Here is a 59,998-nt window from a genome sequence, read left to right as displayed (position 1 = left end):
CTAGAATATGGGCCAGAGATATTTGGGGGATATCAAGGCAATGCCAGCCCCATAGAATGAGTTAGGAAGTGTTCTTTTTCCAGAATTCTTTGGAAGAGTTTGAGAAGAATTGATGTTAGTTCTCCTTTAGATGTTTGGTAGAATTCACCAGTGAAGCCATCAGGTCCAGAGCTTTTTTTGTCAAGAGGTTTTTGATGACTGATTCAATCTCCTTACTAGTTATGAGCCTATTCAGGTTTTCTGTTTCTTTGTGATTTAGTCTTGGTAGGATTTGTATTTCTAGAAATTTGTCCATTTCATCTAGGTTATCCAATTTTTTAGAGTACAATTGTTCATAGTACTCTCTAATAATTCTTTTTATTTCTGTAGAGTCAGTAGTAATGTCCCCACTTTCATTTCTGATTTTAATAATTTGAATCTTCTCTTTTTTTCTTAGTCAATCTAGCTAACGGTTTGTCAATTTTGTTAATCTTTTCAAAGAACCTACTTTTGGTTTTGTCGATTTTCTGTGTTGTTTTTCTGTTCTCTGGGTCATTTGTCTCTGCTCTGATCTTTATTATTTCTCTCCTTCTGCTAGCTTTGGGTTTAGTTTGTTCTTCTTTTTCTCGTTGCTTAAGTTGCATAAATTTAGGTTGTTGGTTTGAGATCTTTGTTGTTTTTTAATGTGTTTTAAATGTTTTTTAAAAGTGTTTATAGCTATAAATTTCCCCTTCAGCACTGCTTTGTTGTTTCCCATAAGTTTTGATATGTTGTGTTTAACTTTCCTTTATCTCTAAAGTATTTTCTAATTTCCCTTGTGACTTCTTCTTTGACACATTGGCATTTTAAAAGCATATTGTCTGATTTCCACAAATTTGTGAATTTTCCACTTTTCCTTCTATTACTGCTCTCTAACTTCATCCCACTGTGGTTGGAAAAGATACTTTGTATGAAATCTATCTTGTAAAATCTCTTGAGACTTAAATTGTGGCCTAAGATATGGTCTATCCTGTAGAATGCCCCATGTCCACTTGAGAAGAATGTGTATTCTGTTGTTGGGCAGTGTCATGTGCATGTCTGTTAGATCTAGTTGCTTTATTGTGTTGTTCAAGTCCTCTGTTTCCTCATTTATATTCTGCCTAGTTGTTGTATCCATTATTGAGAATGGGGTATTGAAGGCTCCAACTATTATGTAGAATGATCTATTTCTCCCTTCAGTCTGTCAATTTTTGCTTCATATATTTTGATGGTCTGTCATTAAGTCTGTAAATGTTTATTACTGTTATATATTCTTGCTGTATTGAACCTCTTATTAATATATAATGTCCTTCTTTGTCTCTTGTAAACTTTTTTGATTTAAAGTCTATTTTGTCGCATATTAGTATAGGAACCCCAGCTCTCTTTTGGTTACTATTTGTGTGGACTATCTTTTTCCACTCTTTCATGTTCAACTTTTTTGTGTCGTTGGATCTAAAGTGAGTTTCTTGTAGACAGAAAACAGTTGGATAATTTTTTTCTATCCATTCTGCCAATCTGTCTTCTGATTGGAAAGTTTAATGCATTTACATTTGAAGTAATTACTGATAACAAGGGAATTACCTCTGTCATTTTGCTGTTTGTTTTCTATATGCCTTATAGCTTTTTTGTCATTCCTGCATGACTGTCTTCTTTTACATTAAGTTGATTTTTGGTAGTGAAACATTTTAATTACCTTCTCATTTTCTTTTGTGTATATTCCATAGCTTTTTTCTTTGTGGTTACCATGGGATTAAACTTAACATCCTAAAGTTATAACACTCTAATGTCAATTTATACCAGCTTAGCTTCAGTAACATACAGAGACTCAGCTCCTGTACAGCTCTGACTCCACCGCATTTCAGTTATTAATGTCACAAAATTACATCTTTAGGCACTGTGTGTCCAAAAACATATACTAATAATTAGGTTTTTTAATACTTCAGTTTATTTAATACTTCAGTTTTTTTTTTTTAAGATTTTATTTATTTATTTATTTTCCACCCAAAGCCCCAGTAGATAGCTGTATGTCATAGCTGCACATCCTTCTAGTTGCTGTATGTGGGACGCGGCCTCAGCATGGCCGGAGAAGCGGTGCGTCTGTGCGTGCCCGGGATCCGAACCCCAGGCCGCCAGCAGCGGAGGGTGCGCACTTAACCGCTAAGCCACCGGGCCGGCCCTATACTTCAGTTTTTTAATACTTCAGTCTCAGAAAACAAAAAGTAGAGCTACAAACCAGAGTTACAATAGTACTAGCTTTTATAATCGTCCACATACTTTGACCAGAGATCTGTATTTCTCCCTAAGGCATTGAGTCACTGTCCAGTGTCCTTTCGTTTCAACCTGAAGGACTGAAATGGAGGGCAGGTCTAGTGTAAAGAACTCTCTCAGCTTTGGTTTATATGGGAATGTCTTAATTTCTCCCTCATTTTTGAAGGACAGTTTTGCCAGATGTAGGATTCTTGGTTGGATTCTTTTTCCCTTCAGCACTTTGAATACATCAACCCGTGCCATCTGGCCTCCAAGGTTTCTGATAGAGAAATCTGTCATGGTCTTACTGGGGAAAATATGATGAAAGCTCTCTTCCTCTCAGCTTTATAAATGCTAATAATGTCCCTTCTTGCGTCTTATGCAACAGAATGTTTTCCTATAGTGTTATAATATCAGTTAAGTTGTAGGATCATTTTAACACTAATCAGAGTTTAAGGAAAAGGAATTGAATATTTTAAGTGTAGACATTATGAGGTCTTTAAAAGCTAAAAATTATTACAGATTTTTAAATTAGAAGTGAAAAGGCCACTGAAGCATCCTACAGGTTTTAATTACTAATTAAGTAAATATCACTCTCTAATATCCCACATAAACAAAAAGCTCTTTGGGGTCCTTTTTTTTAAGAGTAAAGGGGTCTTGAGACTAAAAAGTGAGAAAACTACTGTGGTTTATCCCCAGCCATGACTGGTCCATTTCTTGCTCTGACCTCAAAAGGAGTCACTATGATGGAATTACAAATACCTACATAAGTCTCAGGCCAGGCCTAGGGTTTTGGTACTTATAGCCTAGGAAGCTAATTTTTGGTGACCTATAGGATGGGGACCACAGCTACCTTGTTTTCTCCTCATTTTATTTTTTATCTACTGTTTTTATCTTTTTTCATTTCTAGTTTCTTTTTTATTTTTCTTTGTTTTTTCCCATTTATTTTATTCTTTTTGTCTTTTTCTCATTTTTCTTCTTTTATTTTTCTCAGTGTTTCTTTTTCTCAATTTTTCTTTGTTCTTTTCTCATTTTCTTTCTTTTTTTTATTCTTTTTCTCATTTTCTTTATTATTTTCTTTTTATTTTTCTTTGGTCTCCTTTCTCATTTTTAATTCTTTTTGTCTTTTTCTCATTTTTCTTCTTTTATTTTTCTCACTTTTTATTTTTCTTTCTCAATTTTTCTTTGTTCTTTTCTCATTTTTTTCTTTTTCATTGTTTTTGTTGTTTTTGTCATTTTCTTTAAATTTTTTATTTTATTTTATTTATTAATTTAAAATAAATTTATTTTATTTATTTTTAATTTATTGTTAGTATAGTTAGCATTGTTGGTATAGTTAGTATAGTTAGCATATTTAGTATAGTTAGTATTATTTATTAGCATAGTTAGTAAGCATAGGTGGCATTGTTAGTATCATTAGTATTAGTTAGCATACTAGAGTTTTGTTTGTTAGCATAGTTAGCATTGTCAGTTAGTGTAGTTAACAGGTCACCATGCTTCTGGGCCTTGCAGCCACCTCTGCTAACCAGAAGACCCATATTAACAATTATGAGCTCCTCAAGACTACTGGTGAGGGTATCTTCTCCCAGGTGAAGTTAGCCCGGCACATCCCAGCTGGGACAGAGGTGGCTGTTAAAGTCATTCAGAAGAATTGACAGAGCTTCTCCAGAATGAAGGATCTTTTCCACGAAGTCCACAGCCCAAAGCCCTTGAATCACCTGAATATCGTAAAGTTATTTGAGGTGATTGACCCCGAGGAAACTATTCCTTGTCATGGAGCACATTAGCACAGGAGACATGTTCGATTACTTAGTATACCACAGCCCCATGACAGAGGAAGAGGCCCAAGGCAAATTCCGGCAGCTCGTTTCTGCTGTCCACCTCTGCCACCAGAGAGGCATCGTCCACAGAGACCTGAGCCTGGAGAGCCTGCATTTGGATGCTGAGCTGAGTGTAAAACTCACAGACTTTGGCCTCAGCAGTCAGTTCATCGGCCATAAGCTGAGTATGTACTCTGGTAGCCCCTGTAATATTGCCCCGGAAATCCTCCAGGGCCAAGACTCCAATGGCCCCCGGTAGATGTTTGGAGCCTGGGTGTCATTCTTTATGTCATGGTCAGGGGTCACTGCCGTTCTCGGGAAAGGACTTCCCTGCAGTGCAGCGGCGGGTACTGAGCGGGCGACACCCGCTGCCTATGCTCTTATCATTTGAATGCAGAGAACTCTTGAAAAAACTGATGACCCTCAACCCCAGCAAGAGAGGAAATTGAAAAGATATCATGGAGGACCAGTGGGTGAATATGGGCCAGGAGAAACTCAGGCCTTACAGGGAGCTGCCCTGTGGCAACAGGGGCCCCAGGGTGAGGAAGGTAAGGATGAACATGGTCTTTGAGTGGGACAAGGGCTAGGATTTCTTAGGAAGAAGGAGGTATGACAACGTGGTGGCCATGTACCTGATCCTGAGCTCCAAGGAACCCGAGGTGGAGGGCCACACCATCACATAGGGCCCATCCCTTCCATTGACCCCAACAGCTGCAGTTCTTTCCCAACCTGCAAGGTGCAGCTGAAAGTCTGTGCACTCGCAGTAAGATGCAGTTGCAGCGAACCTGTTTTTCCCACCTGGCTCTGCAAGGCAGAAAATCAGCGTCCTGAGGAGAACCAGGAGTCAGGGCTGAAGGCCAAAGAGCCTGCCAGTCCCTTACCCAGCCTGGAGTCAAAGACCGCCACCCCCAGCCCAACCCCTCAGTGTGGCCCTGGGGCCTTTCCCTCCACCCAAAGCACCAGCAACAGTAGTGGAGCCCCAGAGGGAAACAACTGCCCCCAGAGTATGTCCTGCAATGGAAACTCCCTCCATGCTGTGCAGCCTGATGGGCCGACCCCAGCCTCTCCCTCTGGCCCCAGCCAGGACCAGTGGAGGGCCCCTGTGCAATTCTTAAACTTTATAAGATGCTTCTGTTTTTGTCTGCCCAGCAAGAACCAGCATGGCAAACACAATAGAGTGAAGCCAATTTAATCTCATGGCAGGGTTCAAATCAAAGATTGTGGGGAGGTCCAGCTGCACCCCTGCATTTTAAATGGAGAGCAAGATGCTGAGCTGGTATGGAAGCTCCAGTGTCACAAGGGATCCAGGCTCCTCATCTTTTTGATTCACCATCCCAGTACATGGCTTCCATCTTTAAGGTTACCTCCTGGTCCAAAATGGCTGCTGGAGCTCCAGCCATCATATTCTCATTGCAGGCTACAAGAAAGATGAACAGTAGAAGGGCAAAGGGTACCTCTCCAAGCTAAGTAAGCTTCCTTTTGCTCATATCTCACTGGGCAAAATTAAGTTGCACATAGCTGCAAAGGAGGCAGCACATTGCTGCCTTGAATAAAATTTACTCATAAACTGATTATAAACCAACTAATGTTTACTGAGCATCTGTAATGTGTCTCTGGCACTTTATAAAACAACCCCACAAAGCAGGTATCATCAATGCCATTTAACAGATGAGAAAAGTAAGGTCCAGTAGGTTTAAAGAACTTGCTGGATGATCACACAACCAGTTAATGATGGAGCTGACCCCCTAAAGTCCATGCTCTTTCCATTATATTTTGCTGCCTTCCCACCAGCAATTAAAAAATGAGAGAGAAGAAAGTTCCTCAGACTTGTCATTGGCTATGTTTAAAGAAAAGCCACTCATTTTCTATGTAAAATGCACTGATGCTATGCAGCCAATGAAAAGAACTGAGGTAGGTCTGTATAAAAGCAGAGACTTGGTCTGTTTTGTTCACTGCCATATTCTCAGTGCCTAGAACAGCGCCTGGCAAACAGTAAACATCCAATAAATATGTGTCGGATGTATAACATGGAAAGAACATTTCCGTAACCCCTGAGTGTGCCCTGTGCTCTTTTCCAATCAACCCCACCCATCAGAAGCAGCCACTATTTGGATGCCCATCACCATAGATTAGTTTTGCCCTTTCTTGAACTTCACATAAACGGAGTCAGACATTTACAACTCTTTGGTGTCTGACTTCTTTTGCTCAACAATTTGTTTTGAGAATTATTTATGTTGTTATTTGTATCAGTAGTTCATTCTTTTTCATTACTGTGTAGTATTCCTTTGTTTGAATATCCATTCATACCATAGTTTGTTTAACCACTCTTCTTTTGATGAACATTTGGAATATTTCCAGTTTGGGCATATTACGAATAAACATGTTAAGAGCATTCTTCTACAAGCCGTGTGTGTGTGTGTCTGTGTGTGTGTGGACATTTGCTTACATTTCTCTTGAGTATATATCCAGGAGTGGAATTTCTGGGTCACTGGGTAGGTGTACATTTAGCTTGATAAACTGGTAAACAATTTCCAAATATGATTGTATCCTTTTTACCATCAGCAACACATGACTGTGAGAAAGAGATCTTTTACCACTGCTATTACTTCCATAGCACAAACCTAATAAGGACTTTTTAAAGCACTGACTTTTAAATCTACTCAAACAAGAATAACAAAATCTGAAATGAAATCGCCTGCCTAGAAATTCTCCTGAAAGGCAAGAGATGAGCTCCTCAGGATCTGTAGCATCGTCTAACAGGTTCTACTGAGTTTTCCGGGACAGAAAAATGCTTATCAACCTTGGCACGGCTTTCAATGGACTGAGCCACAAGGGATCAATTTCTCTCTCTCTTTTCCTCTCTGCCTGTAACTGAAACCTCACAATGATGATGAAGAGAGGCAGGGAGGGTTAGAAGTGTGAAACTGTGTCAAGTTCACTCATAACAAGCATTTCTTACACACTGTGTGCCCAGCACCTTGCTGGACATGACAGTAAAGAGGAAAGATGAGGAAGATCCCATCCTTGTTCTCCAGTTGCTCACAACCTAGTTGATGAAGACGAGATGGCCACCCTTCCTCTTTCCGCCGTGTAAAGATTGACGTTGTTCTGGATTCTGCCCTCTGCCCTTTTTGTGTTCTATTCCACAGGCTCTCCTGGGGTCATCTCTGAGCCTACGACTTCAATTACCCAACACGCCTGCCTCCCAAATCACTGTGCCTGGTCTGAGCTCACTCCTAGGCTCCAGATCTGTCTTCCAACTGCTTCCTTCCTCAACTCCTCTCTAATGTTCATAACTTACATACAATTCATCAGTAAATTTTAACTTTGCCTTTAAAATAGAGACAGGATCATACAATTTTTCATGACTTCCTCCCCTATGACCTTGTCCCAGCCACCATCCTCTCGGGTCTGCATTATTGCAATAGCTCCAGAGTGGTATCGTTCTCTTATTGCTGTTGCCTGCTCTTGATCATTTCCCTTTCTTTTGGTAAGAGAAACTTGAATTGCCCCTGGTGAATGTAACCATCAGGGTTCCAGCAAAAGGCTAATCTGAGGCGAGTTTGATAAAGGTTATTGACAAATGTGTGGGCACGGTTGAGGGAAACAAGAAGGAGGGAGGGTAAAGGAGCCATTACCACCTCTAGGCCAAGAGATGGGCGACTTTAACACAACTAGAAGAGAGACTTATATGAAGAGGGTCACTTGACAGTAGCCAACTCGCAGTGACCTAGAAGGGAGTGGGTCTGTGGGATAATACCCTTACTTCATCCTCCTCCAACTCTCTGATCTTCTTCTGATGTCTTCTATTGGACAAATTCAACTGTAAGCCAGAGGATAAGGGACCCATTGAAGCAGTTCATGCGGGTTGGCCTCCTGAGGCATGAATTGAGAAGGAAAAGGGTGGAGAATAGATCTGAAGGGATCAACAGAAAATACCTCGCATGGGAAGCCACCTCTCCCCAATTCTCAGTTCATGAGATTTTAGAGCTGCTGACCTCAGCTCAGCTCCAGAGGTGTACACATGACCCAGGCCTGAGCTGTCGGAATATTCCATGCCCCTTCTCAAGAGAGTGGTTTAGTGATGCACAAGTAACCCAAGTTAGAACAACAAGATGCAGTTCCAGGACTTTTGTCGACAGCATCAAGGAAAAGAAACTGTCAGCAAGGATGTGATTTGAAGCTGTAAGCAGCCATTCTGCCATCTCTTGGGGAAAGGGGGCCTGAGAATGAAAAGTCAACACAAAGGAAAACAGAGTCAGGAAATGGAGAACAAAGACTAAACCCTGATGTCATAGTTTTAAGCCCCTGGATCCAGCCATGCCTGAAGCCCATGACTTTTCTGTTACATAAATCAATGAATTCCACTTGTTGCTTAACCCAGTTTGATGTATCTCATGCAAAAAAAAAAAAAGACTCTAATAATATTTAATACTTACCCCAAAGATCAACACAAAAGTATACATATATGTCTCTAAATATGCTGCTATTATTATAGAACGCCCTTTCCATATTCTCTACCTAGAAAACTCCTACTCAAATAACCTCTTAACTGTGAATCCTTCCCTCAGTTTTCCAGGTAGAATTGCTCACTTTTTCCTCTGCTCTATCAGCATTTTGCAAATGCTTCTATTAGTGCATGTATACAACTGTATCACAAATAATTGGTTATCTGTCTCCCCTGTCTGTGAGCTCCTGATGGGGTAGATTTGTGTGGGCCTTACCCTTGCAAGCCAGTGCCTAGCACAGGGCCTAATACCTCAGGGAAACTCTGTGTTAAACGAGGCTAACCCAGTCTTTTTACTCTAGGACCTCTTAGAGCCATTTCTGTGTTAATGTGCACTGTGGATCTTTTCAATCAGGGGTAAAGGATGCAGCAGTTTCCAAACTCATTTGACCTAAAAACTCAATTTTTTTTTTGCCCAAGTTGCTGTGTTAGACGAATTTAGAGAAGAAACTTACTGCTGTTCCTGCATGACCTTGATGAAAGAAGTGGCTCTCCACAAATATTTGTTAAATGAACGAAAGGGAAGAACGTGGTCAGGTCAAGGCAGGGAGCAGGGGCAGCAGGGTTGGAAGCAGCAGAAAGAACAGAAGCAAAGAGCAGGAAGCAAGGGGGGTGATCCACTGGACACATCTCTGTGATGGTGCCGGGTCAGTTGCTAAAGAGTGATGGGGACCAGCATCCAACCCTGTTTCCTTAGTGTAAATCTAACAGAGATGTGTGTCTTCCACACACTTGAATCCCTCTTCCTGCCCGTGACCCAGGTGCTGAGTGCCAGACAACACTGCTTCCTTGATTTTGACCCTCAATTCGCTTCCTTTTGCCTCAGGGGACCACGTGTGGGTGATCAAAGCTGATTTTCTTCTAACTGCACACTCTGAAGACAAATTCCTCTCCTGCTCTGTGCCTGTTTCCCTCTCCGTGAGCAAAGGGAAGAGACCCAGTCTCCCTTTCAGGCTTAGCTCAGGTGCCGTGCAAAATAATAATAATAAGATAAAATAAATAACAATATCTGACCAAAAAAGCCCCAGTCCTACCACTGTAACTTTGGACAACTGGTGGAACAGCTCAGGCCCTTCCTCTATTTGTAAAATAAGCATAATTACGCCCCACTGTCTCCCGGGGCTTCTAAGAGAATCAAACAAGACTGTGCATGAGAAGTGTTTTGTAAACGGAAAATAAAGCACTAAAAATGTAAACATTATTGTACAGAAGGTGAAGAGGAGGAGAGAAAGGAGGGGAGGAGGGAAGGGGAAGAGGAGGAGGAGGAGGGGGAGAAGGAGACCGCATCCACTGTGCTAACAGCCTAGGATGAGCAGGCGCACCCCCGCTGCCACCTATAGCTCAGCTGCCGACTGGCTGCCTCTCCTTGGCCATTAAGCACGTGGAAGCCCTCCTCGTCCATAAAAGGAGGACAATGCTATCCGGTTCGCCGGCCACTGTGAGGTCAAACGAGGTAAAGCTCGCAGAGCACGCGGCGCAGTGTACACAGCAACCGACCCCAGGAAATGTTCATAACATGCCCCCAACTGTTCTTGTGACCGACACAATGGGCTTAGCAGGAAAAGGAGATAAACTATTTTCTGGTCACAGCGGAAGGTCACCAAAGGCCCCGTCGTCGGGGGGACTAAAGCCCCCGCCCCCCACGAGCGAGACACCAGCAAACCCAGGGGTGCGGGCCCAGTACGCGCGCGCGCGCGGCCAGACCCCACCCCCGCCCCGCCCCCACGGCCGCGCGCGAGGGGCGGGCCCGCTTCCTGCCGCCGACCTGGGGCGCCTGCGCCGCGCGCTCCGCCGGGGGAGGGGGGAGGGGGGAGGGGGGAAGGGGAGGGGCGGGGACGCGCGGGCCCAGGCGCCCGCGCGCGCGACGCCGGGGGCGGGGCTGGGTCCTGACGCCGCTCCCCCGGCGTCGAGGGCGTGGCGGCGAGACTGCGGGCGGCCGGCGCCGCACGGTCTCTGACCCGGCCGCCGCCCGTCGCCCGTCGCCCGCCGCCCGCCGCGTCTCCCCGGGCCCGGCTCGTCGCGCCGCCCGGCTCCCGCGAAGCCCGCCGGCCCGCCTGGCCGCCCCCCGCCTGCCTGCCTGCAGCGGCCGAGCGCGCAGGTGAGTCTCCCTTCGCAGGGTGGGGCCGGCGCCCGGCTTCCCCGAGCCAGGTTTGCAGCCAGCACCGGGGAGGGTGGGGGGCGCGGGGTGCGGAAAGTTAAAAAAAAAAAAAGGAAAAGAAACGGTCTGCAGATGCCCAGGAGGAGTGGGCGCTCCAGTGCCCGAGACCCTAGAGATGCTGCGGCGTCCTTGCCTCCAGCGTCCAGCCCCTCTCCGCCCCGCGTCTTCTCTGGCAGCTCTGGGCTGATGTCTTGGAAAACAAGACCAAGACGATTGTTCTCCCCTCTCCACCAGCAATTTTCTTCCCACAACTGTTTGACTTGCTGAAAAGCTGACAGGCCCAACCTGCTCCTGAAGGCAGGAAAGGTGCAGTCGGTGAAACGGGGCCGGCCAGAAGTTGGAAGATCCCCTCTTCTCCCCCACCCCCGATGCCCGGGTAACCATCGCTGTACTTATTCGCTAACTTCTAGAAACTTGTCTATCTGTTTCCATCTGCTGCCTGGTAGACCAGTAGTGATCTGTTTTCAGGTTGCTTTGTTCCAGCTTCCGTGCAAAATCTGATCATCTCCTTCAGGGATTAGGAGTCTAGTGCAGGGAGCACTTGAGATCCGTGTTTCAGATGCACACTAGGATTATTTGCTCCCTCTTATTGAAAATTACCTGTCACACCACATTTATTTGAACTTTTCGTTGAACGCTGCATTTCATAGAAGTCTCTGATGTACTATTTGGTGAGAAAGACGACTGACTTATTTGTAGCTGTGATTACATAGGATTTAAAATAGTTTAAGACTGTTTCATTAGCTGTGGTTCAATATATTAAATTGTAAAAACACAATATCGAGGCTCAGGATATAGATGTTTGTGCATCACGCAAATTCGTTCCTTTTGTTGGGGATTTATATTGGTATTCGAGAAATGGACTTTTGATGTGGGAAGACAGTGAAAGGCCTGAAAACTAAGAGCCCCTTCTTTAGCCATGCCATCAGCTTTCCATTTTACTGCATTGGCAAACCTTTTCTTTCTTAGCTTGGGGAAGAGATTTCAATGTTTTTAGGGAAAACAAGCTTTTTCCCACTATTGAATTGTAACATTTATAAAGCTTTTAATAAGCGTGTGGATGTTAAGGGTTAACAAATAAGAACAAATTTTGTATGGTGCTAGAGGATGTGTTGGTTGAAAGACTTAAGCAAAACATCATGAAAAATAGTGTGATTTGGAAATCCATTAGGCAGAAGCCTGTGAAATAATGGAAGTGCTCAAGTTCAATGCCATTTGTTATTTAGACCCCCCCAAAAAAACAGAGAAGGTGGAGGTCAGACAGTGGATCTCCACTTTTAGAATGTAGAGGTTATAGTGAGGGAAAATGATTTGTATACAGCAAAACAAATAGCATCAATCTTTTATATCTCTACTTCAGTTAGTCTTTAAAATCTGTTATTTTCATATGTTCTGACAGTTGATTTTTGTGGTTTTTTCTGTTCTCTCTTAACGCTCACAAATACCACTATTCCTGGTGAAGCACGGAACCTCGGTAATTATAACAGGACCAAGTCTAGATTATCTGTGAAAAGAAGGCATAGGTCAGTGAAATATACAAAATACTAAAATCTACTTCTCACCCGTTTTACTTTACATTTAAAATTTTGTAAATGCACCAATTTTGTTTTCCACCACAGACTAAAAAGTAGTAAAATTCTACCCCTAAGTGGTGAATGACGAGGGAGTAAAAGATAGAGTCTTGAAGATAGAGTCTTGTATGATAGTCATTGACAATCCTGAGGGTTTTTTTTTTTTTTTTTGAGAAATTTGGTCTCAGTTTGTAATGTAGAAGTTTTAAAAGGAATTTAGTAGTTCAACAGCATCTGTGAGTATTTTCCTTCTGTATGAGAACAAACATAAAACAAAAAGCCACGTGACTTTTCCAAGGCGATTCAGCAGGGCACTTGTCAAGTTGGAAATGGAGTACTTGTTTGCTTCCAGTATTGCTCAGTAGCATTTTAAACACATCAAAAAATAATAAAGTGCATCTAGCTAAAGTTTTTCAAATGTTCACCAAGTTGAAAAGCACATTATTTTGAAAAATTATTTTTTTAAAAATCCTGGAGGAGGAAGAATTTACCTTTTTCTGATCAGAACTTAAAATGCAAAATCAAATCCATGTGCTTGACATCCTTGATGGATTACTTTTGTCACGAGGCTTGTAGGAGAGCAGATGGTCGTGCTACTTGGAGTTTTCCACTCATTTGATGTTTCCATGAAGAAACAATTTGCCAGAAGCCAGCCACAGCTACATTTGTGCCGGAGATGATGCTAAATCCTGATTAGCCCAAACCTTCACTTACAGAAGCTGGAGGATATTGGTTCTGTCCTTTTGGAACGGCTTCAACAGAAAATGAGAAAAACGTATATCCAAATGATCTAATTCCAAACAACAAAAAGGCTACAGAAATAAAACCAACACTTTGTATCATTTCAAGAAAACTGTTCAGGGGCCGACCCGGTGGCGCAAGCGGTTAAGTGTGCGCGCTCTGCTGCGGCAGCCTGGGGTTCGCAGGTTCGGATCCTGGGCGCCCACCAACGCACTGCTTGCCAAGCCATGCTGTGGCAGCATCCCATATAAAGTGGAGGAAGATGGGCACGGATGTTAGCCAAGGGCAAGTCTTCCTCAGCAAAAAGAGGAGGATTGGCAGATGTTAGCCCAGGGCTGATCTTCCTCACAAAAAATAAATAAATAAATAAAATAGGTTTAAAAAAAAAAGAAAACTGTTCAGTATCAGATGTATCAATAAAACGAGCAACCACCGGCAGTAGTAATATGGCTCCAGTATACTCCCTGGGTTAGTAAATTGAGGGACAGCTTAGTCTTGTAATAGCTGGAGTGGGGCAAAGTTAGCAACAGTTCCAGTAATAATAGCATAGAAACAGTGTACTTTTCTAATTTTTTTCTTTGCCTTAATAAAACCGAGTTACTTTTTAAGTACCGGCTGAGTTACCTTATAAGATGATTTTCTTACAGATGTGCTAGGATTGTCATTTCCACTGGCCGACTTTGATGGGATCTCTCTATTCAAATTTAATTGTATTTATGATGTCAGAAAATTATGAAATGGTTGACAGTGTAGATGTAAGCTTTATCCACAAAAATCGCCTTTAGCAAGAGAACCATCAACTGAATGGTAATGTCTCTGATACTGTGTGCAGTGCATTACAACATACAATTCCGTGAGGCCCATAAAAAAGGCCTTTCTTCAGCTAGCTCTCTGTTTTTAAATCTTTAAATGTTTTTATACTGCAGCCATATTACTACTACCAGTGGTTGCTTGTTTTATTGATACATCTGATACTGAACAGTTTTCTTGAAATGATACAAAGTGTTGGTTTTATTTCTGTAGCCTTTTTGTTGCTTGGAATTAGATCATTTGGATATATATTTTTCTCATTTTCTTGTTTTAATATCAATTCCACCAATGGGTCTGATATTGGGGTCCTTTCAACCTAATAATGCATTAACATAGATTGTGCCTCTGTAAAAATAATTATTGAGCACTAACTATATGCAAAGCATTATTCTGAGCACTTAACATGTATTCTCAAATTTAATCCTTCCAGCATCCTTATTGGGTAAGGATTATTGTTATTCCCATTTTATAGTTGAGAAAACAGAAAGACAGGCAAAGTAATTTACCTAACATAGAGGACTGGGGGAGCTAGAGTTTAAATCTAGAACAGTCTGATTATGGAGCCTAAATCTTCCTGGGATATCCTTAAAGACTGTTCAAACTTGTTTGCAGTTACTCTGGTATTTCATCAATCCATCCTTTTGAAGTGTATCAAATATACAGTAATGTATAAGTGAAGAAAATGTAGCAATACTCTAAATATTGAAATATCTTGGGACAAAAGGCAAATAATTTAACAATAATCTAAAAAAATTGAAGAGAAAATTACTGTAAAGGACATTATTAGGATAACTGACAAAATTTGGATATAGACTCTGATTTAGACAATAGTATTACATCAACGTTAAATTTCCTGGTTTTGATCATTGTACTGTGGGTTATGTAAGAAAATGATCTTGTTCTTACACACTGAAGTATTTGGGAGTAAAGGGGGTACACTCAACTTGCTCTCAATGGTTCACTCAACTTGTTCTAAAAAGTGTATGTATAAAAATAGGGAAAGTGGGCCGGCCCCATGGCTTAGTGGTTAAGTGCTCTGCTGCTGGCGGCCCAGGTTCAGATCCCGGGCGTGCACCAACGCACCGCTTCTCTGGCCATGCTGAGGCCGCGTCCCACATACAGCAACTAGAAGGATGTGCAGCTATGACATACAACTATCTACCGGGGCTTTGGGGGAAAAAATAAATAAAAAATAAAAATAAAAAAAATAAAAAATAAATAAAAAATAAAAATAGGGAAAGAGGATGATTTTAAAAATAGGCAAAAATGTAAGTAATTGGTAACCAGGTAAAGAGTATACAGGAATTCCTTGTACTATTCTTACAACTTTTCTGTTTGAAATTTCTTTTTTTTTAATTGAAGTAACATTGATTTATAACATTATATAAATTTCAGGTGTACATCATTATATTTCGATTTCTGTGTGGACTACATCATGTTCACCACCCAAAAACTAATTAGCATCTGTCTGAAATCATATCAAAAGAAAAAGTGACCCCAAAATGAAGGTAGAAAACAGGAAATGAAGGTGTAACATTCTAAGAATTTTAGTCAGGTGAAGGATCGTTTCCTGTGCTCTGATTTTTTTTTTTTCTTTTTAGGAGTTGGAGGAAGGAACTTGAAACAAACAAAAAAATCTTATCCAGAATAGCTTGACTTTCTCAAATGTCAAAATCTAGCCATTCAGAGCTCCCCAACTCTCCCACCTCTAAAAAACCAGGCATGGGGGCCGGCCTGGTGGCGCAGCGGTTAAGTGTGCGCGCTCCGCTTCGAGGTTGCGGGGTTCACAGGTTCGGATCCCGGGCGCACACTGACACACCGCTTGTCAAGCCATGCTGTGGCGGCGTCCCATATAAAGTAGAGGAAGATGGGCACAGATGTTAGCCCAGGGCCAATCTTCCTCAGCAAAAAGAGAAGGATGGGCAGATGTTAGCTCAGGGCCGATCTTCCTCACAAAAAATAAAATAACAAATAAATAAATAAAAAACCAGGCATGATATTTTCTTCACCTCTTTTTAATGGGTTGGGGGTGGGGGAGATTAAAAACAGTAGTGCCTTTAAGAGATAAGATATAAAGAAAATACACTTTTGGTGATACTCAAAGTTAAATTGGGTTGGTTATATCATTTTCCTGCCTAAAAACCCTCAATGGCGTGCTGCTATTGGCTGGTTTTATGTCAGAACTCTAACGCTACTCTCAAGGCAGCCTGGCCCATCCCTGCCTTCCTAACTTTGTCTCGCGCACTCCAGCCACACCAGGCCACACGGCCTGTGCATGCTGATGTTTGTTCTTTCCGCCTTTGTCCATGAACTGTTGGCTCTGCGTGGAATGTACCCCATTCTTTTCCTGCTGAAATTCTGTTCATCCTTTAAGTCTCACTGTAACCTCCTTTGGGAAGCTGTCTCTAATCTCATGCAGAATTAAATTTTCCTTTGTCTGTGCTGCCATGTCTCAGTGGGGTAAGCACAGTGCTATCTGCCTTCATTCAGCAATCCTTATTAAGCGTATACTCTGAGCTAGAAACTGCAAGGGTCTAGGGATTCAAAGGCACTCACTGTCTGGTATCGAGGAGTGCTTTATAAACAAATAATCATAAGTACATAACAGAGAAATGAACAGAGTGCTGGGAGAGCTACGAACTCTACCTGATAACTTAGTCTTGAAGGAAAGATTACAATGAAAGCCACAGTGAGATACCATTTTCCCCCCACCAAGCCCCCTTCCAGGTTGGAGATTTCTAGCACAATAATCTAAGTAAAGGAATAAGTATAAATCGTAGTACCTATGGGCTACCCAGATAGATATATTCAGTAGAAAGCTAAAAATACAAGTCTAGAGCTCAGGAGAGAGGTTGAGTCTGGATATAGAAATCAGAAAGATGAGTGATTTTCAGTGTGCGAAGGCATGACAGACCTAGGGGCAGATCAGAATCCCTTGGGGTCATGTACTTTTTCCAAACTACCCATCCCCTCCATTGTCTAGGATTCTGCTCTTGCTTCCCCCTCAGATTTGGTGACATTCTTCCCGGTTTAAGAATCATTGTGTGAAACAAGACGCAGTATTGACACACACTCGTTGTGTGTGAACCACAGGGAAGCAGGAGACAAATTTGAGAAGCACCGGTGGTTGAGCAGTTAAATGCTTGGGCGTGGATAAAACCACTCAGGAAGAGTAAGATGAGGAAGAGGGTGGAGATGAAACCTCAGAGATGAAGATGTAAAGCGTGAGTGGAGAAAAGAGCCAGTGACAAAGACAGCTGATGAGGAAGGAGACCCAGAAGGCAGGGAGGTCCGAGAGGCAGCGGGGTCTGGTGCTGCAGGCAGAGGCGGAGCCCTGCAGTTAGGTTCCGAGCAGGAGGAAGCCGTTGCTGTCCACGGTGAGGGCAGTTTCAGCCAAAAGGAGGAGTCCAGCGTCCCTGAATTCAGGAGTGACTGGAGTTGAGGAAGTGAGCACAGCAAATACAGATCACTCTTTCTGGGAAGCTGGTAGGAAAGGTAAGGAGAGACAGAGAGAGGAAGGTTGAGGGGAAGGTAGAATCCAAACGGGAGATTTATTTTTTCCCCCACAATTAGGGCGGGGAATCTTGAATAGGTATGTTTACTGCGGAAAACAAACAGGTGGAGAGGGAGAAATTGAAAGTATAGGAGCCAGTTAATGGAACGAGATCCTCTTGGCGTGGTTAGTGTTGTTGAGGAGAGGAAATTCTTGCTTTGGTGGGAGCTCCTTAAGGATAGGAACCATGTCTTAGTCTTCTAATATCCCTCAATACCTGGCATGCAATAGGCATGCAAGAAAATGTTTATTAAAATGAGTAAAGATTTTACTTTTTAGAATTAGTCTTTCCTGATTGATACAGTAAAATAATGAGAAAATCCTACTATTTTTATCTTATAATTAACATTCTACAAGATACACTATATAAGCAAGATATTTGCAACCTTGTGTTCCTTGAAATAAAAGGGAAAATCACAAATTAGGTAATATTGAAGTAGTAATAATCACAATCATTTAAGTTTTCTGTGCATAATGGGTATTCTTAAACTCCGTTTCAGCATCTTGAAATGTGTCATGTTCAAGGCACAATGCTTGGTGGGCGGAGGGTGCAGTTCATCGGAAGAGACAGACATGCACGTAAACTGTCCACATAAGACAGCCCCTGGTCCTTTATTTAACAGAGGAACACTTTCAACTCCGTGCACTGGAGTTAAAATGATTGATTTTTAAAAGTTCGGAAAAAGGACATCTTTTTGATTGTCTTATGTCAAATTTTGCCTACTGTAAATATTTCCAGTATTAACAAAGGCCGGCTTTGTAGAGAATTCTTGGTTCTGTGTAATCTAATTCTTTGCGAGAATATTCCAAAAGAACAAATTGGCTAAGAAAGGTAGCGTCAGCGCCTCATGGAGCATATTTCAGGGTGCAGATGGTGAGTGAATCAGTGTGGGTTTTATTCTGCTCTTCAGTTTCAGTGTTGTAGACCTAAAACCCAAAACAAATATGTGAAGGCAGTTGTGGTTCACATTTTCCTTCCTACTGCTTGTAGACTCATGTACATGTTGATGGTATCTCATTTTGTATTATCCTTTTTCTCCCCCCTAATTTTACTAGAAAACTTTTTGCCTTTTTTTTGTAACACATCATTGCCTGTGAAATATATTACGTAAAATATGCTAAGCAAATCAAATTAGTATATATAGAACTCATATATGAGAACTGTAATGAGTTGATTTAGATGCTGATTTATCTTTCTTGAATAAATTGCTTCCTTTGATGAATTGCTGTCTCGAGAATTGATTGGAACATGATTTGGCCTTCAGAGTCTTATCTCTGTTGTTTTCTTTTTTGAACAGTAGATGCCTGGTAGACATCTTAGAACTTTAAAAACGGAAAAGACCTGCTTTTAGGGGAAAATGCTGAGGGACACTATGAAATCTTGGAATGACAGCCAGTCCGATCTCTGTAGCAGTGACCAAGAGGAGGAAGAAGAGATGGTTTTTGGTGAAAATGAAGATGATTTGGAAGAGATAATGGATTTAAGCGACCTGCCTACCTCACTTTTTGCTTGCAGCGTCCATGAAGCGGTGTTTGAGGTGCAAGAGCAGAAGGTAGGCGTATATCCTGCCTTTCCGTACCTTTGGTGGTGTGTTGAATGTATGTGGATTTGAGGAAACAGAGCAGATGGCTGCCCGTTTGCAAAGTTTGTTACTGGTCCATGACAAGTACAGAAAGTGCACATCAACCTTTAGACATTGCTGCTGCATTTGTATTATAGTTTATAAGGGTATCAGTCTGGAAGAGATAGGAAATATTTAAAAACCGGTCCTTTCCCACAAATATTTTGAGAAGCACTGGTTTTTAGTGAACTCTGAACCAAGTCTTATTAAGTCTGTTCATTTATTTGTTCATTCATTTTTAGAGCCTGTTCTTAAAGAAAAACTAGTGGTATTTAGCCTGGCTTCCTTTTACTTGGGTAAATTCACAAAAGAAAGAATTATTGTAAGCCTTTTTCTGGGGTTAATTATATAATTAAGACTATTTATGATTTCATTGTAACAGAATTATTAATATTTCTTGTATTACTTTCTACAACTTGACTGGGGAAAAATGATTGAGTTTATTTTTTAAAGGTTACTTTCCTTGAGTTCATTTATTATTTACCTGGAAAGAAGGAGGTTTTGTGTGCATATTTTTTTTTTCTATCATAACCTCACAAAACCCTGTGAGACTAAGTCCTAAAAAAGTAAAATATTTCTGCCATTGGTATAAATTTTGCATGTTCTGAGACTTTTTCTCAAAATACTGTCACCAGCCCTTTAATTTTCTTTCTACGCACTCAGAGTATTTTCCTTCCAGTGGCTCTGTTGGAGCAGAACTTTATGTAGCTTGGCTCACTACATACTTGAGCACCTCCGCTGTGTATGGCACCCTGCCACTTGCTTCAGGGGACAGAGCAGGAATTAGGCAGCTTCTGCCTCAGACAGTTTACAGTCCTGCAGTGGAGACGATAAGTAATTTGATGTAAGATGGAATACTAGTCCCTTTAGAGACACATTGAGGTGTCAGAGGAGAGAGGGTCACAGCCGGCTGGAATGAAAGAGCTTATGGGGAGACGGCCTTGGAGAAGAGCTGTGGAGTTGGGTAAGAGTTCAGCAGGGAAGGGAACGGGATTTCCAGCCACAGGGAACTGAATGAGCAGAAGAGCTGAATTGGGAGAGTGTGGACCACTTCAGGAAGTAGCAGGCAGTTCTCTGTGGCTGGCACATAGGTGAAACACAGCCCTAGTTGAGAGAAACCGGGCGGGGAAGGTGAGTGTGGGGCATCCTGCGAGCTCTGGAGCTCGCCCTTCTGTGGTGGTCTTCTGCACAAGGGAGTGACAGTCGGATTCCGTGTTAGTGTGATCTACTGACAACAGGTGAAGGGCAGAGAGGTGGAAGGAGAGGCAGAAGCGGAGAGCCTGTTCCTTGGGGTGCTCTTGCAGTAAACCTGCCTGGAGATGCTGAAGACCTGGAAGTGGAGCAGGGAGAGAGATGACAGCGTCAATTTTGTATCTTTCGGGTTTGTTTTCCTTTACAAATGCTATTTTCTTTCCCAAATTCAGTCATAATGTAGAAATTTTGACATCATCCTTCCTAATTTTCTCAGACGTTTTAAGGGCTCTACATTTTCATATAATAAATAATTACAGTAACTTTGTTATTTATTTCTTATTGTGAGAAACTACATGTATTACAAGTTTATCTTAAAATTATATTCATAAGAATTCTTCAAGAAGCCTCACATCTTATCTGTTCCAACTTTTTCTTTTTTAACTGTAGCCTAGGACCTTTTTTAACTTGCCGAAGCAGTGAATTCTTGTTGGTTTTCATTTTAAAAACCATTTGAGGTTATATCTAACCTAAATTTATATTGGAAATCATATCAGCAGAAATTCTAGTAGCAGTTCAGTGGACTTCACATTATAGACAATTCTTAGTTGCGGTAAATTTTATGTAAAAGCCTTAGTGGTAGTATCTGCAACTGTAAAATATAAAATGTTTATGTAATAAAATTGTATGTGGATCATCAATCGGATATAAAATGTGGGGAGAATCAAATGTTTCCTTTACATTTTTCTTCTCACTATCAGTGTCTTATTTTGCTTTAATTTCTTCTGGAATAACCTGTTTATACAGGCCATCCACATATGTGCAAAAAACAAAGCAAAACAAAAACCGTTTCTAATGGATTATAGGCAGAATAATCCTAATTGCAATTAAATGTTTTATTTTCAAAAGAATTTTCGTTTTCTTTTCCTGACTTGAGAAGGTTTTTGTCTTTATGACTTTGTAATTGTTAGAACGAGCGTTTACCCTCTTCTGAATAGTAGACTGAATAACGCAGGCACCGTTTTCCTGTAAAGCTGGATCTTTATTTTATTTTTTTATTTTTATTTTTTTATTTTTTATTATTTTTTTAATTTTATTTATTTATTTTCCCCCAAAGCCCCAGTAGATAGTTGTATGTCATAGCTGCACATCCTTCTAGTTGCTGTATGTGGGACGCGGCCTCAGCATGGCGGGAGAAGCGGTGCATCGGTGCGCGCCCGGGATCCGAACCCGGGCCGCCAGCAGCAGAGCGCGCGCACTTAACCGCTAAGCCACGGGGCCGGCCCTGGATCTTTATTTTAGATTGCTAGATTTTGGCTCTACATTTTCATCAGTGTTTCTGGATAATAGTGTGTGTGAGGTGGGGGGAGGGGTAAAGAGTATAATAAACTGAGGAAAAGGCTTGTGTCTTCGTTTCTGTTTCTGCAGCAGCGTGGCTGTGAGTTTTCTGCACATGCTCAGCTAATCAAAGCTCCATGAGGAGCGCTGCAGGCTTAGGACCTGATTTTTCTATAATAGATTTGGATGTGTCCCAGTGTGATTTTATTTACTTTGTTGTTTTTAACCCCAGTTTTCCCTGTCTTAAAATAGGGAAAAATTAAGCAGGTTTCTAATTTGAACGTGAGAGATTTTCAAAATACAATTTAGGTTTTTATCTTGTAGAAATAGGACTGTTGTCTTCTTTCTGCTTCAGGTCTGTGTGTCTGAGGGGACTCGGTAAATGTTAATGCAAGGGAATGTTCTAGATAGGACTGACTTTATAAAGAAAAGCCTACGGCTTTTGGATTAGAGTCCCTTCACAACACACTGCCGTTTGTATATAAAACTGTTTCTCCTGGGGCCGCCCCGGTGGCGCAAGCGGTTGGGTGTGCGCGCTCCGCTGCAGTGGCCTGGGGTTCGCCGGTTCGGATCCCGGGCGCGCACCAACACACCGCTTGTCGGACCATGCTGTGGCGGCGTCCCATATAAAGTGGAGGAAGATGGGCACGGATGTTAGCCCAGGGCCAGTCTTCCTCGGCAAAAAAGAGGAGGATTGGCAGATGTTAGCTCAGGGCCAATCCTTCCTCACACACACAAAAAAAAACTGTTTCTCCTGACCCGCCCGCCATACGGCATTTGATTTGAGTGTTTTTCTAATGATGGTGGTTGGGGTGTATTGAGACATCTCTCCTTGCTCTCTTGGTCCTGCTTTTGGATCAGTGACACTTAGCATCTAATGGAGTTACAAGGTAACACCTGTTAAGTGTTTGTTGAATGACTGGATTCTGTAAGATGGTTGTTGATGATTAGTGATGCAGTGCTGTGATGAACAAACAGACTTATGAGCTGAGTGAGACGAAGTACTGCATAGAAGATTTAATCTGAAAATAATTTCAGATACACTGGCCCAGTGTATCTTTTGTGGTCTGTGTAATCGTACACACGATATAAATCTTTCCGTCAAGGATTTGGTTCTACGCCCTCCATTTAAAGAATAGAAAATATTATTTAACAGAAGCAAATGATATTTGGAAGTTAACTGAATGAGCTGATTCTCTGGTTTTCAGACTAAATCAACTGTTGGGTGTTCTGACAAAACCTTCAATCCAGAAGAAGTAAAATCCTTTGAGGAAAGTGATTTGTTGTAAATTTGGGAATTGAAAAAGGGATTCGAAGGAAGAAGGTTTCTGTTATAGTGAACTGTGTTTTTAACAGTGCCTGGAACATAAGAAGTTTTCGGTAAATATTTGTTTAATTGATCTATACTGCCATTCTGGCCAAGAATGAGTAAAATTTAGTTAACTTCAAGGCTACATTAAATACTGGAGAATCATAGATATTTAGAGCTAGAAGAAATCCTAGTCAAGTCTCTATTTCATACAGTACACTCAGACTAACAGAGTAGTAGAGCTTGCTTGAGAACCATTTTTCACTTCTACACTGAAAACTACAAAACATTGATGAAAGAAATTAAAGAAGACACAAATAAATGGAAAGTCTTTCATGGGCTGGAAGACTTAATATTGTTAAGATGTCAATATTGCAGAAAATGACATATGGATTCAGTGCAATCCCTATCAAAATCCCAATGACATGTCTTGCAGAAATAGAAATAACTCATCCTAGGGTTCATATGGAATCTCAAGGGACCCCAACTAGCCAAAACAATTTTGAAAAAGACAAAAGTTGGAGAACTCACACTTCCTGATTTCAAAACTTAATACAAAGCTACAGTGATCAAAACAGTGTGGTACTTATATGTCAATTATATCTCAGTAAAAAACAACCTCCCAATGTGGTACTGGCATAAAGACAGATATATTGACCAAAGGAATAGAACAGAAGCCCAAAAATGAACCCTGGCATATATGGTCAAATGATTTTCAACAAAGGTGCCAAGACCATTCAATGGGGAAAGTATAGTCTTGTCAACAAATGGTGCTGGAAAAACTGGATATCCACATGCAAAAGAATGAAGTTAGACCCTTACCTTATACCATATCCAAAAATTATTTCAAAATGGATCAAAGGCCTAAATGTAAGAGCTAAAACTATAAAACAGAAGAAAACAGGGAAAAATTTCTTGACATTGGATATGGCAATATTTCTTGGATGTGACACCAAAAACACAGGCAACAATAGAAAAAAAATAGATAAATTGGACTTCATGACAATTAAAAGTGTGTGCATCACAGGACACTATCCACAGAGTGAAAAGGCAACCTACAGAATGGGAGAAAATATTTTCAAATCATATATCTGATAAGGGATTAATATACAGAATATATAAATAACTCCTAAAGGGGCCGGCCCCGTGGCTTAGCGGTTAAGTGCGCGCACTCCGCTACTGGCGGCCCGGGTTCGGATCCCGGGCGCGCACCAGCGCACTGCTTCTCAGGCCGTGCTGAGGCTGCGTCCCACATACAGCAACTAGAAGGATGTGCAACTATGACATACAACTGTCTACTGGGGCTTTGGGGAAAGAAAAAAAGAAACTCCTAAAACTCAACAGCAATAAAAACAAACAACCCAGCTAAAAGATGAGCAAAGGACTTGAATAGACATTTTTCCAAAGAAGATATATAAATGGCCAATAAGCACATGAAAACATGTTCAACATCACTAATAATTAGGGAAATACAAATCAAAATCACCATGAGATACCACTTCACACCCATTAGGATGGCTATTATAAAAACAGAAAACAAGTGTTGACAAGGATGTGGAGAAATTGGAACCCTTGTGCACTGCTGGTGGGAATGTAAAATGGTGCAGCTGCTGTGGAAAACAGTATGGCAGTTCCTCAAAAAATTATGCATAGAATTACCATGTAATCAAGCAATTCTGCTTCTGGGTATATACACAAAAGAGTTGAAAGCAGGGACCTGAACAGATATTTGTACACCAATGTTCATAGCAGCATTATTCCCAATAGCCAAAAAGTGGAAACAACCCAAGTGTCCATTGATGGATAAATGAATAAACAAAATGTGGTATAAACATACAATGGAATGTTATTCAGCCTTAAAAAGGAAGGAAGTTCTGACACATGCTTCGACATGGATGAACCTTGATGACATTATGCTAAGTGTAATAAGCCGGACACAAGAGGACAAATATTGTCTGACTCTACTTATGTGAGACACCCAGAGGAGTCAGATTCACAGAGACAGAAAGTAGAGTCGTGGTTGCCAGGGGCTGTGTGGGGGGGAATGAGAGTTATAGTTTAATGGGTACAGAGTTTTAATTTGGGATGATGAAAAAATTCTGGAGATGGATAGTGGTGATGCACAGCAGTGTGAATATACTTAATGCCACTGAATTATACACTTAAAAATGATTAAAATGGTAAATTTTATGTGTTGTATATTTTGCTACAACAAAAATTTGCAAAAAAAGAACCCATTTTTCTTGGGTTTAGCATTCTTTGTAATATATGTTTATATACACGTGTGTATATGTATACACACATACATACACGTGTGTGTATAATATGTATGTATGTATTGGACACCTCTTTTGCCTCACTTTCCATCCTCCTGGCCCACCTTTTCCCTCTAGCGGTTGCTGGAGCACCCGGCTGGGTGTAGGTCTAACCTCACAGCAGCTGGCCCCCGCTGCACCGTGGATATTTCACGTTTTGTCCCAGCATTTCTCTGGTGCCTATGCGAAGTTGCTCGGCCATATTGATGCAGGTGCAGATGTGGAAGTGTGGGGGAGTTAACATTGCATAGGGCAACCCTTGACCAGTGGCGCACCAAAGCCAGAGAATAAGTCCCTGTCTTCTGATGCTGAAGCCCACAATCCTGAGGCAGATGCTCACTGGCTCCTCAGAGGGCTTCTAGCACGACCAAGCCCCAGTTGCCCACAGAGGTGACCAGCGTGATGACACAACCTGGAAGGAAGGAGGACTGGCTTTCCCTCCTTCTCTGTTTCACTGTTCCCACTCTTGTCCCGTGGGGTCACTTCCCAAACAAGTTCCCCGTGTGTGTGCCCTTGCCTTGGCCTCTGCTTTCCCAGGGAGCTCAGGGAGACACAGGTGAATAACTTCTTGTGTGAGGGCACTATCCAAGGCTCTCAAAAAAACACAAGGAACTTTTAGGTTATGCAGAAAGGATAAAGACTGATGTAAAGAACACTCATGTGTCGACCCAATTTAGCAAACAAAATTTTACTGATACGATTAAACCCCCTATGTCTCCTCCAAGAGATAACCATTATCCCGAACTCAGTGCTTATCATTTCCCGTGCAATTTTAACTTTTCATTAGGTTGAACCGTATGAAATTGATGTATTTGTAGGTCAAAATGGTCAAATATCAGCATTTCTTCTGGTTCAGCCTAATGCTGTGTGTATGTATATATGGTATTTTTAAAAATTTTCTCTATTTGCAGGTGACATGATGGTCTATTTAGGAAGGAATCTACATAAAAGCTATTAGAACTAATAAGTGAGTTTAGGAAGGTTACAGGATATAGGGTTAATATACAAAGTCAATGTATGTCTGTATACTAGCACCAAAAAACATGAAATACTTGAGTATAAATCTAACAAAATAGGTGTAGGATCTATACGCTGCAAACTGTAAAACTAATGAAATACATAGTATTTTACATTATTTTAAATTTTATATAAATGGCATAATTGTATAAGTTCTTATTTTTTTGCATAACATTATATCTGTAAGACTAATCCATGTTGAAATGTGTATTCAGTTTCACTTGCTGTGTAGTGTTCTTTTTTACACATACATCATAATTTATTTACCTGTTCTTATGTAAGACTTTTAGGTTAGTTTTGATACATTGCTGTTGCGACAGTGATGCTGTGAATGTTCTGTGTGTGTCTTGTGTATGTTGTGGGGGGTGGGTTTCCCAGGGTACGTAACCAGGAATGATGTTGCTGGCTTGTAAGGTTGCACTTCTTCGATCTTGGCAGATAACTGTCAAATAGTGTCTAAGTTACTGCACCTGTTTGCATTCCTGTCAGCCATGTGTAAGAGTTCCCATTGCTCCATAGCACCGTAAATACTTTATATTTTCAGAATTTAAAATTTTTGCCAGTCTGGTGAACATTAACATTTGTATTACTTTTTAATGCATTTTTGGATAAACTGTAGATGAACGCTTCTCAAACTTACCACTTAGTGGAGGACCAGGATTTTCCTCCAAACTATCATAGACTGATGCTTTTGTAAAATGCAATAGGATTGTCACAATGTAACTTGCTAAAACGTTTCCAGACACTTTCTCCCCATTTCTGTACTGAACCTTGTTGTGGACTGGTATCAAAGTTCATGGACTAGTAGCTCTGCGTCCTCAGACCACACCACAGTATAGATAACATTTAGGGATTTTCAGATATCTTACAAGATACTGAAATGAAAAAACAATCTTCATTTACCTTCAGTTATATTGTAGCTTCCATTGTGAATACTTTGTCTCAGACACAAGAGTTAAAAAGGATTTTCGATCATTTAGTTAGGTAGTTAGATATTCTAGTTATCAGCAATATTAAGATATCACTGAATAATAAGGTTGGCAGTCATGTTCTTAGGGATCATTGGTTTATAGATTCCACATTCCATCTTGATTTGTGTATTCACTAAGTATTTATTGAGCATTGTGCCAGCCACAGTTTCAAGTTCTAGCGAGACGGTAGTGAATAAGATGAAGCGCCAGCCCTCATGGAACACAGAGAGAGAAAGACAGTGCAAATAAATGTATAAGAAGTTCAGATAACAGCAAATTCTATGAAGAAAATAGTAGAGGGATAGGGAGTGACTTGAGGGATGGCAATTCTTTTTTTTTTTTTTTTTGTGAGGAAGATCAGCCCTGAGCTAACATCTGTTGCCAATCTTCCTCTTTTTTTGCTGAGGAAGACTGGCCCTGGGCTAACATCCATGCCCATCTTCCTCCACTTTATATGGGACGCCACCACAGCATGGCTTGACAAGCGGTGCGTCGGTGCGCACCCAGGATCCGAACTTAACTGCTATGCCAAGGAGCCGGCCCCGAGGGATGGCACTTCTTAACTAGAGTGCTCAGGGAAGGCCTGTCTGAAGTTGTGGCATTTGAGGTGAGACCTGAATACTTAGAAAGAACCAGAATAATATTTAATAATCCTCGACTTCCTATAATTTAATTGAAATTTATCCTAAAATAATTTAAATAACTTTTTCCCTAATGTGTGCATATAGTCAAAATGGCTCATAATTTTTTATCTTTGTCAAAGCACATAATAGCACTTATCCTGCATCAAAGCTTTTTTCCCCCAATAATCTCAGTTTCAATTGGAAAAGATCTGCCACTCCCAAATCAAAGTAGGATTCAAGGCTCTTAATTTCTGAGAAGTAGCTAGATCACCCACGCGTGTCTGTTCCTAATCTGTCCAAAGCTGGGTGCTCCCATGGGTGGGGATGAAGTAATTCAGGAGCGGGTGAGCTTGGAATAGGCATGTGCTTCGTCTCACACTGCCTGGCACAGAGCCCAGCTTTGAACCTTGCTGTTCATTAAATATGTGCTGAATAAAAGACTGGGAAGATCGTCTGCAGGGTCAAGGTACTAATACTCCCTGGCATCTATGTTGAACCCTCATAAACTAATTTCAATGACCATGTCATTTCTATTTCTTTTATTTTCTAATCTGATTTACATTTCTATTTTTGTAAGTTTTATAGGTCATATTATATTAGGACAGCAGAACATGTTCATAATGTAGTATGTCTATGTGTGTTTGTATATATGTGTGTGTATATAAATAAATATGTAGATAAATAAAATATATTGGGAGTGCATATCAAAATATTTTTACTGATTCGAGAACACAAAGAACTCTTTTTTCCTGAACCATTTTAAGAGTAAGTCACCAACAATGATGGCCATCACCCCCAATACTTCAATATGTGTTTCCTACAAATAAGGGCCTTCTTCTAGGAGAAAAAACAAAATTGAAGAAAATAACATTGATACATTACACCCTTCTAATCCTCAGACCCCATTCAAGATTTGCCAGTTGTCCCAATATTGTAGTCTCCCCTCATCCGCGGTTTTGCTTTCTGTGGTCTCAGTTACCCGCAGTCAACCACAGCCCAAAAATATTAAATGGAAAATTCTGGAAATAAACAATTCGTAAGTTGTAAATTGTGCACTGTTCTGAGTAGCGTGATGAAATGTTGCTCTGTCCTGCCCCAGACATGAATCATCCCTTTGTCCAGCGTATCCACGCTGTCTACACTCCTGCCCGTTAGTCTCTTAGTCACTGTCTCTGTTATCAGATCAACCGTCACAGTATTGCAGTGCTTGTGTTCAAGTAACCCTTATTTTACTTAGTAATGGCCCCAAAGTGCAAGAGTAGTGATGCTGGCCATTCGGATATCCCAAAGAGAAGCCGTGAAGTGCTTCCTTTAAGTAAAAAGGTAAAAGTTCTCAACTTAAGAAAAAAAATCATAAGCTGAAGTTGCTAAGATCTGTGGTAAGAACACATCTTCTACCCATGAAATTGTGGAGAAGGAAAAAGAAATTCATGCTAGTTTTGCTGTCGCTCCTCAAATATGTATATGTAGGAAAAAACATCCGTAGGGTTCAGTTCCATCCGCGGTTTCAGGCGTCCTGGGGGCCTTGGAACGTATCCCCCGCGAATGAGGGGGACTACTGTAATGTCCTTTACAGCAAAAAATCCCTTATCACGTACTGCATTTAGTGTCAGGTGGCTTTAGTCTCTCTCAGTCTGAAGAGTCCTAGTCTTCCCTTACCTTTCCTGATGTTCACTCTTGACGATTCCAGGCCGGTTACCTTGTTGGGTGTCTCTCTGTTTGGGTTTGTCGGATGTTTCCTTGGGGTGAGACTTAGGTTGTGCGTCTTCGGCGGGAACATCACAGAAGTGACGCCGTTCTCTTCTCACTGCCTCCTGTCAGGTGGTGCGATTTCGATTTGTCCCATGACGGAGAAATTCACTTGGAGTCCTTGATTAAGGTGGTGTCTGCCAGGTTTCTCCACTGTCAAGTTCTTCTCCTTGTAATTAATAAGTATTTTGTGGAGGGTACTTTGAAACTGTAAATATCCTGTTTCCCCCTCAAGTTTTTAACATATTTTTTTATTCATATCAGTAAGATTCATGGTTTCTTATTTTTTTCATTGGTTATAGTCTGTTACGATCATTATTTCGATGCTCACATTTGTCCCAGGTTTGGCAAGTGGTTGCCTCTTCAAGATGGCTTCTGTGTCTTTTTGACACGTGCCCATCATTCTTTGAGTATCTTTTTACTTTCTAGCACACAATATTCCAGAATTATCTTGTATTTTCTCTGCCCCAGCCCTGGAATCAGCCATTTCTCCAGGGAGCCCTGATTCTTTTCCATGGAGAGCAGTATTTAGAAACTGAGATATGGGAGTTAGCTGTCTGTGCTCACTGCTGTTGGAGTGTCACAGTGCCTAGGCCTCTCAGCGGACAGAACTAGGAGATATATAGATATATACATATGTTTGCACACATACATGTGTTTACACTTATGCTTCCAACTCCAGTCCAGCACTAAAGAATTATTTCTAGTTCTCTCTCTTTTCAGATTTGTAACTCTTTTCTCTGACTGAGAGAAAACTAGCTTCCATTATCTTATATTTACGTATTCAGTCACTCCCTCTCCACCCCCGCCTTTCCCACGGGGACACCCTCCTTACCCACCTGTGCTCCAACACCCCATGCTGGGTCCCACCCTGCACCTGGACCCACCCCACAAAAGTCCTCTTCACCCCGCCTGGGTCCTCATATTCCCGTGGGTGCCATCCTTACCTAGCTTGGGATCCGGTATCCTGTGCTGGGCTGCCCTCCTACACAGACACGTCCTTACCCCACTTGGCTCCAGTGCCCCTCGCCGGATTGCCTCCCTGCACAGATCCCCCTCCTCACCTCCTCACCCCATCAGCCCTCGCCTTTGTGGGACACCCTCCCTCCTGCCCTGCTCTGGGCAGTCTTCCCGCATGGACACCCTCCCCACCCCCCTGAGCTTCAGCACCCTGTGTTGAGCTGCCCCTCCGTGGGCACGCTGTCCTCATCCCTGTCGGGCTCCAGCACCCTGTGCCAGGCCTCCCTCCCGGGTGACCCCCTTCTTTACCCCACTTGGACTCCAGCACCCTGCTCTGGGCCACTACAGCTCCCTGCTCTCCATCAGCAGGCACACACCTACCTTACTTGGCCTCACCTAAAGGTGTCTTGACTGAATGTTCAGGAAGGAGAAGGATGCCTTATTCTTTTTAAAAGAACAAATAATACACTTAAATTCCTTCCCAGGGTTGTTTCTGACATTCTTTAAATTTATATATCTTTGGAAATATGGGTCTCTAACTTTAAAAATCACCTTCATCCTCTAATGTTCATGGAGAAAACACCACTAGAAAGAAGGCAGACTTCTGCCCTGGAGTAAATCACACAGTCAACATTTGTTCCTTAGTTGTAGCCTCTGCACCTGAGATAGTACCTGGCCTTACTGGATGAGTGAGTGTAGATGAACAGTGAGACGGCATTAACAACACACACACAGGTCTAGATGGAGACCAGAGAAATGGAATAGATCTCCAAGCTCCTGTCAATCACTAAGCACATGGGCAAGCCCGAGAAGGGAACATTTTTTGATCTTTGTGCATAACCGACGATGCGCAAATGAAGAAGAAGCGTGTCTTGCTGCTCCACATTTTCCTGACAGACTGTGGTAACTTCATAGCAGCCGTTTCTGTTTGTGCTAAGTGGCTTTTCATTCTCCTGTGCTTCTTGGCACCAGGAGTACATGCACAGTAAGGCATTTTCAAGGCCATCACCAACAGTTTATTTTAAGAACTAGAAAACAAAACAAAAAGATAAAATTAAGATCAACATTAAAAGCCACTGAAGTGAAAACAATGTATTTTTTCAACATGTAGAATTTAACTGTGGCTACAATAAAGAAAAATCCCTGCTATCCTCTCCCTCAATTCAAGTCCCAGGTTCATAGCAGAGTAGCACAGAGTCCTCAGTGTCATAACAGAGAAGCAGTGTTCTCTGCTTCGAAGGGTCGGGGATCGTAGGTCGAGTTCTGAAGAATCCTGGGAGGATGGACACTAATTTCATTAATCAGTGGCGCACTGTATTGCCCACTGCGCCCGAGTCTCCTGGGAGGACATGTCTCCTAGGAGACTGCTCCCACAGTGAGATGCATATAAATTACTAAAAGGCTATTAGGAAGGGCAGATTCTAATTTTCCGTTGGCAACTGCCGTAGCACCTGCTATCTAGTTCATATTGTGTCATCTCTGTGCATTCGCCTCCTTCCTGGGGAATCCACATCATGCAGAAGAGCAACTATTTTTTGTAACCACAGAATAGCAAGTGGACTATTGCAAAAGCACTACCCTGTTTTTTTTTCTTTTTGGTGAGGAAGAATGGCCCTGAGCTGACTTCTGTTGCCAATCTTCCTCTTTTTGCTTGAGGAAGATTGTCCCTGAGCTAACATCTGTGCCATCTTGCTCTATTTTTTTGTATATGGGACACTGCCACAGCATGGTTTGATGAGCAATGTGCAGGTCCGTGCCCAGGATCCGAACCCATGAACTCCGGGCAACCGAAGTAGAGCATGCAAACTTAACCACGGTGCCATCGGGCCAGCCCCAACCCTATTTCTGTTAGTGTTAGTAATAGTACTCCCTATACGTTGTTCTAAGAGCTTTAAGTATTCACTCTATCTCAACAATAACCCAGTGAAGTGGGTATTTTTATTATCCTCATTTACCAGGTGAGGAAACTGTAGGCACAGCAAAAGTAAGTAACTTGCCCAAGGTCACATGGCTATATAATAGAGCCAGGAGTCAAACCAGACAGTCTGGCTCCAGAGTTTTGTTACTTGAGAAGACAAATGGCTGGTAAAAACCGTAAGACCTTCCTGAAGTTATCTGTCCAGGTTGTGGATTCCTCCTCAAGTCTTCCTTCTGTGGTCTTATGTTTGAAGAAGTGAGCAGTCTCTGTTACTGGATGCAGAAAGTAATATTTTATCCCTGCTAAAGGACCAGTGAGCAGAGAGCTTCTGGTCCTCAGGAATGGATAGTATCCACTCATGTCCCCCTCTCAGATGTGGAGGTGGGTTTGGTACTTGTTCATCAAAGCCAGCGTTCAGTCACTGAAGTCTGTGGAAAGAACCCACTATAATGACAACATTGTCTCTGACTGGGCTGTCGGAGGATCTGCAGGCTGACACACGCCGTTCTCCTGACTCTGAAAGAAGCCCGAGGCTGGACGTGAAGTTCAAGCTGAACCTGGACTTTCCTACTTCATGCACAAGAACAAGAGGAGGGAAGTGAAGATTCCAGTGGACATCCTGGAGAGCGGAGTCATGGATTTCCTCCTGCAGCTGGCATGGATATATGATACTGACCTTGACAGCCGAAGCCTGAGTACTTGGAATAGCAGTCTGGGCGACTGAAACTGTTTCCCTTGTTTCTGGGGAAAATTCACATGGTTTTCAGGCGAAGAACTCACTTTTGTGGTCTTTCTCACCTCTGATGTCTTAGATCAAAACCGTATGTTTGAGCCCAAGTGCCTGGGTGCATTTGCAAACATGAAGTGTTTCGTGGGCCATCTTGAGTCTTTGGATTATCTTTCAGTTATCTATAACTGCCCACCTTAAGTCTGACTGCCTCTTCAAGGTGCCCCTCAACCACAAAATAGCTCAGCGGGGCAGCCAGAGGACTTGTTGAGTGGGAGATAGAATTCTCTGCTTTTCATCATTTGTCTGCTCTCTCCCCAGTTTTTTTCCATCTTCTCTTTCCTCCACGGGGCCTTGTAATCTGCTCCTTTTCTGCACTTTTCTTTTCAGTAAACACCCCAACAACCTTTAGGCTAAAAAGGAAAAAAGACAGAAGCCATTGCTGCTGCCAGAGGACTGTCAAGATCTGGGATCTCATTAGAAGTTCTCACAGTTAAGGTTTTGAAGATCGTGCCTCTCCAATAGATATTCCCCAGAAAAGCCAAATAAAAAGTGCTTTTGTTTATTGATGGGCTACGGGGTTTGAGTATCATTGATTGAGGGCAATAACTTTGTATCTTGAAAATTGAGTGTGAGTGTGTATGTGCATGTTTGTGTACGTGTATGTGTGTGTGTACAGACTTTTCCGGTAGAGACCCTGACTGCTGCCTGGTTAGCATAAGTATTAGTGCTGTAATTGGTAGCCATGGTTGTGTATCTCATTCCCCTCCTAAGTGGCAGGCTGTTTTTTAGGTGTTTTGAGGCTAGCAGTTGGGGCCACCAAACTCCTCGAAAATGACGTCTGCATTGTGCACCCATCTTCTGTACAAGCACAATCATGGATCTTTTCCAACTTAACCACGGTAAAAGGGAGACTTTATAACCAGAATTACTACTAAGGAAGTCTTGTCCTAATTGAAGATGGAAGACAGTAGCTGACCAAAGCCAGCCTCCCTGTGCTCCCAGCCGGGTCCGTGGCTGACACGTGCAGGGCTCTGCCCCACACAGGCTACGCTCAGTGATGGTGGGTCCAGGTGCCACCTCTGTCTTTGCAACTGGCTGCTGTAGCCACCTCATCTCATCTCTTCTATTGTTTTCTGATACTTTTTGTCTTTAATTTGGTAATACTCACCCATAGTGAAATGTACAGATCTTAAGTGTGCGATTTGGTGAGTTTTGACAGTATCTACCCATGTAATCAACACTCCAATCAAGTATATTTCCATTCCCGCCCTAATACCAATCCGTAGTTTACCATCAAAAATGACCTGTCGTTGGTTCGACTACTTTTCTTGTACATAGTATAGGGGATATTATAGATTTGGGGGAAAAAAAATCATAGTCCTTTAAGACTTTATATTCCAGTAAGGCAGAGTCTGTGTTTATAAACATATTAACCATTAAAACAAAAATCAGTATTGAATAGGTAATGTTCCATATTTTCTTGAATTTTAATTCAGTTTCATGTTTCTTCTGATCTTGAAAGGTATTGAAGGCAACGTAAATGCTGTAGACCTAGGTTATAGAAGGCTTTAAATTTTTCATGTGTTCTGCTCCCCTCTATTACTTCTGAACTTAGGTCCCAGAACTTTTACAAGTGCTCAGATTGTCGAAGTAAAGGTTTTTAATTCGCCGTGCCCAGGTGTATGGGTGCTTTATTCTGGTCAGTCAAGTCCTTCCCTCTGTTGGTTAGCAGTGACATTGAGGAGAACCAGAGGCATTTGCCTATCCCCAGGCAGAAATGGAGGCCTTGCCTCTGATATTGGTCAACCTGCAGCCTCTGGACGGTGGAGAGATGGAGTTTTCTGTTTCAGATTTACAGGAAGACATAGAACGTGAAAAATCTCTTGCCTTAGGACACCGGAGATAATTTCACTGCTGAATGGGTTGAAGCATTGCTTCTTCTCAACAGTGAAATTGTTCCTCTTCCTCCCTAATGTGCAGAAGTGGTGGGTGCCTCGGGGTTTTTTAGCCCAAGGTCAAGACAAAATCGTTTTCATAGTTTGTTCCTCAGTGAAAGTGATAAACCTCACCTTCTCTGCTTTGAGATGGGGGACAGAGCAGAGCAGTGGTGGTTCCAGAAAGGTCAAGAAATATGCACTTAGCTGCCACCCTCACCTGTGACTCCTTGACACCTTTCCTATAAGACCTTTTCCACTCTCCTCCTGTGATTTTCGTATGCCTATTGCCCAGCTACAAAGTACTCTTGAATTCCCAAGAAAGTTGTTGGTTACATATTGTCCTAACATATTTTAGGTGCAGGTGTTAGTAATCATTTTTACTGCTGACTTATTGCACAGGTGATTTCAGCATATGAAGGCAGCTTCTGGTCTGTATTTTATGGAAAACTTACATAGCAGGAAAAGCCTCAGGGATTGGTTTTGAGGCTAAATTATTTGTGTTATTCCCGTAGATGTTGTACTGCCAGAGGGGAATACTGAGTGACGACTGAAGGAGGAGAGTGGTCAGTGATGATTTTGATTTGATGAGATGCCCCTCTCTTATCAGAAGTAAATGTGCAACCGTCACCCTTTAACAGGATGATGTTAATTTTCTATCATCAGAGAATTCAGAAATGTATAAAAGTGAATTATTTCTGAAACAATTTTAAGGAGAAAAATAATAATTTGGCTTCTGAGTGCACTGAGAACAGCTGCACGTCCCTAATATTTGTCACAAGTCATTCAGTCTGTGTCATAGATTATGGCCCTGCCTCCTGTCTGCAGTCTTCTAAATCCCTTTCGTGCTATAAGCCAGGCTGTCAGGGACAGAGCCTCAGGAATCTGCCTACCTGTTGACGTCTGTGGAATCCTGGAAGGGCAGAGCTACCAGCTAAGGGTTCCCACCTTTGTCCTCAGATAGGAAACAGCGATAGTTTTGCCTGCACATTCATTTTTCCTGTTTTCTACAGCACCTCACACCTAGAAGTCACACATTTAATAAATCATATTTATACTATGTCAAGGGGCAAGTGGTGTGAAAGAGAGAGCAAGAACTAACAAAACTTAGAAAAAGCGTGCTAGTAAAATCTTGGATGGCTTCATTTTTGTATAATTCTTAAGCAGTTCACAGGTATTAGGAATTGAGAAGAGACAGACCCGTATAACCCATTGCTATCATCTGCAGGTTACATTCAGTTACAATGTATTCCTGGAATGAGAAAAAAATTGTTTTGAAGGGAAGAAGAATGTGATTAGTGAGTAGCTGTTTAGTTTGCAAGATAGTTTGCGTTGTTACTATGAAAAGTCATCACTGTGGGGCATTAGGAATAAATACATGGCCCTTTTACCCTGGGCAAGGAAAATTGTTTAATATACAGAATTCCAAAATACTGATATTTCATAAATCGTGCTTAATTAGTGCTTCCCTAGTTTCCATTTCCGTTGTGTTCAGTGTTGATATTTCTTAACTATCTTGTGTGGGAATTTTAATATTTACTTAGTATTCAAAATATGTTTAAGCATCTGCCAAGAATTAAATAGAATGTGATTTCACAAAATCTCAACTTCAATTTTATTTAAAAGTGATAAAGCCAGCCATCTTTGAAATGAATGCTGAGGAAACTGAAATGTGCCTAGAAGTATTAATAATTATTAGTGTTTAATATATTTAAATGTTCGTATTTCTTTTTAAGAACTGGTGTGCTATTTTGAAATCCTCACTATATCTGTAGTATTTTATTTGTCCATGTTACTTTAGTATGTAGAAATACTATAGTAAATAAGAATGGGATTAATCTTCAAGTTCACCTCCCTTTGTAGTCCATTGGAAATCTGGCACTTAGCACAAGGTCTGGCATGCAGTTGGTTGCTTAATGTACTTTTTAAAAATGATGAACAAAAATAATATAATTTTTAGGATAAATGACGTTTCCTAAATAATGAGGGATATTTAAATATTAGAAGAATAAATATTTGTGCACAAATCATTTTATGTTTTATCAAATTGGAGAAATATTGCCAAGTGGTAGGTAAATGTTCAAATTAACAGAAGTTAATAAATGAAGGAGTATATGATTTTCACTTCACCATCAACAGGTAATTGAAAGATCTTCACATAGTCCAAAAACAAAGCTAATTTACAGGTTCCTTTTATTGTGTTGCCATTGGCAAGCCTAAGGAGTACTTCTAAGGGTTTTGAGAATTTTCTTAGGTATGTTTTGTTACATTTCATTTATTCAACTATTGCGTAAAAGTGACTGGTAAAGAAAATTTAATGTTGCTATTCTTGTAATTGAAGTTAAGTTTTTCATTATCCCAATTCACTAACAAATGGGAAGAGAACTACTTTTTTCTTAGCCTCATAGAATGACTCAAATATTGCTCTCTCTCTTTCCTGTTCTATTCCATCTCAAAATACTTAGGGCATATATTTTACTTTTTACCAAAAAGTACTATTTTTGTGGAATTACATACTCCCAAATGAACCTTGAGAAAAAGATTTTATTGTTTTGCCTTTGTAAAAGAGGAACCATGGCTGTAGGATATTACGCACCTTTAAAGAAGGTGCTAAATGTACATTAGCATCTTTCATAGAAATTTCATTCAGAGAGGGAAATAAAGAGAAAACAATCCATTGACAAGAAGGCAAAAAAAAGAGAAGTGAACATAGAAAATCTGAGACAAATATAGAAAATAAGAGGTAGATATCCAAAAATATCAGTAATCACAACAATGCACGAATTCCTCCAATTAAAAGTCAATGATTGTTAAACTGGATGTTAACACACACGTTCTTTTTATGAGATATATCTCAGACATAGGATACATAAAGGGTAGAAGTAGAGGATGGAAATTGAATTCCATGCAGCGTATAACCAAAAGAAAGCTACACCAGCTGTATAAATATCAGACAAAATGGACTTTAAGGCAAAAGCCATTGCTAGAGAGATAAAGATAAAAGAGCCACAACCTAATGATTAAAGGTTCAGTTCAGGAAGAGAAGACAATTCTAAACTTGTATGCACACAATAACATAACATAACCTTAAAGTATATGAAGGAAAAATGAACAGATTACAAAGTTACAAGGAAAAATAAGCCACCTAATAGTGGGAGATTTTAACAGACCTCTCTTGGTATATCATAGTTCAAATAAAACTCCCCCACCCCCCAAATCAGTATATAGAACTTCCAAAGAACATAAGCTTGATGTACTGGACATATTTACAACACTGTACCTAATAGCTGCAGAAACACATTCTTTTCAAGTACCCATAGAAGATTGATGACATATTGAACCAAAAGCAAGCCTCAAAAATGTCTAAGGATTGGTATCACTGTGGATAACCTCCTCTGATCATAGTGAAAATTAATTAGACATTAAAAAGATAACATACAGGGGCCGGCCCGTTGGCGCAAGCGGTTAAGTGCGTGTGCTCCGCTGCAGCAGCCTGAGGTTCGCCGGTTCAGATCCCAGGCGCGCACCGACGCACTGCTTGGCAAGCCATGCTGTGGTGGCATCCCACATCAAGTGGAGGAAGATTGGCATGGATGTTAGCTGAGGGCCAGTCTTCCTCAGCAAAAAGAGGAGGATTGGCATGGATATTAGCTCAGGGCTGATCTTCCTCCAAAAAAAAACAATTCATGAGACAAGGGAGGAATCATAATGGAAATTACAAAGTATTTAGAATCAAATGATAATGAAAATAATGTATATCAAAACTTGTGAGGGACAGCTAAAATAATACTTAGAAATATTAGAAATAATATAGTCTTTAAATGCTTACATTAAAAAGAAGAAAAGCTGAAAGATTAATAGACTAAGCATCCATCTTAAGGAGATACAAAAAGAACAAACTCAAGGAAAAGAATAAAGGTAAGAGCAGAAATTAATGAGACAGGGAATAAACATACATAGAGGGAGCCAATAATGTCACAGAGTGATTCCCAGAGGAGAAAGGGGGAATCTCTGTCCAGTTAATGGGTCTTTAATTTCTCTCGACTATATATTACAGTTTTTTTGTTTTACTGTTTTTTGCTGAGGAATATTCGCCCAGAGCTAACATCTGTGCCAGTCTTCCTCTATTTTTTTGTATGTGGGTCATGGCCACAGCATGCCCACTGACGAGTGGTGTAGGTCCGAGCCCTGGAACCAAACCTGGGCCACCAAAGCAGAACATGCCAAACTTAACCACTAGGCCACAGGGTGGCCCTGTATTACAGTTTTCAGTGCTCAGGGGAGAGGATAATCATTTCAACAATTGGTGCTGGAACAAAGAGATAGCCATATGGGAAGAAAATGAACTTCGACCTTTGTCTCACGCCATATACAAAAATTAACTTGAAGTGGATCATAGACCTACATGTAAGAACTAAGCTGTGAGTTCTAGAAGAAAACAGGAGAAAATATTAGTGACCATGAGTATAGCAGAGATTCTTAAATATGACCCAGAAAGCACAAAGTATTTTTTAAAAGTCAACAAATTGGACTTCAAAATAAAAAACTTTTTGCTTTTCAAAGACATTGTTTCAAAATGAAAAAAGGAAGTGAGAGGCAATATTTGCAAAACATACATTCGACAAAAGGCTTTTATCTAGAATACATAAAAGAACTCTTACAACTGAATAAGACAGCCCAGGTTAAAAATAGAATGAGCCAGCCCTGATGGTCTGGTGGTTAAAGTTCCATGCTCTCTGCCTGGGCAGCCCGGGTTCATTTCCCGGTCGTGGAACCACACCACCCATCTGTCAGTTGCCATGCTGTGGCGGCTCACATAGAGGAACTGGAAGGACTTACAACTAGGATATACAACCATGCACTGGGGCTTTGGGGAGAAGAAAAAAAAAAAGAGGAAGATTGGCAACAGATGTTAGCTCAGGGCGAATTTTTCCCTGCAAAGAAAAAAAAAAATAGGACGTGATTTGAAGAGACGCTTCACCCAAGAAGTTATAGAGGTGGCATATAAGCCTAAGAAAAGATGCTCAATATCAGTCGTTATTAGGGAAATGTGAGTTAAAACTACAGTGAGATAATACTGCACACCGAGTAGAATGGCTAAAATTAAAAAGACTGGCCATACCAAGCGTTGGTGAGAATGTGGAGCAGCTGGAACTCTCATACACTGTTGGTGGAAATGTAAAATGGTACAACCATTTTAGAAAACAGTTTAGTAGTTTCTGAAAAGTTGATCATAAACTTATCATACGATTCAGCATTCCCCTCTTAGGTATTTACCCAAAAGAAATAAAGTCGTATATCTACACAAAACCTGTACGTGAATGTTCATAGCAGCTTTATTTGTAATAGTTCAAAACTAGAAAGAACCCAGCTGTCCATCAGCAGGTAAATGGATAAACATCCATACAGTGGAATTCTACTTGACAATAAAAAGGATCAAAAAAGAGAACACAATAACGTGGATGAATCTCAAAATAACTATGTTCTGTGAAGGAAGCCAGAAAAAAGTACATTTATATAAAATTCTAGAAAATACAATCTAATCTGAATTGATAGAAAAAAGATAGTGAGATAGTGATTACTGGGCGGGGGGAGCACCTCATGCATAAACATCTGTTTTATGTTGAGTAAAGACTTAAACATGAACCATGAAACTTTGAGAAGGCAAACTAGGAGAACATTGTTATGATCTCAGTGTGGAAGGATTTCCTAAGACACAACACAGAAGGAAAAAATTGATAGATTTAGTAATATTAAAATTTTAAACTTACATTTCCCAAAAAAAAAAAACAAAAACCCAAAACCACCACAGTGAGAAGAACTGGGAAAAAATATTTATGGCACATATAATTGACAAAGAATTAGTATCTCTATAGGACTCCCATGACTCAATAAAATAAACATAACCCAATAGAAGAATGAACAAAAGATATGAACAGGCATATCACATTAGAAGGAACCCCAAATGGCCAATAAATGTGAAAAGAGGCTCAACCTCACGGTTATTCAGAGAAATGTGAATATAGCCAAAATCAGAGCCCATTTCATATTCCCTATCTCACACTGATAAAAATTTAAAAGTCTATATCAATGGGCCGGCCCCACGGCTTAGCAGTTAAGTGCACGCGCTCTGCTGCTGGCGGCCTGGGTTCGGATCCCAGGCGCACACCGACGTACCGCTTCTCCAGCCATGCTGAAGCCGCGTCCCACATACAGCAACTAGAAGGATGTGCAACTATGATATACAACTATCTACTGGGGCTTTGGGGGAAAATAAATAAATAAAATTAAAAAAAATAAAAGTCTATATCAAGCATTGGCAAAGATATGAAGCAACCAGAACACATATCCACTCTTGGAGAGTAAATTGGTACAAACGCTTTGGAAAACTATTTGGCTTATCTACTAAAGATGTGCAAACTCTTAGGCCCAGGAATTCCACTTGTATTGTGTACACCAGAGAAACTCATGCATATGGGTACAAAGAAGGTTCAAAGCACTGTAGTAGCAAAAAACTGGAGGCTGTCCAAATGCCAACAGCATTAGAGAAATCCCACTGTGACTCTACAGTCGAGTACTATATAGCAATGAAAAGGGATGGCTTGCAGTGACACATAGCAACAAGGAAGAATCTTAGGAACAAAATGTAAGGAAAACAAGTTATAGAAGAATACATACAACATGATTAAATCTTAAGGGATACAAATAAATGTAGTAAAACTATAAAGAAAAGCAAGAGAATGATAAGCACAAAATTCCAGAAATGGTTCCTTTGAAGGAGAAAAGGAATTGAATGGGGAGAAAACAACTCTGGCAGACTGGGGACTTCAGAACAGTAGAAATGTTCTTGCTCTATAATTGGGCATGTTTGTATCATTTTGTATACTTTACATTTATTTTATAATAATTTACATTTATTTTATAATTTGAATTTATGCAGTATTTAAAAGTTAATTACTTTTTAAATAAGTGCAAATTGCAAGATTTAGCATATGAATAAGAGGATAACATGATCTTGCAGACCAGCGAGAAAAGTATGCTTTTTTGGGAAAAAAGGTGAATCATGAGTTCTATCCCATTACTTTTAATTTTTTACGTAATGATTACATTTGATTACGTAATGATTAAGTAATGATTACTTTTAAAGATTTTATTTATTCAGTTTTTTCCCCCCAAAGCCCCAGTAGATAGTTGTATGTCATAGGTTCACATCCTTCTAGTGGCTGTACGTGGGACTCGGCCTCACGTTGGACGGAGAAGTGGTGCCTCGGGGCGCTCCCGGGATCCGAACCCGGGCCGCCAGCATCAGAGCGCGCGCACTCAACCGCTAAGCCACGGAGCCGGCCCCAATGATTACTTTTAAATCATGACGTTTAATTATTTAAATTTCCTTTTGTTAAAGGTTTTTCTTGCTTTTTTTTTCCCCCCTTTTCTCTGCCCTGCTGCTCCTCGATGTATAGGAGAGATTTGAAGCGCTTTTCACCGCCTATGATGACCAAGTCACGTTCCAGCTGTTTAAAAGCTTTAGAAGAGTCAGAATAAACTTCAGCAGACCTGAGGCAGCAGCGAGGGCTCGCATAGAGCTCCACGAGACGGGCTTCAACGGCAGGAAGCTGAAGCTGTATTTCGCACAGGTACTTCTGGGGCAGAGGACGCTGCTCTCTAAACCTGTTCTTCCCCGTCCAAAAATATCACCACGTCTCCATTTCCTACGTATTATGTCAGAGGCCTTTGAAATGAACAATCCCAATCAGCAAGTAATGTAAAACTATTTTTTCTTTATTTGACAGATATATAAATTTATTTATTTCTTACGCAGATTTACCCTCCTAACTTTATCTTGCTTAGACTAATAGTTAAAGGACTTCATTTTTCTGGCAGCTTTCCTCAGCTGGGATTCCGTGAGGATTAAGCCCTAACCACCTTAAGATCAGTGAATTAGCTTTCCTCCTGTGCATCTGGAGTGGCACTGGTGGTGTAACATGCTTGGGAGAAGTGAGAAAATAGTCTCTGAAATCATTTCTGATTTCATTTCGGCCTACGGGATGACCGGGGAGGTGGCACAGCACTGTCAGAAAGGCCGTCTCCAACTCTGACACTGCAGAGGGTCCCGTGGGTTACCAAGAAGAGGCTGTGCTTACTGTTCTGCTCCTACATTGCTGTGACTCTCTGAGAAGCCGATTTCTTCTTGGAAGAATTGGTGAAATAAAGGCCTTAGATCTCACTGTTTTATTTTCAGCAAAGTTTTTCTTCTTGGTCTTAGCTTTCAAATTACAAAAAAAAAAAAGGTTTGTTGTCTCACATTCCAAATGAAAACCTAAATAAGAGATGTCTGGATATTTCTTGGTGGAGTTGATTGAGTTGGAAATGATATAACCTGATCTTTTCTAAAACTGAAATGTAGTGCTTCTTACCGTTCATTGTTCATCTGTTCATCGATTTATTTTTTTATTCAACTAATATTTATTGAGCACCGAATTCATGTGGGCTCTTTGCTGTGCACTGAGTGTTCAGTGGTGAACCAGAAAGACCCAGACCCAGGCACTGGGAGATGGAGACTATTAAAGAGAAATTTTTAATTTTCTCCAAAGAGATGTAACAGTTAAAGTAAAGATGAAAATGAAAAAATAGGCCAGTCACAAAGTTTGAGTCCCTCCTTCCCTGCAGGTACAGATGTCCAGTGAAACACAGGACAAGTCGTATTTACTACCACCCCAGCCGGCCAAGCAGTTCCTCATCTCCCCTCCAGCCTCCCCTCCTGTGGGGTGGAAGCAAGGCGAGGATGCGATGCCTGTTATAAATTACGATTTACTCTGTGCTGTTTCCAAGTTGGGACCAGGTAACAAACTTTTCTGTCTTTCCTATTGTTTCCACAAGAAACTTATATTAAAGACCATATTCAGTGATTTGTGTTCTAGCCAACTAGTGGCAACGTGAGCAGAGTGGAGGATAGCGTCACACAAACCCGGGTTCAAATTCTAGCATTTGCTAACTTTGTGATCTTGAGCAAGTTACTTAGCTTCAATTTTCTGAGCCTCTGTTTTCCCATTTATAAAATGAGGATCATAATAGCTACCTTTCATTGTGGTTATAAGGGTTAAATGTTATGTACGTAATACTCAATAGATGTAACTACAGTTTTTACTACTACAAGTTCTCCTGGTCCATAACAGGTGATTAGTGAATATTAGTTGCCTTCTCCCCGACCCGTTTGAGGTAACAGACCGACAACCTCTACATTGAATAGTATTTCAAAGAATTGGTGGTGATACCGTATCATCCCTTCCAAATTCTTCTCGCGTATTTATTTTTCATTTCTTTTCTTTCTCTTTAATTTCTCTAACTCTGTCATCCCTTTAAAATAATGTAAGAAATCAGGGCCATTGCTGGTTCAGACTAGTTGTCCATCTAAGATGATGTCATGTATCTTGTAGGGGATACAAGAGGTGTTTTGAGGGGAGTGGCTTGGTGGTGTTATTAGACATCAGAGCTGTGTCACGGATGTCTGGGGTCCTATAATAAAGTGATTGCCAGTGCTGCCTGGAGCGTTACAAGTGTCTCTCCAGGGAAAACTGAAACCGTTCTGAAGTTAAACAGGTTCACTTCTATTGTTCACAGAACAGAAATTATCATTTACATCTTAACTCCCAAGACCTCAGGACTCCAGAGCAGCTAATTTCTTGAAATGGTAAAACTTTATAAGAACCTTCAAGTATCAAAGCTCTGGTGCCAAAACAAGGTTAAGTACTCCAACATAGGATTTAAAGGAGTGAAAACCAATAATCAGCGATTAAAATAGGAGCAGAACAAGAAGTTTCAAGAGACAAAACTCTCTTTTTTGCTGTTTCCGTCCGCAGGAGAGAAATATGAACTTCATGCAGGAACCGAGTCGACACCAAGCGTGGTGGTTCATGTCTGTGAAAGTGAGACTGAAGAGGAAGAAGAAACGAAAAACCCCAAACAGAAAATTACCCAGACACGGCGCCCCGACCCTCCGACCACAGCACTGAGCGAGCCCCAGACCTTCGACTGCGCGCTGTGAGGCCTGTGGTTGTGGCGCAGGCAGCTGCCTGCCTCGTGGGCTTCAGCGGCGGAGACCATGCCCCTGCTGCTGATGCGTCGCTGCTAAGAGTGTAGGTGAGGCCAGGAGTGATGAAGGGGCAGTGTGTTTTCACCAAGCCTGCGCTGTGGACAGGGTTGCATAGAGTAGCAGCTGATCTTACCTGTTCAGAATTTTAACTGAGATTCTAAACAGCACTTTAAATTAAAGCGTTATCCCCCAAGATGTGGCAACTCCTGACCATTTTTAAACGGTAGCAAATTAGGAAAATGGCTCCCTCCAGCAATGTTAATTTCCCTGATTCCGTCTAGCATGGGGGCCCCAAAAACTAAAACTGTAGTCACCGAGTGCAGTACCATTTTTATGAATTTAAAAATAGTCTTACAGTTTTAATAATTTAGTGTGGGTATTTTTGTACTGGTGTAATAGCTTCTGACTAATCTCTTGATCAAAGGTTGATTGTTCTCCAGTATACATGAAATTTTTTGCACGAAAAGAAATCCGAAATATAGAATAATTCATAGAAAATCATTTTTCTCAAGTATTTTTTTCTTTAGCCTTGGGGAAGAAATGCCAAATTCACTTCAACTATCAGGATCAAGTGGCACAAATCTATGCGCATGTCGTTCTCTTCCCTGTTACTCTTACTCGGAAATTGGAGGAAAGTGATGCAGACCATTGTCCCTCCCAGAGAAGGAACTGCTACCTGGGAAGCAGGACATGTCACCAGTAAGCTTGACTGATCATGACCTCAGGTGGCTACCGCAATCTGCCATTTGTGACCATGTTCTAGCCTAGAGCATACCAAACTGTCTTCGGCCACCAGTTGAGTTTTCTACACTATACATAACTGTGTGTGTCATTTAGAGACTTTGAATTAGGAAAGGTAATGATAAGGTTTTCTGAAGACCATTTTAAGAATTTTTTTTTTTTTTTTGGTGAGGAATATCAGCCCTGAGCTAACATCCATGCTAATCCTCCTCTTCTTGCTGAGGAAGACCGGCTCCGAGCCAACATCTATTGCCAATCCTCCCCCTTTTTTTTTTTTCCCCAAAGCCCCAGTAGATAGCCGTATGTCACAGTTGCACATCCCTCCAGCTGCTGCATGTGGGACGTGGCCTCAGCATGGCCAGAGAAGCGGTGTGTCGGTGCACGCCCGGATCCAAACCCGGGCTGCCAGCAGCGGAGCACGCGCGCTTAACCGCTAAGCCACGGGGCCAGCCCCTCTGAAGACCATTTTAAAATTGTCCATTTAAACATTTTTCAGCTTGCTTTGAAAGAAAAGTCACACATACTCTATTTCTATGAAGTAGGGAAAGACAGGTGAGATCATTTAGTTAGTCAAGACTTGCTTTTTGGTGAAATTTTTTTACCCTGCCTTACAATTGGCATTTTTCCTTAAAACAGAAGTGTTTCTCACTTATGTTTCAGAGCATGTATTTGAACCTCCTAAAGTAGAAGCAAGCATCTTTCTAACTCTTTATGGTCTATTCAGACTTTGAAGTCCTTTTTATGGAAGAGTCTCGTAGCTGCGAATACATCGCTCTTGGTCAGGTGGCTCTGCTGATTCTCTACTCCCTCTGCTGTTTCCTTTGTCTGGCAGATGTCTGGGGCCCCCTGGTACATACTTGAAGGGGTTGCACATGAGTTTGGACTAATAAACCAATGTGGCTGCCACTACAAAGAAAGAAAAATGCAGAAATTCAGGCCATGATGCCTGTACATTTTTGGTAACGTGTTATTGTGGTTTAGATGTTCTTATTATGGTAGAATTTATTTCTGAGGACTTAAACTATATTGCAAAAGAAAAGTTTTCTATATTCTCCTTGTCCTCAAATACTCTGAGGTGATAAATTCTTCTATTTGTATATATCTACCACTGCTAAGCCTCAATGTAAATTCAGTTGAAATTTGTGATTCCATAAGCAATTTATTGAATTCAGATCATCATTTGGCATTTAACTGACAGCCACTTAGTAAATTTACTTTGCAGTTCTAAATTCACATTTTGCCAGTTTTTAATCTTACCTGGTTGCACTAACTTATCATTGCAGAATGGACCCTGTAAGTCAGGAAATGTATGCATTTTCAACAGTGGGAATTTTTGAATTTCCTTTTAGGTAATATTTATTCACTATAATCTTCTAAGTGATCAAAATCCATGATGTTTTATTATTTGGCTTAGCTTTCATTTTCTGCATTCCAATTAAAGAATATTCTATCCCTAACATAAAACTTTTTTTAAAGTCAAGCAATACAAATTACCCAAATTTTTCTTTTTCTCTGTTCTTTTTTTTGAGAGTATTGAATACATTGAAGAAAAATTTAAACCAACATTAAATATATATATTAAATTATATACATATATATACATACACACACGTATATATATGTGTGTGTATGTATATATAACTTTTCTGAATGGAGAGCATTACTATTTTCATTCTTTCTAGTATAATATTTCCATAAGGTGAACTCTAAAAGAAAAACTACTAAATGCCTATTAACTTTTTAATATTGTGAAGTCAACCAGGATCTTAACAGGTATTATGATCTGTCCTTTTTGGCTATTTTATATCCAGTTCATGTAACCATCTTGCAAGAGATGAGTGTTTTGTATCTTTTTTTTTTTTAATTTGTTTTAATAAGTTTATATTTTTTCTTCTTTGGAATTATGTTATTACTTAGATTTAACTCTGATAGTATAGTAGCCGGTTTTCTTTAGAAATCATAACCTCTTCTTGGGAATCAAATTATTTAGAAAATTGAGAGGAAAGAAAATGGTGCTTTGTGGTAGGAAAAAACATTTGTGAAAAATAAGAAAACCATAACACTTAGTAAGGATAGTCGACAGACCCTATGAGGCATTGGCTCTTATGTTCTAGGTTCTTTCACCTGGTGAAACCAGAAATAAATCCATTTAAAAAGTGTACTGATGTGAGCATCTCCTAGTTTAAGGTGCTAAGAGGCAGAAATGGTAACAGTTCCCTTGCCTTGGAGAGCTGAAGACTAGGTGGAGAGCAAACTAGTCTTTTCACATTCTGCTTCCTCAAAGTTTTATATACTAGGGGCCGGCCCGGTGGCGTAGTGGTTAAGTTCGCACATTCCGCTTCTGGTGGCCTGGGGTTCGCAGGTTCAGATCCCAGGTGCGGACCTATGCACTGCTTATCAAGCCATGCTGTGGCAGGCATCCCACATAAAGTAGAGGAAGATGGGCACGGACGTTAGCCCAGGGCCAATCTTCCTCAGCAAAAAAGAGGAGGACTGGCAACATGTGTTTGCGGCTCAGGGCTAATCTTCCTCACACACAGACACAAAATTTTATATCAGTATCGGTATCAGTAATTAAGAGCCAAGTAGAAGCTAACAGGAACTTTAAGTTCAACATAAAGGTTTAACTAGAACGTTGTGGGTTATGGGACGTTTGAATCAGAGATACCAGGAGCTAGAGGTCAGGCACAGCACTTTTCATTCTTTTAGAAAACAGTTGTTTTTGGTTCCCATTCACATTAATTTCATCTTTTAAAAATGTTGTGATAAGAAGTGAAAAGATTAGATTTTCTCAGAATCTCAATTACAGAGGTGAAGGCGACTTTGGAAATCATACAGTGTCTAATCCTTGTGTTACTCAGATTAGAAAACTTCGGCAGTGTGACTTGTTTCGAAGCCACAGAAAGGCAGCCAGGGACTAGAATGGGCATTCCCAACTCCCAGGCTGGTGCTTTTTCTACTTTTTCTTGCATTGGCTTCTTAAAGACAGTCAGAAGCAGTGAATCCCTGTCATAAGGAAGTAAACAAAAAAGAAGGAAAAAACTGTTTTCCCCTGATGGGGATACAATGAATAAGAAAAATCTTATCTGATGAAGGCAGTGCTTTAGTAATTTGAATGAATGAATTTGATGTTCCATGTTTTGTGTTTTTGTTACCATTGTACCACTGGGATTGGAATCTACTTAAATACTGATATCTTGGTAGCCAGCAATTACACTGACACTTTATATGGGCTTTCCTAGATTTTAATAGTAATGAGAATAAAATATAAACCGTCATCCTGAGCTGTGATTTTAATGACGCAGCATGAGATCTAATACATTTGGAAATAATTTGCAGAGGAATGACCCTCTCACTGAGTGCTTGTAAAATGGAGTTCTGTTTAAGATTGAAGACTGCCCTGTGCTTCGTATTTTTGTATAGACTCTTTTATAGACTGTGGCTTTATTGTTAAAAGGGAAAATCTCAAACATAATTAAGCAATGGAAGATGTACGAGATTCTTTGGTGCATCAGGTTCGCTGTGTGCAGGGTATCTCCGTTTTCTCCAGAGTTGTGTACTCCATGCCTGTTGTACAGGAGAACTCAGTCCATCTTTCCTTTTCCCTCTCATGTGCTCCTTTTCTGCACATTTGCGTTTACATCTTCCTGTACGAAAGAAAACAAATTACTTATAATAAGTGTGACAACATAGTGGAACAAAAGATGTGGGGGAATAGCCGCCTCCCAGCTGGGGAGGTAAGTCCATGTTGTAGAAGCTCACCTTTTAGAAAGGTAAATAGATTTGTGAACCTTGCCCAACAATTTGATAAATAGTCATTTGCTTTTTAAACTCCCCTTGGAGTGTGGGTCAGCCAGAACATCTTCAGTAGAATGCCACTGTTTTCTTTAATCATGAATCGGGGGGAGATGTTAATAATTTGGAGAGTGTAGTTATTATTACCAAATATACAAGCAACAAAGCCATTGAAAATTGCAACAACTGCTAGTTTCCCTGACCAAAAAGATTGTAATAAAAATGGTCGTGTTCAAAATAGACGAACTTTGGGCTGGAGTCAAAGTGTCTCTGCCCATTTAAACAAAAGTTTAAAGGCCTTTTACCAAATCAGACATGTGGTCTATCTTGCACATCTGCATTTCTTTTTGAAACCAAATCATGTCCTGCAAACCCTTGGAACTCCTGCATCGCTTTGACCGAATGTTCGTTCTTGTCATAAGGGAAGATTTACATCTATGCAGATAATATGTGTTTTTCTGTATTGTCTTCTATTTGGTCCCCAGTCTTCCTGACTCAAATTGGGGACTGAGGAGAGAGAAGGTGGCTCATCCTGCTGCTGTGCCACGCTCGTCCCACTGCTTCTCTGCCCGAACGGGGGCCCCAGTGCGTGTGGATTTACATCTCGACTGTGTTGTGCATATCCTCCAAGTTTAAGAAAAGTGTCTCAATCGTTTCATTTCTATCTTAATTGAACCAGGAGTTGAACTTATTTTATCTGAAGATGTTTGTGATCTTGTGTTATATTTTGGGGCATGTTATCTTTCTGGTACTATAAACTTTAGTGACTATTCCTTGTACTTCAAGAAACTGGTGAGTAATTTACATATATGGATTCCATATTTTAGTGTGCTTGAAGTGACGATCCATATTTTGTAGTAGTTTGTTATCTGTCAACTTTGGCTATCCTGTGTTTTGAGGACCTTTAAACATTCCTTGTCCTATCAAGGTGACAAAAGCAGAATGTAATTTTTTTGGAATCTTCGTGATTAATTGTAACAAGTTTTGTTTTTAAAGCTAATAAAAATAAAGTAAGTTTTTTTTTTTAAATCAGTCCATTGAATTGAGTTCTTTGAGGTATTTTCAGTAAGTATCACATTTAGGTAATAACAAAAAAGACAGAAAAGTAAAATAGTATGTTTGTCCCTTTAACCAGATTCCAGTTGAACATTAATGCTGTGCTGTGCCCGAGTTAAAGGTGGTAGCCCACTGCCGACTCTGGAAATAACCACTGTAGTTTGCATTCTTCACCCTGGTTTGGTCCTCAGTTAAAAATGATTTATTCCTGCTAAAGGGTTATTTTCTGTCTTGGTTAAAAAAAGAAAAAGTCTCCAAATCAAAATTTTGAAGCCAGAAATGACTGTAGAGGTTATCTAGTACAACGATGTTTTTTGTACCTATTTTTAAACCATAGAACTCTGCTCTTTGCTCAAATGAAAGCTTATGTAACACTGATTACAAAAAAATAAATAAATAAACAGCCACTCCTTTTGAAGGGGGTAGAGGAGGAGTGGGGACCCAAAGTCCCCTCCAACCTCCAAGCCCTATGAGAGCGCACCAGAGCAGTTCAGAACACAGGGATCTATTCCAGCCTCCACCTCCTACCCCCACTCACACCCTTACAAGTAAACGCCCCAAGAGGCATCGCTAAATTCACACGTTGGGATGGGAGCCCACCTGGGACTAGAATCTAAGTTTCTTGCCTCTGTCCCAGGTCCTTTCTACCACACTCCACTACTCTGTTAAACTGAAATCTTTAATTTTTCAGGAGAAAATGTATTAAGATTCAAAGGTTCTTAAAATTGTTAATGTGTTTGCTTGTTTTAATAAAACTAAATCAGAGTCACTAGGGACATTTCCATTGGAATAGCTACTTTTCCAGGCTATTCTGTGGGCCTGCCTCCAGGTGGAGCTGAGCCTCCGGGTTTGTGAGGCCTGGCGCTTCTGCTCCGCTCCTTTTATTCGTTGTACACAATGGTCTTAGAATAAGATTTCCCTTGAGCTAAGGATTCCTTGGCCAAAACAGCAAGTTGGAAAATCAGTGCAAATAGCCTAAAAGATGAAACAATTTTCTTCATGCAGAATACAAAACACAAGAATAAAGGTTTAAGTAATTGACCTCATAAAAATGGACTGACTTAAAAGTTAAATTCACAATGTATGTATCAGAGTCCTATTATCACCAAGAAACATGTTTAAAATAGACAGCAGGAGTGAGCAGTAACTCACTCTGCCTTCACTGAGCACATCAAAGTATGGTTCTAATCTAGAAGGAGAAAAAATTTAAATTCTTAAGCACATAGGAAAGATCTCAAATCCTGCCAAACTTCCCCTGGTCTTCTGAGACATATAAGGAATTTGTAGATTAGGTATTTAAATAGGGTGTCTCAAAGTCCGTTATTTGGGAAAACTTTGTAGTCTGAAATGTTTGGAAAAGTGAAACGGTTCCTATACTGCAATGATTCTAGGAACTTACTAATTTGCGCATTCTGAGTCTCCAAGAGGATATACTGTGTTTATCAAATCCAATAAACTATGAAGCCCTTTTGCCTAGAAGTGTTTCATTGCACTCAAGAACATTTAGAGAAACATTCTATTGAAAAAACTTGACCTGGGGTCTAATTTTTTTTGGGTTTTTTTTCTTTTTTTCCTTTTTTTGGTGAGGAAGATTAGCCCTGAGCTAACATCTGTTGCCAGTCTTCTTTTTGCTGAAGAAGATTGGCCCTGGGCTAACAGCTGTGCCCATCTTCCTCTATATGTGGGACGCCTGCCACAGCATGGCTTGATTAGCAGTGCATAGGTCGGTGCCTGGAATTCGAACCTGTGATCCCTGGGCCGCTGTGGCGGAATACACAAACTTAACCACTATGCCACTGGGCCAGCCCCATTGACTTGGGGTCTGATTAAAGGGTAGGTTCGTGAATTAAAATTCCTTTATTTCTCTAAGTGAGAGTATTATTAGATTGGGGCATCAGAAGGAGCCTTCTTGGTTTAATGAGTGAGAAAAGTCGATTAAACTATTAGAATCTATAAGAAAGTTCAGTGAAGTTGCCAAATACAAGAATAACTTAGAAAAATCAGTAGTGTTTCTTTACACCATCAATGATCAAAATATAAGCAATAAGATACCACTCATAAGTGCAACAAAATATCAGTGTGAACTTGCAAACTCGAATAAAGACACGGCTAATTACCTAAGTACACGCTCTTAAATGGGGTAATATTTTTGGAATGTCAAATTTTCTCCAAATTAATCTATAAATTCATTTCAGTTGTATTTTTAATAATAAACTCAAACTTATTCTAAAGCTTATGGAAGAATAAAGAAACAAATAGTCAAGACAACCTTAGAAAAGAAAAAAGATGGAGGACATGCCCTACCAAATAGTAAGATAAGCTACAAGTCAAATGAGATTGGTGCAGGAACAGACAAACTAAAGAAAAAGAATAGAGACCAACCCAGGTCTGTATGAGAATTTAATACAGTCAAGTGCCATCATAAATAAATGGAGAGAGGCTAGACTATCTAGTAGGTGGTGGTGGGGAAACTGGCTTAGTATATGTAGGTAAATAAAAATTGGTTGCCCCATCAAACACCACATACAAAGAGGAACTCCAGGTGAATTGAAGACCAATTTGACTGGTGTCCTTAGAAGAAGAGGGAAATTTGGTAAGGACACACACAAAAGGAACACCATGTGAAGACAGAGAAAGAGACTGGAATGACGTGTCTATAAACCGAGGAATGCCCAGGATTGCCAGAGGAGAAGCGTGGAACAGAGTCTGCCTCAGAGCCCCCAGTAGGAACCAACCCTGCTGACACCTTGAATTCAGACTTCTAGCCTCTAGAACTGTGAAAGAATACATTTCTGTTGTTTTAAAGCCACCCAGTTTGTGGTAGACTGTTATGGCCACGCTAAGAAACTAATACAAGGTCCTTTGCCCATTTTTAAATTGGGTTGTCTTTTTATTCACAACTTTAACTTATAGCCAGAAGGTACTACATATGACAATTCTTTCCTTACAATTATATTTTTTAACAAGAGTCTGATTTATATCACTGGCTTCAAAAGCAAATTTTTGTATTTTGGTTGTAAAAGGACTATATATGTGCGTATTTCTCTGTTTATCTTTTCCCCATTTGTTCTCCTATCCTTGGAATGACTTTAAACACATGTTCTTATATTTGTCAGGAAAAGTCACACAATTTGTGAGCAAATGTAAGGGAGAAGAGAGAGAGGATGCCTGTGGCTGAGCTCCTTTTAGTAAATGCCTTACTCTGTTCTTGGCTCACACTCATTCATTCATTCATTCATTTATGCAACAAGCATCTATGGCACACCTTCTCAATAGATGACAAAGGCATCGACTCAGCCCTTGAGCATGTATTCCAGTGGGGGAAACCAGACGTGTAAACAGATACTTCATTGTCTCTCACGATCTATAGTTAGTGCTATAGATTGAATGTTTGTGTCCCCCAAAATTCATATATTGAAATCCTAACCCCTAACGTGATGGTATTAGGAGGTGGGGCCTTGGAGTGATTAGGTCATGAGGGTGGAGCCCTCATGAATAGGATTAGTGCCCTTGTAAAAGAAGCCCCACAGAGCTCCCTAGTCCCTTCCACCATGTGAGGTTTAGTGAAAAGATGGCCCTCTATGAACCAGGAAGCTAGTCCTCACCAGACACCAAATACGCTGGCACCTCAATCTTGGACTTCCAGCCTCCAGAACTGTGAGAAATCAATGTCTGTTGTTCATAAGCCCCCCAGTCTATGGTATTTTGTTAAAGCAGCCCGAATGGACTAAGACCGTTACTTTCCCCTTTCTAGGTTCCTTTACTAAAATTAATGCATTGAATTCAGCACTATGCTTTAAAGCTGGTATAGTTGTCTTAATAGTCTTTTTAAAAATTAACAGACTTTTTTAAAAGCAGTTTTAGATTTACAGAAAAATGAGCAGAAAATTTCCACATATCCCCTCATTCCTTCCCCTCATTTCCCCTATTATTAACACCTTTAAAAAATCTTATTACCTATATGTCCATTCTAAAAGATAGATGTCAACAAAAAGAAGATAAAGATTATCTGTAGTCCCTCTATTCAGACATAACTGTTCAAAATATTTCAATGTATAGTCTTCCAATCCTTTCTCTCTGTGTAAATATGGCTTGTTTCTTTTATAAAAATTAAATCATACCCTACATATTATTTTATAATCCAAAGCCTTCTGTGCTTTTGTCTTTATTACTGGAATCCTAATCTCTTTGAAAAAAAATTTTTAGGGCCGGCCTGGTGGCGTAGTGGTTAAGTGCGTGCGCTCCGCTGCAGCGGGCCTGGGGTTCACAGGTTTGGATCCCAGGCGCACAGCAACACACCGCTTGTCAAGCCATGCTGTGGTGGCGTCACATATAAAGTAGAGGAAGATGGACAGGGATGTTAGCCCAGGGCCAGTCTTCCTCAGCAAAAAGAGGAGGATTGGCAACAGATGTTACCGCAGGGCTAATCTTCTTCACAAAAAAAACAAATCTTTAAAGGTTTGCCATCCAGTAGTAGAGCCTGACCTGTAAGCAAAACAGAATTATCTTAAGTAACCCATTTCATTGTTAGTGCCCTCGAGTCGATTCTGATTCCTAGCAACCCTGTGGACAGCAGAGCGGAAACCTGCCCAGTATTTTTGCACCATCCTCTCACCTTCCGGCGCTGTATCAGACAATGCTCTGCTGCTACTCATAGGGTGTTCATGGCCAATTTTTTTCAGGGTGGGTGACCAGGTTCTTCTTCCAAGTCTGTCTTAGTCTGGAAGCTCTGCTGAAATCGGTCCACCATGGGTGACCCTGCTGGTATTTGAAATAACTGGTGGCGTAGCCTTCAGCATCACAACACACAGCCTCCACAGTATGTCAACTGACAGACGGCGGGGTGTGGTTCCCTGACTGGGAAACGAACCCAGGCCGCACTGAATCTTAACCACCTGACCATCAAGGCTGGCTAAGTCACCCATTACCAGGACCAAAATACAAAATGTCATTTTTCCTGAATAAGAATGTCCTCCAATCATTGATACCAGATTGTTCTTCTGACCTTGAGCATCAGCCTGACTCCATCAGCTGGTATCTCCTAGCTGGCTGACTTTTTGGAGCAAACGTGCAAAATGCAAGGATTTCTGGAATCTGAACAGGCTAAAAGATAGTCTTGCCAATTTGAGTCTTGCTTCAGGGAAAGCGATATATTTAGCCATTATATATTTTCTGATTATAATTTGGCCGTAAAACAAAAAATGTAAAAATACAAACCAATCTAAAAGAATTTTCACTAGAGGGAGCTCTTTAAAAACATGGCTTTCATTCAACCAGTCTAAGACGGAAAACTATCCTAATATACAGTAGAACTATCACAGTGGATGATAAAACACACAGAAAAAACATGTAACCTGGCAGAACAGGGGGGTCAGGTAAGGAAATGCAAAAGAGAAAAGCATATTAATATTCTTCAAAACATAGTATCCTGATCGCACCTGCCACTTCCACCATGACCACATTCCACATGTGACCTCACCTCTCTCAGTTTCCTAATGTTTGAAATGGAGATGCAGGGGCCGGTCCCGTGGCATAGCGGTTGGGTGCGCATGCTCCGCTGCGGTGGCCCGGGGTTCACAGATTCGGATCCCGGGCACGCCAACGCACCGCTTGTCAAGCCATGCTGTGAGGCATCCCATATAAAGTGGAGGAAGATGGGCACAGATGTTAGCCCAGGGCCGGTCTTCCTCAGCAAAAAAAGAGGAGGATTGGCATGGATGTTAGCTCAGGGCTGATCTTCCTCACAAAAAAAAGAAAAAATGGAGATGCAACATCTACCCTGTATCTCAAGATGTTGTTAGACTTAAGTGAGATGAGATATGTGAGGAAATTTTGTAAATTGCGAAGTGCTGCGCATATATAAAGAATAATTACTGCCAGACACAAGTCCTTGCAGGCAGGCAGAGAACATGTGATCTTGAGTCTCTCACGGTGCCTGGCTCAGGGCTTGCCCATTGTACACTCTCAGTACACGTTTACTTAAATGAATTCACACTTATATCTAAATGAGTTAACACGTGTGTGTCCCAGAAAAGGTGACTTCCAGTCCCCATAGAATAAGGTTAACAAAAGCCAACGCTATACATTAGGAAGAACTTTCTAAAGCAGTGTGATCATTTTCCAGATGACAGCTATTTCTATAGAAACTGTGTTTTATTTTCAGAATTGTAGTCATACATTAAGCAAACCTGATCAAAATTTTCTAATTGCTAGAGTTTGCCCACTGGCTCCTTGTTCTTGTGTTTATTTTATTTTGTCTGAAAGCAGCTTCAAAGCCCTCACTGGTCTCCTGAAAGCAGTTGAGATGAGGAGTCTCCCTCCTAAGGGAAATGGCCGGAGCAGAGGACTGAATCTGTCCGATATTGCCGTCACATTGATGTATTATGTATCTTTCATGTCTAGGATCCTTTCGGATCGTTAGCAGTAGCTATGTAACAAATGTGGAGTAGATGTTCTGCATATCCAAAAGGAATTCATCACTTTTCAACCCACAACCTTTTCCTTTTGTAATTCCCAATTTGTTTAATGTCATGACTATCCAATTATGGGTTGAATTGTGTCTCCTCCAAATTCATATATTGAAGTCGTAACTCTCAATACCTCATAATGTGACCTTATTTAGAAACAGGCTCATTGCAGATGTAGTTGGTTAAGACGAGGTCATTAGGGTGGGCCCTAACCCAATGTGACTGGTGTCCTTATGGAAAGGAGAAATTTAGACACAGACACACGTGCATAGGGAGAACGACATGTGGAGCTGAAGGCAGAGATTGGAGTGATGCTTCTGTAGGACACGAAAACACCAGAGATTGCCTGCAAACCACCCAGAGCTAGGAGAGAGGATGAAACAGATTCCCTCACACAGCCTCGGAAGGAACCAACCCTGCCAACACGTTGATCTTGGTCTTCCAGCCTCCAGAACCCTGAGACAATAAGTTTCTGTTGTTGAAGCCCTCAGTTGGTGTTATTTTGTTACAGCAGCCCTAGAAAACTAATATACCACCCACCCACAACCTAGGAGTTGTGGAAGTAAGTCATTATGACTTCTCTCTCTGTATCAAAATCTTCTCATGTCTGCACCATGTCTGATCCCAGCTGACACCACCTGGGTTCCAGGTCCAGTCTCCACACTGTTCTCCCTGCCTCCACCCCTGTGCATCGTCCATCCTGCCACCAAAGTCACTCTCCTCAAAGACAAGTCTGGTAAATCACTTCCTTGTTCAAATGGCCTCTGCCAGCCCTCCGGCCTACAAGATAAAGTCCACGTGTTTTAGCAGGCTATTGGAGGCTCCTTGTAAACTGAACTCACCCCATCTCTCACCCTGGTCTCCCGTGTATGCCTCACCCCAGCCACACTCAACTAGCTGGCCCTGAACACTTCCAGCCCTTTCCCGACTCCATACGTCGCAAACACAGCCCCTCTATGTGGAACGCCCTCTCCCCTGTAGGCAGATTGTCCTTACTCCTCTTCTCCTAACAAACTCCTCATCTTTAGTTCCCAGCTAAAATGTTGTATACTCGGCGAAATCTTTCCGGAACCATCCAGGCAGAGCTAGATGATATGTTCTCTGGTTCTCAAAGCCTTCCTTGATCCTCCCCACCAAGTCTGGTTTAGGGCCTCTCCCATTTAATGGCACTGAAGGCCTCCCCCACCAGGCTGTGAACTCCATTGGGACAGGGATGATGTTTCTCTCGTTCATCACCACATTCCCGTGGTGTTCAGCACACCGTCATCACTTGAAATCTGCCAGTGCTGTTGAATTGGATTGTAATTACCTTCTCATAATTCTGGAGGCAGAACTATGTCTATATCCCCAGTGCCTATATGGTGCTTCATGTCAGTCAGCTCTGGATGATGAATGGAAGAATGGATGGGTGGATGGGTGGATGGGTGGATGGATGGGTGGATGGATGGATGGATGGATGGATAGATGGATGGATGAGTGGATGGATGGATGGATGAGTGGATGGATGGATGGATGGATGGAAGGATGGATGGATGGATGAATGATGAATGGATGGATGAAGTGACAGATGCCATGGAAGTTCTGAAGGTGGAGAGATCACTGAGATGCGAACTCAGCAAGAAAAGTCCTCATGAGAGAGAAGGGTGCGTTGGGCGGTCAGGAAAAAGTAAGCCTCAGGGTAAGTTGAGATAGAGGAAAGATCCTGCAGAGAAGAGGAAGACCTAAGCAAAGGAGCAGCAAAGAGCAGAGTCACTGAATTGGCCTGACCTCAACTTTGCACAATAAAGGAAACAAGGCTGGGGATATGGGGTCAAAGTCAGATTTGTGAAGGATAGAACCCAGGGGAAGGAGTCTGGGCTTTACCCTGAGAGTTATCACAGTTTGCAGGAAGGATGGGAGTGAAGGAGGATTGTGCAAGCTGGGGCTGCAGGACCGTTGATCTCACAGATTTGGATGCGATACCCTGCAGCAAGGAGGAGGAGGAGGCGAGGAGCCCAGGCACGGGACTTCTGATGGAGTCCAGGTGGTGAGGGTCTCTGCAGGAGGATCATGGGACCCAGGTTTTGGAGTCAGAGAGACCTGGACTCAGATGCTGACTCGCCACTGTGTGAGTCAGGGCAAGACTCCTAATCCTAACCTCTGTAAGCCTCAGTTTCCTCATCTGTAAAATGGGAATAAGAAAACACTTTGCAGTAAGGGTTAGTAATAACACTTGTAAATCACTTAGCAGTGTTCTGTATCTAATATGCTCTAAATCAGTAATAACATTATTATGAGTATTTGGTGGCTGACCTAGTAGGAGGAGAGAATCAGACCAACTTCTTTACATACAGAGGATGACTCTCTCTGCCCCTTAAGTTGGGAAGAAGAAGACTTTTCCCTGAAGGCTGTATATTTCCTTACAGTATAGAAGCATTAAGGATATCCATTGGGAAAATAACATCTTTGGTCGAAATCGAAACAAAGAGCCACCAAGATTTACAGAAGAGGAGCGAAACTTTGAAGACCCACATTCTTCCTAAGAGTACTTCTAGGAGCAGTTTCTGACAGCGAAATGCCATTCCACGATCAATTGTGTAGAAAGTGCTCCAAAGCATTCTTCGCTTTGTCTCCTGAGCAATCTGTTTCCTTGATTCACAGGCATCTCTCAACCGCTGTTGTCGGTTCCTAACAATACTGCCCCACAACAGATTTCACGCTGGGCCATAAGACAATCGCAATGTTTTGCGTTCCAATCATTATGGGTTTAATTACTAATTTGGTTATTG

General features: G+C 41.0%; 1 protein-coding gene across 2 annotated transcripts; it reads left to right on the top strand.

Moving 5' to 3' along the window:
* The first annotated feature begins 10,503 nt into the window (after positions 1-10,503).
* RCAN3 (regulator of calcineurin 3) lies at positions 10,504-50,736 on the top strand. 2 transcript variants are annotated; one of them, XM_014783989.2, is made up of 5 exons: positions 10,504-10,669; positions 18,703-18,957; positions 42,542-42,715; positions 43,749-43,920; positions 44,939-50,736. In XM_014783989.2, exons 2-5 carry the CDS (start codon positions 18,763-18,765, stop codon positions 45,121-45,123), a joined length of 726 nt encoding a protein of 241 aa, XP_014639475.1. In that variant the 5' UTR covers positions 10,504-10,669; positions 18,703-18,762; the 3' UTR covers positions 45,124-50,736. The 2 variants fall into 2 exon arrangements, with proteins under 2 accessions (XP_014639475.1, XP_087302686.1); XM_087446560.1 differs by having other exon boundaries at positions 10,536-10,669; positions 18,706-18,957.
* Positions 50,737-59,998: the final 9,262 nt, after the last annotated feature.

Source organism: Ceratotherium simum, chromosome 22, assembly GCF_057802395.1.
Source record: "Ceratotherium simum simum isolate JZ-2026a chromosome 22, ASM5780239v1, whole genome shotgun sequence".
Taxonomy (NCBI): Eukaryota; Metazoa; Chordata; class Mammalia; order Perissodactyla; family Rhinocerotidae; genus Ceratotherium; species Ceratotherium simum.
Note: the sequence above shows the minus strand (reverse complement) of the source record. Positions and strands in the feature narration are given on the sequence as shown.

What these genes read in the sequence shown, in the direction of transcription:
- RCAN3 (XM_014783989.2), top strand. Translation starts at nt 18,763, where the DNA reads ATGCTGAGGGACACTATGAAATCTTGGAATGACAGCCAGTCCGATCTC. An exon ending in TTGAGGTGCAAGAGCAGAAG is followed by an intron (nt 18,958 to 42,541) that starts GTAGGCGTATAT and finishes CTCGATGTATAG; the next exon opens with GAGAGATTTGAAGCGCTTTT. An exon ending in TGTTTCCAAGTTGGGACCAG is followed by an intron (nt 43,921 to 44,938) that starts GTAACAAACTTT and finishes TTCCGTCCGCAG; the next exon opens with GAGAGAAATATGAACTTCAT.